The sequence below is a fragment of the Monodelphis domestica genome, chromosome 3 (genome assembly GCF_027887165.1).
Source record: "Monodelphis domestica isolate mMonDom1 chromosome 3, mMonDom1.pri, whole genome shotgun sequence".
In the NCBI taxonomy this organism is placed as follows: domain Eukaryota; kingdom Metazoa; phylum Chordata; class Mammalia; order Didelphimorphia; family Didelphidae; genus Monodelphis; species Monodelphis domestica.
The window spans coordinates 118,566,546-118,638,634 of NC_077229.1; the positions used below are offsets into that span (position 1 = coordinate 118,566,546).

General features: G+C 36.0%; 1 protein-coding gene and 1 long non-coding RNA gene across 10 annotated transcripts; one reads left to right on the top strand and one right to left on the bottom strand.

Moving 5' to 3' along the window:
• The first annotated feature begins 8,480 nt into the window (after window positions 1-8,480).
• LOC107651903 (uncharacterized) lies at window positions 8,481-50,693 on the top strand. Its single transcript, XR_001629210.2, has 3 exons — window positions 8,481-8,811; window positions 50,359-50,416; window positions 50,554-50,693. It is a non-coding gene; the product is annotated as an uncharacterized LOC107651903 (long non-coding RNA).
• Window positions 22,966-41,777, bottom strand: LOC103100634 (mucin-2-like). Of its 9 annotated transcripts, none has more exons than XM_007488376.3 (9): window positions 38,527-41,777; window positions 37,654-37,745; window positions 32,790-32,862; window positions 31,701-31,847; window positions 28,148-28,249; window positions 26,371-26,500; window positions 25,786-25,941; window positions 24,315-24,460; window positions 22,966-23,804 (listed from the first exon to the last, which is right to left on the bottom strand). In XM_007488376.3, the coding sequence occupies exon 1, from the start codon at window positions 41,522-41,524 to the stop codon at window positions 39,014-39,016; it is 2,511 nt and encodes an 836-aa protein (XP_007488438.1). In that variant the 5' UTR covers window positions 41,525-41,777; the 3' UTR covers window positions 22,966-23,804; window positions 24,315-24,460; window positions 25,786-25,941; window positions 26,371-26,500; window positions 28,148-28,249; window positions 31,701-31,847; window positions 32,790-32,862; window positions 37,654-37,745; window positions 38,527-39,013. The 9 variants fall into 9 exon arrangements, with proteins under 9 accessions (XP_007488438.1, XP_007488437.1, XP_007488441.1 ...); XM_007488375.3 differs by having other exon boundaries at window positions 28,148-28,311; XM_007488379.3 differs by lacking the exons at window positions 25,786-25,941; window positions 28,148-28,249 and adding an exon at window positions 25,581-25,785.
• Window positions 50,694-72,089: the final 21,396 nt, after the last annotated feature.

Here is a 72,089-nt window from a genome sequence, read left to right on the forward strand (position 1 = left end):
CCTTAAATTAATATATATCAGTCTTTTAAAGTGATTTCCTTGTCACAGAAGGAAGGAAGGAAGATGTATTAAATATTTATTGTGTTACAAATACTGGGGATACAAATAAAACACATAATAACTTTCCTAAAGGAATTTACTTTCTTTTTTTTTAATTTTATAATATTTTATTTGATCATTTCCAAGCATTATTCATTAAAGACAAATATAATTTTCTTTTCCTCCCCCCCCTAATACCCCCCAGAGCTGACACGTGCTTCCACTGGGTATCACATGTGTTCTTGATTTTAACCCATTGCCATGTTGTTAGTATTTGCATTAGAGTGTTCATTTAACTTGCAAGGTCTTGTGTGACCCTGATTGGCATTTCTTTATATCTAAATTGTCCTTTTCTGGCTTCTTGTAAGATTTTTTCTTTTGCTTGAAACCTTTGGAATTTGGCAAATACATTCCTGGGAGTTGTCTTTTGAGGATTTAGTGTAGAGGGTGTTCTGTGAACTCTTTCAGGGGATGTATTGCCCTCTTGTTCTAGAATCTCTGGGCAATTTTCTTTGATTATATCTTGTATTACGCTGTCGAGTTTGCTGTTTATTACTGGATTTTCTGGTAGTCCAATTATTCTTAAATTGTCTCTTCTCCTTCTATTTTCCAAGTCTGTGACCTTGTCAGTGAGATATTTTATGTTCTCTTCTAATTTCTTGGTCTTTTGGCTTTGATTTATTAGTTCTTCCTCTTTGTCTTCGAGTTGCCTAATTCTGATCTTTAAAGCCTGGTTTTCCTTTTCACTTTGGTAAAACTGGTTTTGTAGATGCATGAATTTCTTTTGCATTATTTCCCACTTTTCCTCCCAGAAGGCTTCCATCTTTTTGATCATTTCCAATTCAAATTCTTCATGGGTTTCTGGAGAGTTTCAGTTTCCTTTGGAAGGTTTTGGAGCATTTGCTTGGGTTTCCTATTCTATCTCCTCTGTATTTTGTATTTTTGCTCCATAAAATGTGTCCAAAGTCATCTCTTTCTTCTTGTTTTTCTTGGAATTTTGAGGCTTTTGTGCTTCTGTGGAATTTGCCATCTCTATCTGAATGGGGAGGACTAGCTTTCCTTATCTCTGTCTGGTGTTCAGAGGTTTTAGCCCTAGGCAAATTGTCCATTCTCCTCAGCTGTTCTGTCTTCCTGGGGAGGCCAGCTATTACTGGTGTTTCCGTGTTACTGCCCTCCTCAGTTCCATCTCGATGCTTCTCTGCTGTCCCACTTCCACACTCTTAGCTTGGCTCAGCCCTTTCTGCGAGATGTTTGTTTCAGTGCCTTAGCCTGAAAGAAGAGCCTACATTCTGGGGTGGGGGGGGGGTTGGGCGGGGGCTTCCAGGAGCTCCAAGGGCTCCTGAAATGATTAACTTTCCCTGGGTTGAACTGAGTATGCTCTGAGGCATGGACCTTTGGTGAGACTCAGATGGAAGGATCTGGTCAGGGGGCTGCAGGCTCCCCTTGTCTCTCTGTTTCCCTGCTGTCTGGGTGCCCCCACGACTGGGTCAGGTTGTTTTCAGGAAGAGGCCTTTAGGATAGCCGGCCCTGAGGCTCTGAGGTTCCCTCTGCTGCCTCGGACTCAGGGCTCTGGGTTGGGGGGGATGGGTCCTGGGACCTTCCTTCTGCCTACCCCTTAGATCTGAGTGATCTCAAGTTCTGGCTTTTTTGGGGGGGGATGTACCTTTTGATCCATGTTCAGGTCTAGGAGGAGGATTCCCGGGGTCTATGCTGTTGTTTGTTTTGAATTTCGGTGCCCTAGGAGCATATAGTTTGAGTTCAGTAGGAAAGGGTTTCCGGAGATCTGAACTTTAGCTTTCTCTAAGCCGCCATCTTGACCGGAAGAGGAATTTACTTTCTAACAGAGACATATAAGATGTATAAAGCTCTTGACAATATAGAGGAGCAGGAAAAGGAGACTGGGGAAAAGAGGCAGCAAGGAAAAAGAATTGGAGCCCTGAGAGACTTGAATTGAAGGTAATAAGAAGTATGACTGGTGTTGACCTAAATTGGTAGTCCCAGAGAAGTTATCAATTAGTTGCATAAGGCCTCAAGATGGAGGTTTCCTAGAGCAAAAATGTATTTTTTTTAAAAAAGCATCTATGATGAAGTAAGGATTTACCAAAATTAAAAAAATATATATTTTGAATAACTGTTTCCCTAAAGAGGGATTAATGCTGTTATTGTTGATGCTACAAGGAAAAATAAAAGGAAATGCTTCAATATCAAAGAGATAAAACATTTCCTAATAATTATCAATTAAAATGGAATAGATTATACTCATAGTTAATGAGTTCCTATTCAGTGAAGGTATTTGTCAGGCATTTTATAGAGAATTTTCTCTTATAAGCTCTTCTTGGCTAGATATTTATTGAGGTTCCATTCAAACATCAAATTCTGTGATTGATATTCAATTATATTAGCTCTTGAGATAGGTAGTGAGAGCAATGCTATTGTTATTGTATAATGTAAGATAGTATTGTGGAAATAATACACAACTACAAATCAGGAGATCAAGGTTTAATTCCTAAGTCTGACATTTCCTGGCTTTGGGCACCAGGACAAATCATTTACTCTATCTGAAAATGTTTCCTCAACTGGAATGTAGGGATACTGATATTCATACTTCTTCTTTTCTGGGGTTATTATGAAGAAAATATTTTCTAAAATCAATGAAAATTCTGGAAAATTAAGCAATGATAGTCATATGATTGTTGGATAGGTGAGAAAATTAACTCATGGTTACACAACCAATTCATGGCTTTTCCTGGTTTGGCAGATCTGTTTCACTACTGTGATTTGTTTGTGCTATGATCAAGAGATTACCTCACTGGTATAGCCATTACAGGATGGATATATCCTGTCCCACAGGCAAGGAAATTCAAACAAGGTATTTGAGACTAGGCAGAAATTCCCTTAGTGTCAAAGAGCTCAACATATGGAAATTTCTTCATTGGCTCTGGCCCAGAGGAAATGGCACCCACCTTCATCAAAATCATTTCCCCATCTGCTTGCCTGAGCTTTTCATGGCCAAAGACAGCTGCACTGAACTGAATTTTGGGTATATTCCCTAACCAGCCATCTCTCATTTGGCCAAAATTTTCCCTGGAAGCACTCAGGGAAAGCATAATATTCCTTCCAGAATATGAGAATCAATTACTATCTCTCTCTATCTCTCTGTATCTTTCTCTCCATTTCTCTTTCTCTCTAATCTCTGTCTCTGTCTGTCTGTCTGTCTGTCTCTCTCTTTCTCTCTCTCTCTCTCTCTCTCTCTCTCTCTCTCTCTCTCTCTCTCTCTCTCTCTCTCTCTCTTACACACACACACACACACACACACACACACACACACACACACACACACACACACTGTCACTACCAAGTGGCTTTTTCAGAATATAAAATATAAACCACCAACATAGACACATATACACCCATTATAACACCAAATAACTTAACCATTTCAGTATATTAAAAAACACATACCTAGAGGCAGGAAACATTGAAAATAACCATTTCAGTGTGGGAAGAGCAAATACAACAGAATTCCCTGCTCAGAATAAGAATGGGAAGCTTAAAGACAGACACACATACATACATTCATACATAGATACATACAGTCAAAGCCCTAATCTCTTAGGAATGTGGAATAAATTTGATATATATATATGTTACAGAGACGTACAACAAAAAATACAACCCCTTCAGGTTGGTAATGTGTGCATACACAACAAATAAACCTTACATCTCCACAGGGTGAAAAAATTACAAGCATATATGCACAACCTCAGTCCTAGAATGGGGAACCAATGTATAACAAATAACCCCAAATTATTATTTTTTAAAATAATGAACTCACACCCAAATCTAGAGATGGAGTAATATTTTGGGGTCTTCTGGGGCTTGACTATGACTGAGGCAAGTAACAGCATTATGGGGAAGTCAAGAGCAGACTAATCTCCCAGCTGCTCAAGCCTGAAATAAGAATAGTGCAGAGCTCATCTGGAGACTGATGCTTCTACTTAATGCGATTTCCAACAAACTGTTCATTAAATTCATAGCTGCACCTGCCACTCATTAATGTGTTCTTGCTTCCATGTTTTTCTTAAAATAGGCCATTAGGCAACTTCATGAAGCAGCATACATTAGGCCAAGACCAGGAAAGGAAAAGCATGGGAAACTGAGGACAAATCACTTTTTATCTCCAATTTAAAAAAGAAATGAGACAAGCACTTTTGATAATCCAATGCTTGTAAAAAAGAGTTTAAGGTTAAGAATCAGACTACTGAGGATTTCTAAATCCACTGTTTACTTGAGGTTTGTGCTTTTTCCATTGGCCTCTATGATCCTTAGTTGTCTCTTTTGCAAAAAAAAGTGTATTGCATAAAGTTTACCTGTCTTAGCTTTATAAGGTATAAGATAAAATAATCAGATAGTAATTATGAAAAAATATTTTAAAATAAATTATAATATGCAATTATAATATAAAGCAACTTTGTGATTACACATCTGGAGAGTAAGAGAATCACAAAATCTTGACATTTTGTCTGTTTTCAGTTCATTTTAATGCATTAAATTTCTTGATTGCATCCTTGCCAGGAAATAATCTCTGTTTGAACAATACCAGTAGTAGGCAGCTTGTTACCTAAAAGGTAACTCATTGCAGTTTGGAAATGATTTAATAGTTAGAAATCTCTTTTTACGTTAAACCATATCTTTCAACTAATATTTTTTCAACTTTTGACTATTAGTCTTTGTTCTTCTAAGCATGAAGAAAAGCAATTAAATTTCCTGTTGACCATCATAGACTATCACAAACCTAAAAGAGTTATATGTAATTCACATGTCTTGAAAGCATTTCTATTACGGGCAAAAAATATCAAGACTCTATCAAATTCTCATATGCCATGTTGTCCATAGCCTTTTGACTTATTCAACACCTCCCTTTACACCAAGACAAGGTTTAGTTTTTCAAAGTTCTTCTTAAAATGTGCTGCAAAAATATGGACAAAAATCTCTCTCTCTCTCTCTCTCTCTCTCTCTCTCTCTCTCTATATATATATATATATATATATGCATATATATAGTAATTTTGTCTATTTCTTGTCTTTTGTCCATATATATGTGTATATATATATATATATATATATATATATATAATCCAATAGATAGAGTTTTGAGGACCACTTTTATTTTAAAAACTATGCTTTTATGTTTATACAGCCCACATTTTCATTTTTGTAATTCCTCTGTAGACTGATAGCTAATTTTGTGTTTCTCAAAACCTAAAATACACAGAATCTTTTCCATATAAACTATTGCCTGATCACATCTGTCCCATCTTTTGCCTTTGCAACTGATTTTTGATTTGAGGTACATGACAGTAAATTATTTTCTGATCTCTCTTCCTTTCAATAGTTTATCAGTTATCCATCAACTTTTTTGACATTCATAAATTGATAACTGTCCTATCTGTTCCTTCATCTAAAATGGTAAAATGGTAAAAATGATGAAAAGCATAAAGTCATGGTCAAAGGGCCCTGTCATCCTCCAGAAGAATTTTTCAACAAAATAGAGCTTGGCAAGATAGTAAGTTTCCAATGTACTTAGGTCCTCAGAAAGAATATGATCAATTTTTGAGGATACAGCATAAGAAATTCCTTCTTCCAGAAAGGGTTTAAACCTGGATACTTTAAACTCTGGGCTTCTAAGACTCTTTTAGGGGATCAAAGTAACATTGTTTACATCTGAAATGAGTATTAGGGGCTACCTGGTTCAATTAGTAACTTAATCAGATTAACCTCTTCTTCAATCAGACACCCAGGTGGTGGCGTGTAATTTGACTTCAGATGCTTAACTGTCTGATCCTGGGCAAGTCTCTGCTTACCTCAGTTTCCTCAGCAATAAAACGAAACTAATAATTATATCTGTTCTCAAGGGTTGTGAGAAGTAAATGAAATAATAGCTGTAAAGCACTTAGAAGAATGTCTTGGTATGTAGTAAAAGCTATATAAATATTAGCTATTATTATTATCCTTTACCACATACCTATCAAATCTTCACCTTCCAGTTACTTGAAGTCATATGGTGAAACTGAAACTACAACACCCAAGTCACTCCATTCCCCACTGGGATAATTTTTATTATTTTATTTATTTATATAATTCTTAGATAATTTTTCCTTAGATAAGACAAAGGTGACCGATGCAATCAATACAATGCTTCTCTTCTTGATAGGGAGGAAAACTTTTCTCTATTCCCCATCATCCATGGAATCTCACAATGGAGTTACCTGTCTAGAAAGAGACAGTCTATCCATCAGTTCAAAAGAATTTAAGCTAGTTGACAGAACATCAATACTCACATTCTAGATAGACAGAGATGGACGCATTCAGCCTCTTGATGGAGGAAGCAGCTTAAAGGATTGTGACACCTGGTGGAAGAAAAGAATACTATATATACATTCATACAAGATGATTTCAGAAACAGCTGGAAAAATCTACATGAATTGATGCAGAGTGAAATAAGCAGAACTAGAAGAACATTTTACACAGATAGTAATATTGTAGGATGATCAGCTGTGAAAAATGTATTATACTCAGATATTCAATGATTCTAGGACATAAGAGGGAAGGGAAGGAAGGGAAAAATTGGATCTTATAACTTGGGAAAATATATGTTGAAATTTATTATTACATTTAATTGGGAAGTAAAAATATCGAAGACAATTCTGCAAGACTTATGACAAAAAATGCTGCCTACCTCCAGAGAAAGAACTGTTGGAGTTGGAAAGCAGATCAAAGCCCATTTTTTTGTACTTTACTTTTGTTTTTATTTGGGAGTTTTGGTTTTATGTGAGTATTCTTTTACAAAATAACCGATATGGAAATGTTTTGTGGGATTATGCATATATAAGCCAGATAAAATTGTTTACCATCTATCTCTGAGAGGAAGGAGGGAAGGGAATGAGGGAGAGAATTTGAATCTTATAATTTCAAAAAAGATGTTAAAAATTGTAATTATAGATAATTGGGAAAATAAAATATAAAAAAATGAAAAAAATGAAAACACCAATAGTGGCTCATGAACTATAGTTTAAGGCAAATGAACTTTAGTTCCCTTTAAACATGTAGAAAGCTGCATCTTTGAGGGATCCAACCAGCAACCTGAATATTGAGTTTGGGAGAGACCCACGGGAAGTCCTACTGTCCTATTAGAAAAATGTCAGGGAATAAACATGCTAAGCACTTAAAAATGTTTCTTGAATTAAGTTGAATAAACTCAAAATGAATGGAAACTGGTAATAGAAGTGGAAAACATTATATTTTAAAAATCAATTTGCTTTTTACTATTATTTTGTGTTTTATTTTTCCCTTATATTAGAAGAAAGTGAGTTTGACAAAAATATAAGAAGACCGGGGGCAGCTGGGTGGCTCAGTGGGTTGATAGCCAGGCCCACAGCTGAGAAGTCCTGGGTTCAAATTTGGACTCAGACACTTCCTAACTTTGTGACCCTGGGCAAGTCACTCCACCCCCATTGCCTAGCCCTTACTACTCTTCTGCCTTAGAACCAATACACAGTATTGATTCTAAGATGGAAGATAAAAGTTTTAAAAAATAATAATGATGACTGCTACTTTGAAGGATATGTGAAAATAATAATGAATAATTGAGAGAAGACAACACTACTTAACTCTAACTCTTATTCTATTTCTGTTTGCTCTGCTAAGTAGAAGAAAAAAATAAACTATTAATAGGGAGGTAAATTTACATATTAGGGAGAAAATGGAAGAACAGTGAGCTTACCTTAATGAATAAAAGACACCATCACTAGGCCTGAATGTCCTATGTATAAACTAACATACTAAAAGATCTGACAAATGTGATTGTTGAGTGTATATTTTTTTTTATCTTCAAAAAATTCATGGAACCCTTGAATGGTGAAACACTACTATGGAAAAGTAAAGTTGCTAATCTTCACACAAGTTAGATAGTGGATAAATTGAATTATAAACTATTGATCCTGACATTTTTTCCCTGTGTAGAAAGATAGAAGAGACATTTGGTGATAAAGTTAAATGCACAACTAGCTTTAAAGAGAAACAAATTACACATCAGAAATATGGAGGATAATGTCACACGCTAAAAACAATGCTGGCTTTTGAGTCTGGAAAACTGTGTTTGTATCCCATCCCCTACATTCCCTATCTATGTGAAATAGCTGTTTTAACCTCTCTGCCTCAGTTTCCCAATTTGTCAGATAGGTAGGCCATGGCTTGATCTCCTTACCTCCCAAGAATATGATGAGAAAAGGGCCTTGTAAATCTTGAAGGATCATACCCGTTTCGGCTTTTATTATTAGGCTTTGAAACCCCCAGCCAGCTATTTTCTGGATCTCCAACTCAGTGGAATTCAAAGAGAGGCATCAGTAATTTATAAGGAAGGGAAGACCTCTGGAGAGTCTGTTTTTCTGTTTGTGCAGCAGTCTGAGACCTGAGGGGGGAGGGAGGGTCATGTGACGTGTCGGAGGGATCATTCTCAGCCCTGTCAGCCAGGGCCGCTCTGAGGCCAGGGGCCAGAGTATTGTTAGCACTGCCTCAGAGCCCCATGTCAGCCATCAACACCACTGCCAGGCAGTCGGACTGGCAGGCCTGACGGAGAATGACTGGTTCAGATGGGAAGATTTCTAAGGAATCCCAACAGCCTGAAAACCGTCAAACCAGGCAGGATGACTTGTTTGGAACTTAATCTTCAGTTAGAAATGAAAACGACCTCCGAATGGACTTGTCACTGACGGTAATATACCTCTTGCCTCCCTGTTTATCTCTAGGCTAATAGTATTTTGGATAATGTAGATGGAGAGACAGTGGCAAAAACACGGGTGTGTAAAATCTGAAGATCTAGTTTTGAATCCTCCTGCCTCTACCGCCCAGGCACATGATTGTGAGCTCGACATTTGGCTTCTGCATCTTCATTTCTTGATCTAGAAAATAATTCTGAAAGGCTCCATTAAAATGAGTGATAACAGGAAGAATGTCTTGTTTAGGTATATTTTTTAAGGATAACTTTGTAAGGAATGCTTTGGGAACTTTGTAAATGACAATAAAATAACAGGGGATAGAGTGCTGGGTCCAAAGTCAGGAAGACTCATCTTCTAAATTCGAATTTGGTCTCAGACATTTATTAGCTAGGACTGTGGGCAAGTCATGCAAATCTGTTTACGTCAGGTTCTTAATCTGTAAAATGAGCTGGAGAAGTGAATAGCAAACCATTCCAGTTTTTCTTTGCCAAAAGAAAACTACAAATGGGGTCACAGATTGTTGTACAAGATGAAAAATGACCAAACAACATGCAAATGGGAACTATCAGACTAGGTCACATCCTTAGCTTCCTAATTTACTCTGCATTTATCAATATGTCATGGACAACTCTTGCTTTGGTGTCAGAAAATCTTGGATTCGAGTCCGGCCTCTAACATATTAGCCATATGAAAATGGACAAACTGCTTTAATCTTTCCTAGATTTATTTTCTTTATTTGAAAATGGGAAAATATTAGCTCTATCTCTTGCATTTCAGGGTTGTTGTAAGATTCTAAGGCCCTAACAAAATAACTTCAGTAAGAGGGAATCTTCTACCTTCTTGGACAATCCATTCCCACAATCAACTCTGAGATCTAATTGCTTCTTTTATCATTTCGCTATTTTTTCATTTCTTAATATAAAACTTCAACATTAGTCTTTGCAAAAGCCATCTATTGCTCCAAGTTTTACATTTTACGTTAAGCCAAAAAATTCCCTCCTTGGGGGCACCTGGGTGGTTCAGTGGATTGAGGGCCAGACGTAGAGATGGGAGTTTCAAGGTTCAAATTTGGCCTCAGTTACTTCCCAGCTGTGTGACCCTGGGCAAGTCACTTAACCCCCATTGCCTAGCCCTTACCACTCTTCTACCTTGGAACCAATACCTGTGTATTGATTCTAAGACAGAAGGTAAAAAAATTCTCTCCTTTCACATGACAGACTGCCTAATACTTGAATAGAGTACATATTTCTCCACAGTGATTACATATCTAGTGGAGAATGGTCCTTGGTCTTGTATAACTGTTAATACCTTTTAAATTTTGAATATCAAACTCCTATCAGAATATTTAATAAAAATACTTTGGATCCATCTAAACCTTTGCTTATTATACAGGTTTAATTGATTTTATTAGCATACTTTCAGTTCCATATAATTATAATGTTTTTGAAAATTTTTTAAATTTTTATTGTCATGCAAAATGCACTTCCATATTAGTCATTGTTGTAATGGAAAACTCATACATAAAACCATGAATATACAGATGTGAAAGACAACTCCAAAAGTTCTTTCTCTGAAGGAGGATAGCATTTCTGTCACGTCTCTCAGGATTGTCCCAAATCATTGAATTGCTGATAGTAGCCAAGTTTTCACAAATAATCATCATACAATATTGCTATTATTGTGTACAGGGTTCTGTTAGTTCTGCTTATTTTGGTCTGTATCACTTCCTGCAGATCTTTCGAGTTTTCTAAAATCACTTTCCTTATCATTTCTTTTTCTTTTTTTTTTTTAACCCTTACCTTCCATCTTGGAGTCAATACTGTGTATTGGCTCCAAGGCAGAAGAGTGGTAAGGGCTAGGCAATGGGGGTCAAGTGACTTGCCCAGGGTCACACAGCTGGGAAGTGTCTGAGGTCAGATTTGAACCTAGGACCTCCCATCTCTAGGCCTGACTCTCAATCCACTGAGCTACCCAGCTGCCTCCCCCCTTATCATTTGTTATGGCAAATAGTATTCCATCACCAAAATGTACCACATTTTGTTTAGTCTTCCCCCATTTGAAGGACTTCCCCATAATTTCCAATTCTTTGCCACTACAAAAGAGCATCTATAAATACTTTTGTACAAGTATGCCTTTTCACCTTTGGGCTATAGACCAAGCAGTGGTATTATTGGATTAACGGGTATACACAGTTTTATAATCCTTTGGGCATAGTTCTAAAGTTCCCTCCAGATGGTTGGATCAGTTCACAACTCAATTAACAATTAATTAGTTTACCAATTTTGCCACATCCCTTCCAATATTTACCATTATCCCTTAATGCCATATTGGCCAATCTGATAGGTGGGAGGTGGTATCTCAGCCTTGTTTTAATTTACATTTCTCTAATCAAGAGTGATTTGGAACATTTTTTTTTCATATGATGATTGATGGCTTTAATTTCTTCATCTTATTGTTTGCCCATATCCTGTGACACTTTGTCAAATGAGAAATGCCTTGTATTCTTAAAAAATATTTGACTTAGTTCTCCATAAATCTGAGAAATTAGACCTTTATCAGAGAAATTTGATATAAAAATTTTCCCTGTTGGTTAATTCCCTTCTAATTTGGTTACATTAGTTTTGCTTGTACAAAAGCTTTTTATTTTAACATAATAAAAATGTGGACTCCTTTGCCCTGGGGCTCCACCTTAAGCTTTGGTAAGTACTAGCTAGGTCTGGGCACCTGCAGGGCAGCACCCTAGGGACTCTCTTTGCTAGAGATCTGGGGGCCCAGCTCTTGTTTTATACCAATAGGGAGTACTGTACAAACTGCTTCAAACTGGAATTCAAATCCTCACTTTAAGCTTGGGCTGGGATTCCTGGCCTTGCTTTGGGCATACCCAGATTAGTGGAGCAGCACAGGGCACCTGGGGCCAGAATTCAAGATTTACTCACTGAAAGTTTGCTTGGAACTTTGCAGTGTGCATTGGGTTTCACTGCTGTTGCCTTAGGTGGAGTCTCAGAGTTGACTTAGGGCCAGGTTTAGAAGCTGGAACAGTAGATGTGGGGTGGAGAGATTGCTCTTTACTCCTTTATAGCCTCCTATTGGCTGTGCTCCCCTCTCACCCCAGTGGCCAAGATGCTAGCTCCCTACTCTTCAAGTTGTTCGCTGAATGAAAGTTGCTTCACTCCATTTCATTGTTGCTTTTTTTCACTCCTTTATTTATTTCATGCCATTTATTGTAAGGTTGATTGGAGAGGATTCTCATGGTGGTTTCAAGCTTCCCTGTTTCTACTCCATCATCTTGACTCTGTCTCTCAATATTATTTTTTTAAAAATTGTCCCCATCACTATCCCTCATTTTGTTAAAATATTTTATAATAGTCATAAATGTGAAAGAAAACTGATCCAGCTTATCCATCACTATAGAAGGAACTGTTGGGAGTCTATTAAACTGAATCTATACAACAGACATTTATTGAAAACTTCCAATGAATGACATTGCACCTAAAGGATATATATATATATATATATATATATATATATATATATATATATATATATATATATATATATTCCTTACCATAATACTTTTATCTCACATAAAAATACCCTTCTACTAAATGGCCACTTTCTCCGAATCCAAATCAAGTGAAAATTTTGTGTTTGTGTTCCTAAAGAATTGGCTATGATTGAAAAAGTTATTGTTTAATGGTGTATGTTTTATAAAATCTGAAGGTTTGGGTTGGGTTCTTCAAGTTCAGTTTACTATTTAGGATTCGTTCTCTTAGAAATCTGAGATAACTTCAGGTGGCCTACAAATTTGTGGCATAAATTTTCTTTCCCTCCCTATATACATATATCTCAAGTTGAATTGTCTACCTTAAGTTGCTTTTACCTGTAGATGATCTATGTATGCTTCAATAAACTTCTTTGTTTATTCATCTGCTTTTATGATTAGCCTTTCCTGTCTCCTTGTTTCTTATACTCTTCTGAGACCTTTAACTTTTTTTTTTAAACCCTTACCTTCTGTCTTGGAGTCAATACTGTGTATTGGCTCCAAGGCAGAAGAGTGGTAAGGGCTAGGCAATGGGGGTCAAGTGACTTGCCCAGGGTCACACAGCTCAGAAGTGTCTGAGGCCAGATTTGAACCTAGGACCTCCAGTCTCTAGGCCTGGCTCTCAATCCACTGAGCTACCCAGCTGCCTCCTGAGATCTTTAATTTTGGTCATGCCCAAAGACATATTTATAAGCTTTCTCTCTTAGAAGTATCATTTGACACCAATTATTCATTGTTTTTATTTTATTTCAGTAAGTCCCAATTCACAACTATTTTCCTAAACTGTGTCATGAAATCTAAACCTCTTTCTTAATGTCCCACTGATAATTCAAACAACATTTCTAAAACTAAACAAATCTTACCCCTCAAACCTGCTCCTCTATCAGAACTAGATGAATCAAACCAAAAAATGAATAAGAAAGAAGTAAGAGAAGTGTTTGAAATCTTAGAAAAAATGGAGTTAGTAGATATGTGGAGGAAAATAAATAGGGACAAAGAGGAATGCAACTTCTTTTCAGCAGCACATAGTACATTCACAAAGATTGACCATGTACTAGGACATTAAAAAAAAAAACACAAATAAGTGTAGAAGATAAGAAATAATAAATGCAAACTTTTTAGACCAGAATGTAATAAAATAATAATTAGTAAGGGTATAGGGAGAGGCAAATGAAAATTAACTGGATATTAAATAATATAATTTTTCAAAATCGATTAAAGAACAAATCCTAGAAACAATTAATAATTTCATTGAAGAAAATGACAATGAAAAGACATCCTTTCAAAATATATGGGATGCAGCTAAAGCAGTACATAGGGGGGAAATTTATATCCTTGAGTTCATATATTAGTAAATTAGAGAGGGCAGAGGTCAATGCATTTGGCATGAGAATTTAAAAAATTAGAAAGTGAACAGATTAAAAATCTCCATATAAAAACTAAATTAGAGATCCTAAAAATTAAGGGAGAAATTAATAAAATTGAAAGTAAAAGAACTATTGAATCAATAAAAAGATTAGAAGCTGGTACTTTGAAAAAAAAACAAATAAAATAGAGAAAGTACTGGTCAGTCTAACAAAAAAAAAGGAAAGAAAAAAACAAAATTGACAGTATCCAAAATGAAAAGGAAGACCTTACCTCTAATGAAGAGGAAATTAAGATAATCATTAAAAATGATTTTGCCCAATTATATGGCAATAAATATGTGATCTAGGTGAAATGGCTGAATATTTACAAAAATATAAATTGCCTAGATTAGCAGAAGAAGAAATAGTTTTCTTAAATAACCCCATATCAGAAAAAGAAATTGAACAAGCCATCAAAGAACTCCTGAGAAAAAATCCCCAGGGCCTGATGGATTGACAAGTGAATTATATCAAATATTCAAAAACAACTAATCTCAATATTATGCAAACTATTTGCCATAACCAGCAAAGAAGGAGTTCTATCAAATTCCTTTCATGACAAAAATGTGGTACTGATTCCAAAGACAGGTAGGTCAAAAATAGAGAAAGAAAACTATAGACCAATCTCTTTAATGAACAGAGATGCAAAAATCTTAAATATAATACTAGCCAAAAGACTCCAGCAAGTGATCACGAGTGTTATTCATCATGATCAGGTAGGATTTATACCAGGAATACAAGAATGGTTCAATATTAGGAAAGCCATTCACATAATTGACCATATCAACAAGAAAACCAACAAAAATCACATGATTATCTCAATAGATGCAGAAAAAGCCTTTGATAAAATACAACACCCATTCGTATTGAAAACACTAGAAAGCATAGGTATAGATGAGCCTTTTCTAAAAATAATAAACATTATATATATAAATATATATATTTAAAACCATCAGCAAACAATGGGGATAAATTAGAAGCATTCCCAATAAGATCAGGAGTGAAAAAAAGGATGGTCATTATCACCTTTATTATTTAATATTGTACTAGAAACACTAGCAGTAACAATTAGGGAAGAAAATGAAATTTAAGGTATTAAAATAGGCAATGAGGAGGCCAATATATAACTCTTTGCAGATGATATGATGGTCTACTTAAGGAATCATAGAGAATCAACCAAAAAGCTAGTGGAAATGAAACCCACATAAATCATCAGCATTTCCATATACTTCCAAATCATCCCAGCAGCAAGAGTTAGAAAAAGAAATTCCCTTTAAAATCAACACAGTCAGTACAAAATACTTCGGAATCTATCTGCCAAGACAAATGCAGGAACTATATGAACACAACTACAAAACATTCTCCACACAATTAAAATTAGATCTAAATAAATTGAAAAACATCAATTACTCATGGGTAGGATGAGCTAACATAATAAAAATGACAATACCACCTAAATCAATTTACTTATTTAGTGCCATACCCATCAAACTACCAAAACCCTTTTTTTAAAAATAGAATTAGAAAAAAAATACAAATTTTATTTGGAAGAACAAAAGATCAAGAATATCAAGTGAAGTAATGAAAAATAAATGTGAAGGAAGGTGGCCTTGCAGTACCAGATCATAAAATGTCCTATAAATCAGTGATCATCAAAACAATATGATACTGGCTTGGAGACAGAAGGGAGGATCAGTGAAATAGACTTGAGGTAAGTGACCTCAGTAAGACAGTCTATGATCAACCCAAGCATCCCAGCTTTGGGAACAAAAATCCACTATTCCACAAAAATTACTGGGAAAACTGGAAGACAGGGAGAGATTAAGTCTAGATCAACATCAAGATAAACTCAGAATGGGTGAATGACTTGAACATAAAGAAAGAAACTATAAGTAAATTATGAGAACACAGAATAGTATACTTGTCAGATCATTGGGAAAGGGAAGATTTTAAGACCAAACAAGAGTTAGAAAAAAATTACAAGATGCAAAATAGGTAATTTTAATTACATTAAATTAGAAAGGTTTTGTAGAAACAAAACCAATGCAGTCAAAATTAGAAGGGAAGCAACAAATTGGGAAAAAATCTTTTTAACAAAAATCTCTTGACAAAGGTCTAATCACTCAAATTTATAAGGAACTAAATCAATTGTACATATAATCAAGCCATTCCCCAGTTGATAAATATGCAAGGGACATGAATAGGCAATTTTCAGATAATGAAATCAAAATTATCGATAAGCATATGAAAAAATGGTCTAAATCTTTTATAATCAAAGAAATGCAAATCAAAACAACTCTGAAGTATCAGCTCACACCTAGCAGATTGGCTAACATGACAGCAAAGGAAAGTAATGAATGCTGGAGGGGATGTGGCAAAGTAGGGACATTAATGCAATCCTGGTGGACTTGTGAATTGATTCAACCATTCTGGATAGCAATTTGGGACTATGCCCAAAGGGTGATAAAAGACTGTCTGTCCTTTGATCCAGCCATAGCACTGCTGGGTTTGCACCCCAAAGAGATAATGAGGAAAAATACTTGTACAAGAATATTCATAGCCATGCAGTTTGTGCTGACAAAAAATTGGAAAATGATGGGATGCCCTCCAATCAGGAATGGCTGAACAAATTGTGGTATCTGTTACTGATGGAATGCTATTGTGCTCAAAGGAATAATAAAGTGGAGGAATTCCATGGGAACTGGAACAACCTCCAGGAATTGATGCAGAGTGAGAGGAGCAGAACCAGGAGAACATTATACAGAGACTGATACACTGTGGTAAATTCAAATGTAATGGACTTCTCTACTAGTGGCAATGCAGTGATCCAGAACTATTTGGAGGGACATATGAGAAAGCACACTATCCACATCCAGAGGAAGAGCTGTGGGAAAGAAACACAGAAGAAAAAACAACCACTTGATCACATAGGTTGGTGGGGCTGTGACTGGGAAAGTGGACTCTAAAAGCTCACCCTAATGCAAATACTAATAATAAGGAAATGGATCTTGATAAATGGCACATGTTAAACCCAATGGACTTGTGCATCATATATGGGAGGGGTTTGGGGAGAGGAGGGAAGGAACATGAGTCTTGTAACCATGGAAAATTATTCTAAATCATCGAATTAAATAAAATTAAAAAAAAATTATAAAAAATAAAAAAATAAAATGGAAAAAATCCTGCTCCTCATTCTGATTTTATTGTTTCTTTCAGTGACATTTAATTTTACTTGATCGAGTAAACAATTAGTGAATATGATTTAAAAAAAATTGAATTGGCAAATTAGAAAGATTGATCTTTCAGTAGCCAGTATCCATATGTGTAATATAAACTCTGTTGAAATAAATGAGAGTTAAAAACTCTACGTAGTCTACCTATGCTATTTAAGAATCTCAGTTTCTGACTTAGAGATGGCCTACTCAAATCAAATTTCTCCTGTAAGCACATTAAGGTTCCTGAGACCTCCAGGCCCAATTCACATTAGTGCGAACAAATTCTTTCCCATCTTTTTGCAGTCTTTTATCAATTACAGTCACTGCCTAGTTATTAAAGTGACAAATCTTGCTAAAGCATGTTCTCAACAAGTTCTTAACAGTTTAATAAAAATCTGGAAAGAGCTGTTCAGCCACTGAGAGAAACAAGAGCTCAACATGAGTCATGTAAACTCCAATTCTTTCTTCAAGACACATTCAGCAGCAAGTGGGACTGGTTAATTTTTATTTCCTATTCTTTTTTTTAAACTTAGTAAATATTTATTAGGTATCTGCCAAATGTTCTGGATGATACTTGGCATTAGGAATTTTTTTAAATATGAAAAAAATCAGAGTTTTTGTCCTTAAGAGGCTTACAGGTACACACAAATAAAAGATTTGATTCAACATAAGCAACATATATTAAGTATTTGATAGGTTCTGTGTATGGGTCTGGATAATTGGAATGTTAAAATTAAAATAATTGACCTCAAAGAATGTGAAAGTGCTTTTACCTAAATTATCTCACTTGTTACACAAAACTCAGTGTGGTATATGATGCAGACATTTTTATCACCATTTTAAGATAAGAAACCTGAGCCTCAAAGAGGTTAAGTGACTTGCCCCTCATTAAACTACAAGCAAAAAGAGGCTAAATTTGAATCTTGGTCTTCTTAGTGTTAAGAATCAAGTGTTATACAGTGCACCAAACTACTACTTATAAAGAGTTAGAATTGATCATCTTTAGGGACTGTTTCAGCAACAACATTATGTTTTCTAATATTTTAGCTTCTAATATGTTGTGTAAGGCTAGTATTCTGAGGTTCTGTGATATACAATTGGTGACAGCAAACAAAAGCTATCTCAATAAGAGCAGATGTCCACACATTTGCAAAGGAGACAGAAGTACCAAAAAGCAGCATTGATATTTCAAAATACCCGAAATGTCAGGCAGGAGCCACATAACTTACATAGAAACTGATCGTACTGGCACATGAGATAGCTTATCCTTGATATCATAGCAACCAAAAACTAATTCCTTTCAGTAATAAAACTTGGTAGTGAGGGTAGAAGACTAAACTGGACAGAGAGAGAGGGAGAGACAGACAGACAGACAGACAGACAGAGACAGACACATAGAGACAGAGAGAGAGAAACAGAGACAGAGAGAGAGAAAGAAAGAAAGAAAGAAAGAAAGAAAGAAAGAAAGAAAGAAAGAAAAGAAAGAAAGAAAGAAAGAAAGAAAGAAAGAAAGAAAGAAAGAAAGAAAGAAAGAAAGAAAGAAAGAAAGAAAGAAAGAAAGAAAGAAAGAAAGAAAGAAAGAAAGAAAGAAAGAAAGAAAGAAAGAAAAGAAAGAAAAGAAAGAAAGAAAGAAAGAAAGAAAGAAAGAAAGAAAGAAAGAAAGGAAAGAAAGAAAGGAAGGAAGGAAGGAAGGAAGGAAGGAAGGAAGGAAGGAAGGAAGGAAGGAAGGAAGGAAGGAAGGAAGGAAGGAAGGAAGGAAGGAAGAAAGAAAGAAAGAAAGAAAGAAAGAAAGAAAGAAAGAAAGAAAGAAAGAAAGAAAGAAAGAAAGAAAGAAAGAAAGAAAGAAAGAAAGAAAGAAAGAAAGAGGAAGAAAGAAAGAAGGAAGGAAACTGACTTAGGAAATCGAATTTGGTGGAATAATACTCAATTTAAGTTCCTCTGGTAGCTCATGTTGTAACTACCTAATTCTCTGGTTCAGTTATTTTAGTTCTAGTATAGGAGATCCATTTGGTGGTGTTTAGTATCCTAGGGTGGGGAATAGGACAAAATAGTGTGGGCACAGAACTTCCTTAACAAGACAGAAATTAATGAAAAGGAACACAATCTCATGCTGATGGGTAGAGGTGTCAATCACTCTTACCCATTTTTCCATGGTTACATGATTCATGATTCTCTCCACACTCCTGGAGTGGACAAGTAATTCCACTGGGCTATAGATGTCATTGTTCAAAACCTATTTCCATGTTATTCATATTTGCAGTAAAGTGATTTTTTAACATCAAAACCCTAATCATATTCATATCAAACTATATGCTTTTCTTCTGTGTTCATATGTTTTTCTTCTGTGTTTTTGCTCCCACACTTCTTTCTCTGGATGTGGATAATGTTCTTTCTTATAAGTTCCTCTGGATTGTCCTGGTTCATTGCATTGTTGTGAGTAGAAAAGTCTATTACATTTGATTGAACCATTATGTATCATTTTCTGCGTACAACGTTCTCCTGGTTCTGCTCCTCTCACGCTGCATCAGTTCCTGGAGGTCTTTCCAGTTCCCATGGAATTCCTCCAGTTCATTATTCCTTTGAGCACAATAGTATTCCATCACCATCATATATCACAATTTGTTCAGTTATTCCCCAATCAATGGACACCCTCTCATTTTCCAATTTTTTGCCACCACAAAGAAGAGCTCTTTGGCACCCAATGGTGGTTAATACCTTTCATATGTTGTTTTTAATTTCAGAAGGAAAAGTCAAGGTTTTGGGGGTTGCTATGGCAGCACCTGGAACATCAATGATGACAAAGGGTAGGGGGTAGGAATAAATTTCATGTGCCCTGCAGAGATTCCTCCACCTTTGTTGATGGGGAAGGTAGACAAAGATTTCCTCTTCACAGATGTCATCCTTATCTTTTCTGTTCCTGTTCAGAGGTCTGTCATATCTAACTTTTCTAAAATTCTATTTACCTCCTTAATTTTGTTTTATTCTATTTTTTGTTAGATGTATCTAGTTCTGAGAGAGAAAAGTTAAGACCTCCCCCTTTAGTATAGATTTACTATTTATTTCCTCCTGTAACATTTAATTTCACCTTTAAAAAATTAGATGCTATATTTGCTGCATATGTGGGTAGTATTCATATTTCTACATTGTTTACAGTACCTTTTAGCATGATATACTTTCCTTCCTTATATTTTAATTAGATTTATTTTTGCTTTTGCGATGTCTTAGATTATAATTGATATCCCTGTTTTTTTAATGTTTTTGTTTTGTTTTAGCCTCAGTTGAAGAATAGTGAATTCTCCTCCAACCCTTAATCTTTATTTTGCAGGCAGATTTTCTGCTATACCTATGTTTTTATTTTTTTAACAAAATGTTGTAGAATCCTGGTTTTTAATTTGTTCTGATTCCATTTTATGGGAGAGTCTATCTTGTTAACATTCACAATCATGACTATGGATTCTCTCTCCTCTCTCTCTCTCTCTCTCTCTCTCTCTCTCTCTCTCTCTCTCTCTCTCTCTCTCTCTCTCTCTCTCTCTCTCTCTCTCTCTCTCCAACCTGTCTCTCATCAGAAGTGTTTGACTTCTGAACACCACCTCCTCCAATTGACCCTCTTTTCTTTCAAGCCTCCCCTTCCTACTCTCCTCCTATTTCCTTATAGGATAAGATAGATTTCTATACCCAATTATGTGTCAGTGTTATTCCCTCTCTAAGCCAATTCTGATTAGGATAAGATTCAGACATTACCCACCTGCATCTTCCCCTTCACTATAATAAGTCTTTTGTACCTTTCCATGCAAGATATTTACCACATTCTTCCTCTCCCTTTCCTCTTTCCCCAGAGCAATCCACTTTCTCACCTCAATTTTTTTTCATATTTATCCCATAGTAGTCAGCTTACACCAATATCTACCTATATATATATATTCCTTCAACATTTCAGAATACTGATAAAGTTATTAAGACTCATAAGTCACAATTCCCGTGTAGGAATGTAAAAAAGTTTAACCTTATTGAATTCCTTATGGTTTCTCTTATTATACGCTTTTCTTGAGACATATTTGAAAATCAGAATTTTTTATTTAGCTTTGTTCTTTTCATCAAGAATGCTTGGAATCCTCTATTTCATTGACTGTCCATTTTCCCCCTAAATGATTATACTTAGTTTTGCTGGGTAGATGATTTTTGGTTTCCATCTTAGCATTTTTTGTCTTCTGTAATATATACAAAGCCCTCTGATCCTAGTTATTCCCAAAATGAAAACTAGTTAATCCCAAATAAAACTTACTATGGTTCCATAATATTTTAATTGTTTCCTTTTGTCTACTTGCATTTTCTCCTTAGGTTCAGAGCTCTAGAATTTGGCTATAATATTTGAATATAACATTTTTGGAATCTCTTTCAGAATGTGCATAGTAGAGTCTTTCAATTTCTATTTTACCCTCTGGTTCTAGGATATTGGTACTTTTATTCCTGACAATTTTTTAAATGTTTAAGCTCTTTGTGTGTGTGTGAGTGTGAAGGTTTTCAGGTCATCCAATGTTTTAAATGATCTCTCATCTATTTTCCAGGTCAATCGTTTATCCAATGAAATATTTCACATTTTTTTCTTTTTTCATTCTTTTGATTGTTTTATTGTTTCTTAATGTCTGAGTCATTAGATTCCAATTTCCAAATTTTAATTTTCAAGAAATTATTTTCTTCAGTCATTTGAGTTCTCATATATCCTTTTCCATTTGGTCAATTTTACTTTGTAAGAAGTTTTCTTTGCTTAAATTTTATACATCTTTTTCATTTTTTGTGCTTCCTTTCCCAAGCTGCTGACACATAATTTTTCATTATTCTCTTGCATTACTCTCATTATTTTCTCAATTTTTCTTCATTTGATTGTTAAAATATGTCTTAGCTCTTTTAGGAATTATTTTGAAGCCTGATGATATTTTACATTTTCCTTTGCAGTTTTACAATGTAGCTGTTTTTGACATCATTGTCCTTGCCTGAGTTTGTGTTCTGATCTTCACTGTCAGCAAAGTAATTTTCCAGGGTCAATTTTTAGGGGATTTCCCTCATTTTTTCTGGCTTATTTCATAGATTTTAGTTTTATTTGATCTCTGATCCCTATCCCAGACATTTTGTACTAGATGAGAGGGGCCTGACTGCTGGTCTGCTCATGGGGCACAGGTTGGGTGAGGTGGGGCTAATTGTTGGCCTATGCTTGGGGTATAGTTGATGGCCTATGTCAAAGTGTAGCTACCAGGCCTCCCTGCTGCCTTTTGGGAGTTTGATCTGAGGATGGTTTGCCCTGACACTACCTTAATTAGACTGCATTCTCATTACCCCTGAACCTCTTTGTTTTACCATGTCCTTTTGTTGATTCTATCATTACAGAATTCATTTTAAATAATTTTCTTTTATAGTTTGGAAATGAATTTGGGAAAATTCATGGAGTTCCTGCCTTATTCCATCACCTCTGTGCTATGGATTTAATATAGAGGCAGCCAGTTGACACAGTAGATAAAGCACTGGATCTGGAGTCAGGAAAACCTTACTTCAAATCCAATATTTGAGACTCTCTACCTGTGTGACATTGGACAAGTCACTGAACTGCTGCTTGCCTCAGTTTCCTCAACTATGAAATGGAGATAATAGCACCCATTTCTAAGGGTGATTGGGAAGGTCAAATGGGATCTATTTATTAAGTGCTTTATAAACCATAAGATGCTATATAAATGTCAATCATTACTCTTATTATTAATATAATCAAATACCTCACTTCCTTAAAAGAGAAGGTCTAAGAAGTCAAGATATCTGAGAATGAACCCTGAGATATCTAGCTGTCTAATTTTGGGCAAATCAATTCCCTGTATAGGCCTCAATTTTCTCATCTGTAAAATGGTTAGAGTAACATAATACCTACTTCACCATATTTAGTTGGTAGGGAAACATTTTGAAAATCTATAAGCTATAATAGAAATTCAAACTTTTCATTATTAGTTGCAAGTCATCCCTGGGATATTTTAATTTTTAATTGGGAAATCTTTGAGGCCTTTGAGACAACAAAGCATTTAGGTCTCAGATGAATTAGGCAATAATGGTGAAATGACAGAAAATGAGATTGACATTTTTCCTCATGAATCATATCACATATATCGGAACCTTGGCCTAGGCAAAAACAGATCAGGTAGGGTGATGATCAGCAGTCCAGGGAGATCTGTAGGATTGAATGAAGTCTAGGTGTCAGAACCTAGGAGCCAGAGTTTGACTCTATGAGAAACAGATATTCAGAGACCTATAGCAGAATTGGAGGCCTCAAACTGGAGGAGGATCTTCAGAAGATGACTGTGGATGTGGGAATAAGGACAGTGCTATGGAATGGAACTGGGAGGGAATTATAGGAGAAACAAAAGTACATTGGCAAAAGTCCAAATCAAGTCCAAAGTCCAAGGGAAATGGCGGGAAGTATAGGAGTGACAGAAGTATCATTTTCCAGAAGTCCAGAGTCTGGAGAGGGCAGGATAGGTATGGCATAGGTATCATTCACTTGGCAAAAGTCCAAATCAAATCCAAAGTTTAGGGAAGGACAGAGAGGAGTGACATGAGCATCATTTGCCAAAATTTCAAATCGAATTCACAATTCAGGGAGGAAAAGATGGGAGTGACATATATCATTTGCCAAAAGTCCAAAATGGGTCCATCATCCAAGGAGTCCATCCAGTGGGGATAAGGTAACAACAGGTCAAGTAACTGGTCCAGGAAGAAAGCAGTCATCAGTAATCCAGACAGGCATGTGGTCAGCATTAGGGAGGTCCAAGCGTGGGTACAAAGGATTCAATCTAGAGGTGATAAAAAAATTCAGAGGCAGAAATTAAGCTTCTGTGGGAACCATGATACCAGGAAAAATCATTAATAGAAAAAGATGGTAGGGACAGGATGGGAGAGAAATAGATATCATCAAACATCAGGTAGAATTTAGATCTACTATTTACTAGTGATGTGATCATAGGCAAGTAAAAAAATTATAAAACTCAATTTCTTCATATATAAAATATTGATAAAACCACATGCACAACTTTCATGCTAAGATTGTATTTGCTAATGATATTAATTAACTCTTCAATGCTTCCTTTTTTTCAATCTGACCTAACTTTTGATTTTTGACTAATTCACTATGTTAGTGGCCCATGCCATCCCTGGTGACCTTGAGCTCTACTAGACCTCAGTCAGCTCCTTATGATCTTCAATCCTATTAGGCTTCACCTAGTTACTTTTAAAGTTTCCCATCCAGATGCTCCACAACCTTAGTCCTGTCTGTAGAGAGGTCAAGATGAAAAGGAGATACTCACAATTAAACAGAAGACACAAAAAATAGAGAAACTGCTATGCGTGTACGGGTTCTTGGGGGGCCCAAAAGGGGTCACACACACTTGTGTGAGACCTTGCAAGAGAAGGAGAAGCATGTCTTGTACCTTGTCCTCAAATTGCTTCTAGCCTAGTTGGAGAGATAAAGAGAAATACAAAGAAACCAACTGAATAGTAGTCATAATGTAGCTTAAGAACAAATCACAGTAAGTTGGCAAAAATCATCTTTTCAGGGACTTGGAGAGCAAGCAAGTGAAGATGTCCTGTGGGGCAGAGAATGTTGTTTTTGTTTACTTTGTTTTTAATTAAACTTTTAAAAATACAAGAGTACTGGACTTTATCTGATGCATGATTCTATGAAATGGAAAGAGCATTGGTTTGGGAGTCAGAAGATCTAAGATGACAATGTAGTTCTGTTACTTGTAATTTCTTAATGTCCTTGGACTCGACACTTAGCTAGGCTACAGATTTCTCCTTTTAAAAGAGGGTCTTGGTTTAGACCATCTTTAGGGTATCTTCTAACTTTAGAGATTTAGTGTATGTTTTTGAAAGGCAAATATTGAGAGGCAAATATTTCATGAATTAAGTAAGTAGTTAGTCAAATATGGGTAATAAATTACCTAATCATATTACATTCCAGATGAAAGGGATTTCAACACAGTCATCTGCCAATGCTAAAACACTCTCCACTTCAACTCTACCTGTTTGAAAACCTATTTCCATTTAAGGCTCCCCTCACATGCCACTGAATAAAAAAGGCTGTTCCTAACCTTTGCTCCCCAGCTATCAGTAGACACTCCTTTCCAATTACTTAATAACTTTAAAAATACATATTCTCTATTTTTTCATCTGTGTACACATCATTTCCCTCCAATAGAGGGAAGAGAGTAAGTTCCTTGAGAGCAGGATAATTCCATTTTTGTCTTTATATCCTCAAGATCTTATGCAGTGTTTGACATGTAATTGGTATTTAATAAAGTGAGTATGTATATATGTTTTAAGTTATACCTATCATGCTACAATATGAGAATGGGAGAAGATAATTTTATATGCTTGTAACAGATAAAATCTTAGTTCCAAGTGCTTCTAAGGACTACATAATTCTAGGATTTAGGGCTAGGCAGAACTCTGGAGATTATTCTTCTAGCTCAACCCTTTCATTTTTATAGATGAGGAAACTGAGGCCTATTGAGGTAAAAAGGCTCACCCAATTCTCATTTAAACCCTATGATCAAGAGAATTCAACTAACCTTATGTTCTTTGTGCAGGTAAAGAAAACAAAATTTAGGAAGATTCAATATCTTTTCTGGGAATATGTTACTTGTTGGTGTTGGAATTAGACTTCAAATATAGGTGTTCTGATTCTAAGTCCATCTTCCCTTCATATGCAGGATTCATCATATATGCCTATGCTACTTAGTGCACTTAACTGGAGAATAGAGGAGATGAATTTACCTGTAACAGCATAAGGAAATAAGCAAGGCTTTTCAAGGAAATTCCACAATTCGACAAAGACAGGAAAAACCCTATCCAGAGCCAGTGGTGTGCCCCCTTTTCATTAGACCACCCAGACTCATACACAGGGTTGGGGAAGGTCAGAAAATCAGGCAACTGTAGGAGAAGAATAAAAAAAAATTAAACCATTAGGTTCCCTTGGAAGTTCCAGAGCAAGTTTAGGGTAATCCAACCCTATAAGATTGTCTGACAAACTGAAACCACCTTCTATTGATAAACTCTCTACATTTAGCTAGGCTAATAATTATCTGAAGCCACAAAGCCCACTGAAAAAGTCTTTATTTGAAAATTTTATGGATTCTTATGTATTATAAAAATGGAACTTCTTTTCATAATCTTGAATTTTAGCATTAGATTATGTTTGGTCCAGTTATTCTGAGAAAAGTAGGATCTTATAGTGCTAGTCTATAATTAATAGACATCACAATGCTGATATTGTATCAGTGGAACACTTTCCTGAAGGATGATTACACTGAAGAAGTCTGATATCAAAGGGAAAAGTCTTAGTACCCTTCCCTTACTTACAGCTCTATGTATGCAAACATTTCCCATTATGGAGGGAAGCATAATCCTCTGGGATTAACAGTAGCTCAAGATATCTGTTGATCAGCTGTGGTGACCATTTGTGACAGCAACCACCATAAGGCCATGAAATCTATGTGAAATATCAACAAGAATATCTCATCACCATTTTGCTGTGCCTGATAAGATATGGAAAATTGGAGAGACATAAACAATTTAGGTCGAAGCTCTACTAAAGTCTACATGGGTTGGGGTCTGTATTGGTAAGAAGAGTCCCTATACCTTTTAAGCCATAAAACTTTGGAAATGTTGGTTGTTTGTGTTGAAAAATTTTCAAAAATTATCTCATCTTTGGCTTCTGACATACTATTAAGAACATAGGACAAGAATTATCAATCCCATTGTACAGAATAGGAAAAAGAAGCTCATTAAAGTGAATTGACTTCCTTGGGGTTAGCCATCTTGTAAGTGACAAAGTCATTCAAAAGGAGGTCCTCCATTTCCATATACAATCTAATTTTCTTTTCATTACAGCTGTTGGAGGGGGTTCAAGAAAGACATGAAGAAGAGTATACAATAGGATGTTCAGTCAAGACTTCCTGCCATCCCTTCCCATCTCATATAGCCACTCTCAAGGCCATATTTTAGTTTTCCTGGTGCTACCATTCTGCTTTTTCCCATCTACTAGAGCAACACCGCAGCCACATCAAACCTGCTTATTGATATCCCCAATCCATAGACCAATGATATTACTGATGCATAGAACTCTAACTCTAATGGCCAACTTGATTGGAAACTAGCCTGATTAGTCTATATTCTAGTTGACTCCTATCCTGAAACCTGTTTCAAGTCCTAATCAATCCATCCAGTTATCAACTAAGTCCATTTTTCCAGCTGCCAGCTATTCTCTATGTATCTTTTGATCTCTTCCATCCCAATTTTCCACCTTTTGTCTTGAGAACAATCAAATTAATATTATTATATAGAATTTATTTTTAATAACTGGTGTTTAACACTTTAAAGTTTGCAAAGTGCTTTACTGATATTACCTCATTTAGTCATCACAACAGCCCTGGGAAGTAGCTGTTATTATCTCTGCTTTACAAATTAGATAACTGAAACAGAGAGAGGTTAAATGACTTTCCCAAGCATTACTGGCTAGATTTTAACTCATATTTTTCTGACTCTAGGTCCATCCCTCTAACTCACTGCTCCATCCAGTTGCCACTGCTTTTGATAAGGGATCTGCCAATTGAATGTGCACATCAAATCCCCTTTATAGCCAGAACATTTTTATCTATGTTTTTGTCCCCTATGAGAAATGTAAGGTCCTTGAAGGAATTTGTTCTTTTTCTTTCCTTTTTGATTTCTGTTCTCAAAGATTTGTATTCTCACTAGACAAAATTTGTTTTCCATTCATTCTCAGAGGAAGGAGATTAGTCAGACTTTGAAATATGTGTAAAGTTTAATAGGTAGTAAGAAGGAGATGAGAACAATCACATCTGAATAATTTCTGCAATGTTTAAAATCAGTCAAAAGGGTCTAGACAACCAAGACTAGACTAACAAGACTATTTCCATCTCACTAATTTAGGAAAATAAACATATTACTCATCTCCCAACATCTCCAATTCAATGAAAACAAAAGGATGAAGAGTTAGAGCACATTCAGTGGTTTGAGATGAAAACAAAATGGCTCCATTAACCTGAAAATGTTCAGGAGTGAAAAATAGTTTAGATAGAAATTGGATAAGATAGCACAAGAGGTGTCAGAAAATTACCTTTTTCTCTAGATGGAAAATGATTCTTGCAGTAGCCTCTCATATTAAGACTCAACCTCTTCTTAGATCCCAACAGAAAGGTCCAGGAACCAGGGATGAGACCTACATTGGGTTTCATCCCTTATTTTGAATTTTTTAAATGGTATACCAAAGGATTTCATAAGCTATGTAAATTAAAAGTGGAAGTGAAAAGACATTTCACAAAAGACATTCCCTCCTTCTTTATTCCACTACTAGCTTCTAATTATATCATACTTTGAAGTTTACAGAGCACCTTCCTCACAGCAATCAATTGAGATTAGGAATATAATTATCATAATGTTAAAATAATAGAACTTGATATAAGATTTCAGTGAGATTACACAGCTAATATCAGAGCCAGGCCTTAAACCTAAGTCCTTTTCTCTTCTTCAACATTCTATTGCTTCTATAGGAATACATTAATAAATTGCATGTTGTGTGTCTCTGATATGATTAAAAGGTAGAAAGGGAAGGTAATAAGCATTTGTTAAGCACCTAATATTTGCCAAGCACTGTGCTACATATTTTACAAAAATTAACTCATTTGAGTCTTACTAAAACTCCATGAGCAAGGTCATATTTTTACACAGCCCCCCATTTACAGTTGAGGTAGACAAAGGTGAAGTGATTTGCCCAGGACCACACAAGTTAAGAAGTGCCTGAGATTAAATTTAAAATCATGTCTTCCCAACTCCAATACCTCCCATCTTCTACTCATTGTGAAACTCATTTTTAATTTATAAAAAAAATAACAAGATACCCATTTATTGTACCAATATTTTCAATTGTATCTAACTCTTTGTTGGCCCCATTTGATATTTTCTTGGCAGAGATCCTGGAGTGATTTCCATTTCCTTATCCAGCTCATTTTACAGATAAGCAGCTGAGATAAAGAGGGTTAAGTAACTTGCCCAGAGCCACAATGCTAGAATGTGACAATGGTGAGATTTGAACTTATATAAATGAGTCTTCTGCCTCCAGACCCAGCACTTTCTCCACTATAGCAACTAGCTATCCCTGAGATACCCAGAATGAGAAGGAAATCAAAGAATACAAAATCCAAGAAAAGAAGCATCGGCAAAACTCATATCTCAAATGTGATATAGAAATGTACAAAGTATAAATATGAAAAGCATAGGCAGGAAGAGACTGCATCTATATGGAACAGCAGATGTAGCATTATACTGGAAGTCAAAAATGATTTTGTCCAAATACTACCTCAGGCAGACATTAGCTGGGTGCCATTGGGGAAGTCATTTAACCTCTGTCAACCTCATCGGTAAAATAGAGATAATACCTCATAGGAATAATCCCTACATCCTAGGTTTGCTATGAGGATTGAAGGATATAACATATGCTCTGCAAACCTTAAAGCCCTCATTCCAGTACTAACTATTATTACAAGAAAGATGAACTAGAAGGTCTACTGCAAGGAGGCATAAGTGACCTCAGGAGTATCATTAAGACTTAGAGGAAAAGACCAAAATGTTTCCTCAGTGATAGAACAGATACCTGGCCTTCAGACAGGTTAATTGGCCAAATCAAAAGAATAGTCATTAAAATAACTTAGCATCAAGCAGGAAGGAGAATACTAATGGGAAAACTCAGGGATGTAACCTGAAACTAGTGACAGCACATTAAAGAGGGAGAGATTCCTTCATTTTCTACACTATACCTCAGGGTAAATTCATGTTGCATTACTGTTTTGGAGCCATGGCACACTGCTCATCCAGATTTAGCTTGTGATCTACTAAACACTAAGATCATTGCCATCATTTCCCCCTAAACATTTCGATCACTTTCTATCCTCATGATATTTCCTTTTTTAAAGCAAATTACTGTAATATATATATATATATATATATATATATATATATAAATTTATCCCTATTATTCTGTAGGAAAAAATGAAATTTGGAAGAAAAAATTGGAATTATTTTCTATGAGGTGAATAAAAGGAAGATAAAAGTACTCATGAATAAAACTATGTTTTAAAATATCATCTAGGGGCAGTTAGGTGGCTCAGTGGGTTGAGAACTAGGACTAGAGATGGGTGGATTTTGGTTCAAATCAGGCCCCACATACTCCCTGACTGTGTGACCATGGGGATGTCATTTAATCCTGTGCCTAGCCCTTATGGCTCTTCTGCCATAGAACCGACACACAGTATTGATTCTAAGATGGAGGGTAAGGCTTAAAAATTAATCTGGGCAAACCCTGACTTTAAATTGCTGATGCTTCAATCTTCTTTAGGACTCTTCTCCCAAGTAGGGAAACCCTAGGCCCTATTTCCTTCCCTCTATATGTCCTAAGGAAGGAAGAGCCCTTAACAAAGGATGAATGCAAAGGGACAGGAAGTTTCCATGAGCATAGTATCAGCAAAATTAAAGTTCAGAGTGAGATGAGTATAGTTATTAATATTTCAGATATGAGGAAGCATTTTTATTTTCCTTAGTAAAAGCAAGTACAAGAAAAATTTTGTAGAATAAATAGGAAAATCTCTAAGAGCAAATGGAACCCTGATGGTAGATTGTGGAAAAAAGGCAGAACTACCATCTAGGAAAAGCCTTTCCAGAGTCCTTAATGGTAATCCCTTCCCCATATTATCTTTGATTTCTCTGTATGTGATCGGTTTGTACATAGTTGTTTTGGTCTTTCACCTTACTCTGTGAGCTCTGAGAGATGAGGAACTGTCTTTTGTCTTTATACCTCCAGTGTTTAGCCTAGTGTCTGGTATATAATAGACACTTGATAAATGCTTATTGACTAACTGACTTAACAGACTATTTGAAGACCCTCCATGTTGACAGCCATTGAGAAAGTGTGTGATTTATTGGCACAACCTTAGAAAACCAAGGTCACCTATGCTCCATGTTGAAGAATCAGAGAGATAGTTTAGAGAAAATAACTTAAATATAAAATACTATATAAGTTCACAAGAGAGTTATAAAAATAAACTTCTTTGAGAGGGTCAAGGAAGGGAACAGCATTACTGACAGAGGATATTAAGGAAGGGTTCTTGAAAAATCTGTCATTAGAAAGTGAGGTATTTAAATGATTAGTAATTAAAGAGAATGGGGGAATCATTCCCATAGTAATTATGTAATGCAATACAGTAAGGGTTATTCCTGACACCATTCCCCTTTTCATGAAAGAAAGAAAGAAAGAAAGAAAGAAAGAAAGAAAGAAAGAAAGAAAGAAAGAAAGAAAGAAAGAAAGAAAGAAAGAAAGAAAGAAAGAAAGAAAGAAAGAAAGTTGAACCCAAACCACTTGTTGCATGACTGTTTCCTTTTCATACTCTTCATGTTTTCCTGACTAAAGAATTTCACATGTTCCCAATTGCTAAATGTCTAGCATCCACCCTGATTGTTCTAGTCCACCTTTAATGTAACAGATTTTTTTTGCTTGCCTCCCTCTTTACCAGACTGGATCTTGCCATTGATTTCAACCACATACTTAGTCCCATAATGTTTGCTTCCACCTTTTCCTTTGTTGTAGATATCCCTGCTTACCTGGACCCAGGTTACTTTACCTTGCCATTAAACCTGGGATTCCAATGCAAAGTAATGATACACCATTTGTGGGATCCAAACTAAAGTCTCCTAGTATAGAAACTCTGATGACCACCATTATCAGGAATATTCATATTATTGACCTCAGTCTTCATTAATTCTTTGTTCTGTGTATCACCTCAGGAAACCAAAACAGGAAAAAGAAAATACAAACAATTTTTCCTTCACATCACAAAGTCCAATTTTCTGTCTCAGAATCAATGCAAAATGATAATTCGATTACTTATTAGTCTAAAAAAAATAGGGGCATTAGTAGCTTTGGGGGGCTATGAGTCAGTTGCTTAATACATGGATGCATTATAATTTGTTGCATGTTTATCAAAATGCCATGCTATGTCACCAATTGCCACCTCTTGGAATATTTATTGCTTGGTTTCCTTTGGTCTTATAATATTAGAAATAAATCTAAGAAGTGTATTATCACTTTCTTCAATTGATTAAGCTGAACTCATGGATGCAAATTAAATGTTGGTGATTATGTTTCATTAACTGATCCATAATAAGGAATTTATGTAAACCATGATTTTCTTAAGCTTTAAATAGTACTACTGCTCTGAAAAAAATATCCAGAGTAGGCACATGTAACATTTGTATATTGTTACATTTTGAAGATGTTTTACTTTTGATCTATTATATTTACTGCTTGTACATTACTAAAATTATACTGTCCAGAAGATTGATGGATGATACATTTGATTGTTTTAATCTACTACCAGGTGATTTCTATTAGGTTAAGCCATGGTCAAAGACTGGTTCACTCAAATCTATACTAATTCAGACTTGGGGTGAATTAGTAGTCCATGTATATATAATAAACTGTATTTTTTAAATGCTATTTTTCTAAAACCTTGGCATGTAGGTAGTAAGAATATCACCTTTGTTTTAAAAAGGAGCATTAGAGCATAAACTACTTCAATATTTTGATGCATCTGAGATTTCATCAGCATGGCTAGGCATTCCTTTCACTGGTGCAGAATGCCAGCCATCTTAAATTTTCTCATCTATTTTATGAAATTGTTTATCTTGTTATATTTGCCCAACTTACTCACCCAGTCTGATGTCCTTCTATCCCTCTCTCTCTTGTATCGAGTGTAATTGGATAACAATGCCTTCTCTCTCATTCTAAGTATTTGATTTAAAAAAAGAACATTAAATAGCATGGCATCAAGCACAGATCACTAGAACAAATTGAATATATCAATAATAAATATGATTTAATCTAGAGTATTTAAAAAGTTGTACATTCACATACTTAAACTCTTTTTAAGTACATCCCTCCATCTTTACTATAAGAATAAAATTAACAGAATGGGAAAAAAGGGAAGATTTGCTCTGATCTAGTCCTATCATATATTTTCAGTTGTTTCCCTTTTTCCATTTTCCTTAAATGTTTTATTTTTATTTCATCTAAAATGAAGGTTCCTTATGAAACATATTTGTATCTTTTGGCAATCCATTTTCCATCTAAAAACTTGAATTATTTCACAAAAAATATTCTTTTCATCCCTCCTCATCTTATATCACAAAGATATCTTCTTCCATTATCTTCTCCTTCACTCATCTCACATGAAGAGTTGACCATTCTTCCCATGACATTTCAACATGGACAAATAACCCCATTTTATCCCAGCTTCTCCAGTAGATTGTCTCCTGTATCATCCTCATCCTTTCACTTATCTTCAATTGTCTATTGACTGCTTCTCTACAACCCACAAACATGACTATCTCTCCTCCATTCTAAAACAAACCAAAAAAATATCCCTCATTAATCTATTCTTCTCCACTATACTCTAATGCTGTCTCATTTTTGAGTCTAAATTCCTTGAGAAAGCTATCTATGATCTGTTCCTCTATTTCCATTCCTCTAATTCTATTTTTCAATGTCTAAAGGCTTCCCAACTCATTCAACTGAATCTGCTATATCAAAAATTACCAATTATCTTTTAATTGGCAAACCTAATAACCATTATGTTGGTCCTCCGTCCATCCTGATCTCTCTAAAGCTTTGGATTTTGCTTGCCTTCTTCTCTGTGATGCCTACTTTTATCTAATTTTTCGTGAAACTTCTCTATCCTATTTTTCCTCCTACATGCTTGACCATTCCTCAAATTTCCTTGTTGTATCTTTATCTAGGTCACATCTACAAAAGGTAGGTTCCTTCTGGGATCTGGCCAGGGTACTTTTGTCTTTTCCTTCTATTCTATTTCACTCAGTGATTGCATATTTTCCATTATTTCAATTATTATCTTTATGCTGATGATCTTAGATCTACTTATTAAATGCTGATTTTCAAATTCCTACTGGCCATTAGACATCTCAAACTGGATGTCCCATATACATGTAAAAATACTCAACATGCTCAAATCTGAAATCATTATTTTTCTCTGACCCATCTGTCTTTCTAACTTTCTATTACTGCCAAGAGCACTATTATCTTCCCAGTAACCTAGATCCATAACATAAATGTCATAACAAACTTTTGACTCTCTTCCTCTGCACAATATTCCATATTTCTCCATGTCCTGTTGATTTTGCCCTCATAATATCCCTTGACATCATATCTTCTAATATTGTTGTCAAAATGATACAGGTCCTCATCAGTTCATTCTTGGACTATCACAATAGCTTCCTGATTATTCTTTCTGCCTCACATGTCTCTCCACTACAGTCCATCTTACACTTAGCTGCCAAATTAATTGATTCCCTTATGTTATGTTCTTATTCAATAAACTCTAACAGTTCCCTATCACTTAACATTTTTATTTATTTTTTCAGATTACATGCAGATACAATTTTCAATAATCATTTTCTAGATTCATGTTCTCTTCTTCCCTTCCCCATAGTAATAGCTAATATGGTAGTGCATTGTTCATGCTTTATTATACAATATATATTTCCATGTTCATCGTATTGTGACAGAAGATACATATTGCCTACAGTAAAGAAAAGTTCACTGAGGAAATAAAATGAAGAATGGTCTACTTCAATCTGCTTTCAGATTTTGTTAATACCTCCTATCACTTATGAAATATTCTTTGGATTATACATGTCTCCAGCTCAAGTTCCTCCACTGAGGCTCTATTCCAGAACCAGGCCCTATCCCTTAAAGTGCCATTGGATGAGGTAGTTAGGCTTTGCTTGGTAGAATCCTAACTTTTCTGGATTTCTGTGCTAAAGTCCAAAGCCTTATCTTAGTCATTGCTATATTCCAGGGCATTCAGGGTCCATTTCCTGGTGCTTTCTGATCTCCCTAAAGCTTTCTCCCAGATCTTACTGACACAAACATAAAGACTGACTACTCCCAGGGTTCTACATTCTTTTCATTCTACTTTCCCACTTGGATAAAGAAGTCTCCTGGGTTTCTTGGTTTGAGTCATTTTTAGTCTCAATGTCTGAGTGTAAGTGTCCCCCAAAGCTCTACATTTTACTCTCCTTTCTTTCTCAATTTTTTCTCCCTTAATGATTGATTCCTTGGCTAGTATCATCATGTCTTTGTTTCCTGCATGCTTCAGATTTGATTCTACATATTCCTATTGTACATATCTACATGGATTATTCTTTTGTGCTTCAAACTCAATACACTTGAAAATGAAATCATTAACTTCTAACAGATATACACCCACAGGATCCCTGCTTTCCAATTTCTCCATTTATGTTACTAATAAGTATCTTCCATCTTTTCAGTCAATCGGGTTTAAAAATTCTAAGTAATCTTTGACCTTCCCTCCCCTCTCAACTCCAAAATTAATCAACTGCCATATCCTGTCAATTTTTATTCCCAAATACTTCTGCCATTATATTTTTCACTAGTATTCAACTACTACTAGAAGAGTCCAGACATTCATCACTGTTTAGCTGGTCTACTTTAAAAGCCTTCTTATCTGATCTCCCTGGTTCCAATCTTTTCCCTCTCCAAACAATCCATAGTTTAGAGCTGCCAAATATAATGGAGCTGAAAAATAACCTTTTAAGTTACATTTCATCATGTTGTCCCCCTTCAAAAAAATCTTCAGCCAGGGGGAAGCTGGGTAACTCAGGGGTTTGAGAGCCAGGCCTAGAGACAGGAGGTCCTGGGTTCAAATCTGACCTCAGCCACTTCCCAGCTGTGTGACCCTGGGCAAGTCACTTGATCACCATTGCCTAGCCCTTACCACTCTTCTGCCTTGGAACCAATATGGAGTATTGACTCCAAGATAGAATCTAAGGGTTTAAAAGAAAATCTTTGGCAAGTTCCTCTTTCTTCTAGGGACTTAGCATACCACATACTGTGCAGCATGTTTGAACTGAGGACATTCCTACCATTATTGTACTTTATATTCCGTTTCTTCACACATTCTACTTTTTAGCCAAACTGAAGAGCTACTATTTCCCAAAGGGATATATACATTTATGTACATAGCATCATAGGTATACTATACACATGTAATATATACATATAATACAAATTTATTATATAATCTATATTCCTTTTTATAAGGAATAGAACATTCCTTCTTATATTCTATAGGAGACATATTAGACATATTCTATATTACATTAGTGCATACGTATAAGGAACATACTTTATTTCAGTAAATTAACATATAATAATAGATATATGTCATATATATATGTATATATATTATACTCCGGGTCTATATTTTATCCCTTTTGGAAATTGCTAGTAGCCCTCCAGATTGAATGAAAAGTAGAATGCATGAAGTAATGTGAAATTAAAAGCAAAACAAATAAGCCCACTTGTATCATGCTTAGAACATACTTTATCTTCATTCTTTCAGATTTCAGAATTTTAATGATCCTATTAAGTGTTGACTCATACACTAAATCTTAATTTTCTTTTTTAACTTATAAAATGGGAATAATATTAATTTTATTACCCATCTCAATCAATCAATAGGAATTAAGTTCTCCCAATTGTTGAAGAAAATTACCTTGTAAACTATAAAACAGGAAAAATTATATTATTATTACAACTACCACCATGCATTTGTTGAAATGAATCAAATGAAGTGAAATACCAATACAGATAGCAAGGAGATACTGATATGAATTTAGTAAGGTAATAATGTTTTTTTAAAGATTGAATATGGAAGTAAAATTAATTTTTTTTAAATTTCATGTCTTCTCTTTACCAACAATGGGACTAAGGAAAGTTGCTTAATTGCCTTGAACTTCAGTTCAACCCTTTGTATAAGGGGAAAATTCATATTTACACTCTATTTCATGTGAATGCTGTTAGAAAAGTCTGTGTGCTCTGGGAGTGAGCTATGAATTGGTAATAGAAAGTCAGAGAGAAGACTCAGTGTGCAGGTGGAGGATCTAAAAGCAGATGAGTGGAGGACAAGTGGCATGGAGTCAAAACCATTGAAAAAGAACTCTCAGAGGATTGAGAGCTATATGATTAAAAATCTGTTACGCTAAAAAAGAACTACATATCCCAAGAGCCCACTGACTTCCTGTCATTACATACTTCCTGTAGACAGAGTATAAAGGGTATAGGCTTTGGAGGCTCCCACTCTCTGATGTAGAAGCAGCATTGATGGTAGTGAGTGGTGATGACTAAAAAAAAATGGCTAACCAGTCATGGGCATGTGGTCTTTATTTTGTATCTTCTTTATTCCTTGATTTCTAATGATCATTAATATATCTCTCAAAATATAATATTATTATTGAGATTTAATTTTAACTTTTACAGAGCCAAGCCTCGAGATAGGAGATCTGGGGTTCAAATGTGGTCTCAGACACTTCCTAGTTGTGTGACCCTGGGCAAATCTTACATAACTCCTCTTTCCTAACCCTTACTTCTCTTCTACTTTGGAACCAATACCCAATATTGATTATAAAACAGAAAGTAAAGATTGTTTCTTTCTTTCAGAAAACAAAAAGAAAAAGAAAAAGAACTAAAAAAGCTACCTGAAGTCAGAAAGTCTTGTTTGATATTTTCCCTCATGAGCCTTGTGATTTCAGGCAATTCCAATCCTCTCTCTCTGCACCAGTTTCTCCATCTGTCGAAAGGAAACAATAATACCTGACCTGAATAACCTGTAGGACTGTGGTCATGAGAAAACAATTGAAACTGTAGTTGGAAGATATGAGTTTGAATCTTTGTATTGCTGTATATGTGACCTTAGCTAAGTCATAGTGGTAATAGTAAGAGTAGTTGTTAGTAATGGTAGTATTAGTAGTGGTAGTAATATCAGTAATAGCAATAGTAATTAGGAGGAAGAGGAGAAGTGATGGTGGTGGTAGAACTAGTAGTAGTAATAGTAGTGGTAAAAGCAAATAGTAGTGTTAGTAGTGGTAGCGGTAAGTGGTAGTATTAGTGGTGGTGGTAGAACTAGTAGTAGTACTAGAGGTAGTAGTAGTAGTAGTAGTAGTAGCAGTAGTAATAGTAGTATTAATCTAGAGCATAATTTCTTAACTTTTTATTGTCATAGAACTCTTTGGCAGCCAAATAAACCCTGTGAACACCTCATAATTTTAAAAATATTTTAATATGTTAATAAAATATGTTTAAAATGTTAATAAACATGTTTAAATATATAAAAATAGAATTACAAAGGAAACCGATTTTTGACATGCAGTCAGTAACTACTAATGTGTATATATGCACACACATTTATTTATATATGCATGTCTGCAGGTGTACATATGTCTATGCATGTGTAATTAATTATACACAGGTGTGTGTGTGTGTTTTCCTGGACTCTAGATTAAAAACCACTGCCTTAAAGGAAGATAGAAGAGGCAATGGGGACCGTGATCATTGTGGGGTTGTTCACTCACAGTTAATTTCAGTCCCGGCACACCGTCTGCAGGGACCAAGAGATTCCTGCAGTAGCCAGGTCCAACAGGGACTGAGGTTCCAGCTCTCCACTAGCAAGGTCATCCAAATGTCGAAGCATCTCACAATGAAAAGGACGACTGACACCATTTTGGGGAGGAACCTTGGTATCTGAGTTCAGGAGAAGTATTGAGGAGCAAACTAAATAATCCCCATCAGCAAAACAAGAATGAATCCTAATACCATAGTCCAGAGGAGAACAGCAACTGGAAGCTGAGATGATCCAACAAAATCCATCCTATTTCAGGACAGTCAATTCTGTGTTTTTCATTAATTCTTGCTGAAAGTCCATCTATGGGCCCTGGGTCAGTTTTGCTTCTTTTTCTTTATATCCAGACTCTTTTAGCATTTGACGGGATTGGCAAGAGTCTGATGCTTTTAGCATATGCCATGGAGGTAGAAAGTAGAAGTAAAGATAGATAAAGTTGTTCAGGGAGATGATGAGAAAGGTGGAGTGTCAACCTCAGAGAGTTCATCAGAGGAGAGTGCTATGAAATTACGTTCTGGGAGTGGAGAAGGGGCAGGGGTAGAGTCAGAGTCATAGAGACAGAAAGGGGCAGGTGAAGATGAAGTTGGGCATGTAGGTGGCAAGTCACAGTTGCTTGAAGTTGGAGATATATCTGTGTAAAAAGGTGTAGAGGTAGAAGTTCCTAAAGATGTACAGCGGGGTATAGATATAGGCTGAGTTTTAGTGGTTAATTTAGAGAGAGGAGGAGATTTCTGCCCAGATAAAGAGAGTTTAGAACCAAAAAATTTACAGTCTGTTATATTTTTAAGGGATGATAGATTAGGCTCACAATTTTGATTAGGTTTAGCCGAGGTAGAGCCTGAGTTTTCATTGGAGGGATGAATACGTAGAGGTACGCAGCAGGGACCTGTAGGTGTGACTCTAGGTGGATTCGATCTTGAGAAGATTTTAGCTAACAGGGCAGCAGGGCCATTAAAGGGAAAACCTGGGAAAAGTGGACTGATATATTTAGGTGTAGTCCCAACCTTAGTGGTTGAGGCACTAGAAGTAGATTTTGGGCAGACTGTAGGTTCCTCCGGGGGAATATTATGATGTTCAGGGAATAATATACGGCTAGCTGAAGCTCTGGAGAGAGGACTAGATTTGGAGCCAAGTGGAGACTTTGAGGTAGGGTTAGTGAAATCATTATCGGGAACCCCAGGAGAGAATTCATTAGTAGATGCAGTTCTGGATGCTAGAGGATTTTTGAGGTTAAATGTAGTTGCCGAATTAGAGGCACAGGTACGTTCGGTGGGGCTCCCGGGAAATGATGCCCGGGTTAGAGGAGGAGATGGGGGGTTAATGTCAGATGCCAGGGTAGAATTACTTTCACAAACGGCAGCATTCTCAGGGGCTAATGCACAAGTAGATGTAGCTCGATTAAATTGAGGGTTAAGTGTCGATGTGGAGGTAGAAGTATTGATACAAATAGCAGAATTCACATCCGATAACAAACAGGTAGATGTAGCTCGATTAAAATGGGGGCTAAGAGTCGATGTCGATGTAGAGCTACAGACACAATTAACGGGATTCTCGGGGAATAATGCACTAGTAGATGTAGCTCGATTAAATGTAGGACTAAGGGTCGATGTTGATGTTGAGTTATTGATAGCATTGGAGGAATTCCCAGGGGATACTGCACATGAAGTGTCTTGAACAGTTTTGGGGTTAAGTGCAGCTGGTAAATTAAAATTACAAATACATTTAGGATGAAACCCTGGGAATTCAAAGGGAAATGAAGCTTTATCAGCTTTGGGGTTAAGGGTAGGTATGGGGGAAGCATCATCAAAAGGAGGGGGATTCCCAGGGAATGATGCACTCATAGATGTAGATCTGGTTATAGGCGATAAGGGGCTAAGCAGAGATGCCAAGTTACTGATACAATTAGTGGTAGTCCCAGGGAATAATGCACAGATAGATGTAGCTTTGTTTGTATTCAATTTGGGAACGAGGTTAGAGGTAGAAGTAGCAGCACAGGTGCAATTAAGGGGAAACCCAGGGAAAAGGACACAGGGATCTTTGGGGGTGGATGTAGAGGGGGAAGACATGGGGAAGAACGTAGGTGTTGAAGTAGAGGCACAGACACAATTACAGCGATCCCTAGTGAAAAATGCACCATTAGAGGCAGGTGAAGATTGGGGCAAAAGTGTGGACGTTGAAGTAGAGGTACAGACACAGTTACAGAGATTCTCTTTGGCGTGGGCAGAGTTGGGCGCAACTGATGGGTTGAGTGTAGATGTTGAAGTAGAGTTACAGACGCAATTACAGGGATTCTCATTGGTATGGGTAGAGTTGGGCGCAGTTGATTCTGGGTTGAGTATAGATGTTGTAGTAGAGGAACAGACACAATTACAGGGATTTCCATTGACAACTACACAGTTAGATGGGGGATCGGCAGGTTCTGGCAGAAGTGTAGATGTCGAGGTAGAAATACAGACACAATTACAGGGAAACACAGGGAGAGAAGCACAGGTAGTTTTTGGTGGGGTCACAGTTGTCACTGTAGAGGCTTTAGAGACAGGAATAGATTTCGGACTAAGAGAAGAAATGATACAGTTAGAGGGAGCCCTATGCAAAGGTGCACAAACAAATGGAGTTGGCCCCATAGGTGTAGATTCAGAGATGGGACAGAAAGTGGGACATTCTGACATAGATTGCGATATCCATTTGCTGTGAACTGGACATTTAGGGTTAATTTGAAGATTAGACGCAGATAGGAACAAAGCAGATTTAGAGCTAGATGGAAAGAGTCTATTAATAGGTTTATATTTGGACATAGGTACAGAACAAGAGAGTGGGGAATGTTTTAGAGTAGATATAGGGGGAGGTAGAGATGAGTGTGAAGGCATAGGAGGCATAGAGGGAGAGATGAAGATAGTTCTAGGTTCCAGTGAAGAGACAGATTCAGAGAAAGAAGTCAAAGGAGTAGGCATTTTGTTTGAATGTATGCTGATCCCAGGGCCCACCCTAAGCGTTGTTTTCTTGAATTAATCTTCAATATTACCAGATTTGTATATCAATTGGGTCTCCTCAGAATGGAATGTTGCAAATGTTCATTACAGGTAATCAAGGTATCACTCTATTGGCTCAGATCTTTGTTACAACTTGGCTGAATTCTATTTCAAAATGAAGTTGGGTGGCAGATAGAGGATCAAGCCTGCTACTCCTTTGAAGAAAGAGAAGAAAAAGGCTTAGAACATCAAGTGATGTCACAATCACACCACCCTATGACACAGTTAAATATGTCTACTGGTGTGTTCCCTTATCCATAGGGAGCAGTGCTCAGCATACACCATTTCCTCCAGAATACGTAATTTGATGGGGAAATTACCAGAGTAAATAAGATTATTAGAAGAATAACTCCTTAAAAGAGCTAATCATTTTCTAGCCCACAAGAAGCTGAGGTGTACATACAAATATTCTAATCATGGATAATGCTCCTCTGCCAGTGCTTTCCATCCTTCTAAAATGATCTCCCCTAGAAACTCTACATACTTTGTGTGTGTGTGTGTGTGTGTGTGTGTGTGTGTGTGTGTGTGTGTATGTGTACATTTAGCTTTATAAAGGGATAGCTAGGTGGCTTAGGGGATAGAGTGCATGGCCTGCTGTCCGATTCTTCTTCCTGGGTTCAAATCTGGCCTCAAACACTTACAAGCTGTGTGACCCTGGTAAGTCAAATTTAATCCTGTTTGCCTCAGTTTCTTCATCTGTAAAATGAGCTAGAAAAGAAAATAGCAATTCACTCCAGTAGCTTTGCCATATAGTCCTCCAATGGGGTTATGAAGAGTCAAATATGACTGTAAAATGACTAAACAAGAAGCTGTATGAGTTGTTTTCCCATCGAGGAAGTGAGTTCTTTGAGGTCAGGGACCATTATTTTTGCATACTCAGTGCTTTGCTTGGCACAGGGCACATAGAAAGGACTTGGAAAATACATCTTGATTGACTGTCAATTACAGAAACTTTTTAGATGTTTCTTAAGTCAAGTGAGGATGACTTCTACTGGAGAAGACAAAAAAGATTCTCTTCTGCAGAGGCTATATCTCCCTGGAACAACAGAGTCCCTAAAAAATAGAACTATAGAGATATGGAATTTGTTTCTTTTCTACTAATAGGAATATGGCTTGTAAATTCATTGTGGATTACTTATAATATTTTTTCATAAGGAAAGTAACAGGGATATAATAAAAATGCAGGTCAAAGAAAGAGAAAAAGGAAATAAAAAGAAAATAATTTCAAACTTCAAAAAATCCCTTAAAAAAGACAAAAAATACACTTAAAATATATATGAAATCAGCTTTACTCTAGTTACTCATTGCAGTCAAAACAACATGCTTCTAAAATCACATTTATTTTGTAGTCTTGTACCTTTGTGAGGAAATGTAATAGCAGGAATTGATAACAGAGAACCTAAGTTTGAGACTTGACTCTACTCCTAATTAGTTATCCTAATTACTCCCCAAAGACAATGAGATGATTTCAGTGAGAATTCAGATAATTGATTCTCAAGCTTCAATCAGAGACAACTCGTGTCCTACCTCCATTTCCCTTTGTTTATAACCAGGGTAACTAAGGAACAGTACAATCATACTACTGAGAACCTATTTAAACACTCAAGGGAAACACTTCTACCACTTCCACCATGCCCCAAGGGATTGGTGACTTCATACATTCAGAATATCTGGGACAAGAAAAAATGCCTAGGGTTGCCTGGCGATCTCAACTGTGCCTTATTATAGCCCCTAGGATCCCTAGATTCACTCCTTTAGAAATGTTCCCACATAGCTTTCTCAGGAAGCTTTTTCTTCATGTGGGCTAGTGTGGGCTACTGTAAGGAAAAAATTAGCCCCATCATTTTGGATGGCTATGTGAATTTGGCACAGAGAAGTTTCCAAAGTTACACTCGAGTTCCTGTACTATATGTGCCCTCCCACCCTTGCAATCCTTTATTTGTACTAGAAATTCATCTGTTGACTGACTTGCTGACTTGCTTTCCATACCTCTCTGTGCAAATGCATGTATGTGGACAGAGATGCAGACATACACACATATGTGCACATATATAAAAGTGTATTTGCACATTCACTCATGCACGTGTATGCATTATATCGCATGAATATAAATCAAACACCAAACAAAGTGATTCCCCAGCTGTGTAGGTCAACCTACCAGGTAATATTGCCTCTTTAAAAAATGAAAGTTATAGAGTACAGTGAATTAAATTAAAGAGTAATGTATAGAGCCCAATGAACACAAACTTGATTTTGTATAATACTCAAATGCTTCTTTTCCTATGAAGACCTTCCTGATCTCCTGAGACCTTCCCAAGCTCCTACCTCACATTACACTTTCTTTCAATTCCTCGGCCATCCTAAATTATAAAATGTTGTTATCCATGTTTGCATCTCATCCCTCTTCCAGACGTACGATATTGAGGGCAGAGCAGATCTCATCTAAACTTTGTATCAACCTCGGCATCTATCCAAAATTCTGCATGTAGCTGAAAAGTGAATCAAAGTGATTAATTTGGATACAGATTTATTGTTCAGGTTCATCTAAGGTTACTTGGCTTCTCGTCCCCTACCCGTTGCCAATGTCCCTTCATGCTTCCAAACTCTTGAATCAATAGAAATAATTTGGTATCAGCCTTATTATCCTATACCTAATTCCAAATCATTAGATTATAGATTAAAAACAGAACTATGATGAAGAATTGAAAAGGACTTCAGAAACTATCTAAGATGTTCTCCCTATTTTGTAGATGGAAAAAATTGCAGCCCAGTAAGAAGGGACTTTTATTACAAGGTAACAAGAAGTTGAACCAGAATTCAAACCCAAGACCTCTGGCTTCAAATTCAGTGTTTGTTTGTTTGTTTTAGTTTGGGTATCCCTTGGTATCTAATCTCCCTGCAGAGCAATTCCTCTCTACTGGTATCTGAGCCACAGTAATCATCCTCTAGGCATCAAATGAAAGGAATACAAATGATTTTTAAAATACCTGAAGCTTTTTCCCAGCGTGATTGGAATTTCCAGTGCTTGCATTCTGCTGGAATAGGGATCAATAATAAATATCAAGTCAGCTTCATACCGAGATGAAGCATTGTAGTAGGAATTAAAATAATAACAAAAAGAGCAGCAATAATATTGTGTGTTGACCAAGCACTTTCCTATTTACAGAGACCATTTTATTATAAGAGAAGCCGAGATATTTACCACTTTGATGAATATTCAGTATCTACTCCAATTTTCAGATTCTCTAATGCTGGAAGTCTTTGAATGGAGGTTTGACTTGTTAGCACATATTGAATGGACAATGGCTTTGGTTAAAATGGGAGCCAATAGCAGGATGGGAACAGTAGCAGATAGGAAGAAACTATGAACATGTATATGGCAAGGCAAGATAAAAGTTTGAGAAGACAGGATTTCTCAGAAGGCAGATGGAAGAAAGCAGGTATCCCAGCCAACCCTTTTTCAAAATTCTAACAGTTTAATCTATTCAGGTCAATATACACACACCTAGGGGGCAGCTGGGTGTCTCAGTGGATTGAGAGCCAAGCCTAGAGATGGAAGGTCCTAGGTCCAAGTCTGGCTTCAGACACTTCCTAGCTGTGTAACCCTGGGCAAGTCACTTAACCCCCATTGCCTAGCCCTTACCACTCTTCTGCCTTGGAGCCAATACACAGTACTGAGTCTAAGATATGAAGTAAGTGTTAAAAATTATATATACACAAACCTAATAATGTCCTCTATAGCAGGTTATATGACTATTTCTTATAATTTTTCCCCAACTCAAGAAATACATTTATAATTGGTTATTTACCCTTTGCTTTATTAATAGAGGATGAAATAATGGATTATAAAATGTACTACTTCATTCTTTAGAGTACTTTGACTGTACTTTTTAATTAAAACTTCAGTTTCATTGGCGTATGTAGCATTTATCTCTTCTCCTGATGCAGAGCAACATCTTCTCTGCAATTTCTGTTTACAGAATCTAGAGGAAACTCACCAAACTGCAAACTTGAAGCTGCTGCTTCAATATATATCCTCATCTTCCTTTACAATTTATGTTCACAAGTGTTGTTTGGAGCATCGAGATATTTGAAGTGTTGACCATAAGATATATCTGACTCTGAGCAACTTCTTCTCTTGGGATCTTATAAAGAAAAGCCTCCATAAAATTTAGAGAATAATAGAAATGGAATGATTACCCAGAGATTGTCCTATAGCCTTTTAAATGTCAGAAGTAGAAGATGACTGTGGAAAATCAGAAGAACTAGTGAAGGCAATGTAGTCGTCATCTACTTTTTATTCATTGTATTCTTGTGACACTTGCTTTAAAAAAGTTTCTAAATCAGAAGAATCAATATAACATCCTGCCTCTTCCACTGGCTCTCCAGTCCATACATCTTACCTCTGTCATAGGTATAGGTACTTCTTCCTCATGAATTATCAGGTCTGCTGATCTCATTCAAAGCCTCTTCACTGGGTGCTCTGGACCTGGTCTCTCTTTTCAAAGTCCCCTCTATTATTCTACTTTCTCTCTCATTTAATTCCCACTCCTTTAGTTTAATTGAAATGACTCTCATGTGAGGACTCTGCATTCCATACCTCTATCCATAATAGCATAGTAATAGTAGCTAACATTCTCATTCAATCACATCTTTACCACATGATAACTAGCAGAAATATAAAGAGAATACTAGCATCCTCTTAGTCACCCAGGTTTGTAATCTTTGCATTATCCTTGTCTTTTCTATCTCATCTCCCCATATTCAAACAATGGTTAAGTCCTGTCACTTCTACCTTTGTAATATATCCAACATAGTTCTTCTCTCCTCCACTACTGCCACCACTTGGTACAGTATCTCATTCTCTCACATCAGGAATACAACAAAAGCTTTTTGATTAGGCTATCTACCTTAACTTACTCTAATTCACCCTCCACTCAGCTATCAAACTGTTTTTTTTTTCTAAACACAGATCTGAACATATTACTTCCATATTCAACAAATTCAGTGACTTCCTAACACTTTCAGAGTCAAATATAAAATCATCTACTGGGCTTTCAAAGCTCTTCCAAAACCAGTCCCCTATTAATTTCCCAGTCTTCTATAGCGGGTAGCTAAGTTGTGCAGTGGATAGAGCACCATACCTAGTCTCAGGAAGACATATCTTCAGGAGTTCAAATCTGGTCTCAGATACTTGCTAGCTGTGGGACCTTGGGAAAGTCACTTAGCTCTGTTTGTATCAATTTCCTCATCAGTAAAATGAGCTGGAGAAGGAAATAGCCAAGCACTCCAGTATGTTTGCCAAGAAAACCCCAAATGAGGTCATGGAGAGTCTGAAATGACTGAACAAAAACAACAACAAAACTCTATTCCCTTCCATGAACTCTATAATCCAATGACACTGGCTTCTTTGCTGATTTTTGCATGATGATCCATCTGATCTGAACTCTGAACATTTTAACTAGCTGTCCCCCATGACATAGAATGCTCTCCTTTCTCATCTCAACCACCTAGCTTTTGCTATTTTAACAAGTTATATTGTCATTTACTTTTTTTTTACCTTATCAGAAGTTATTCCAAATATCCCCTTTCTGATTTTCTCCCAGACAAAAACCAGTATATTTAAAGAGTAAAGAAAATAAACACAACTGATCAATATATTGGAAAAGTTCAAAATCATGTGTAATGTGTAAAACTTGTGGGCCTCCCACCCACAAAAAGAGGTGATATGGGAGGTGTCCTTTTTCCTCTCTTCATTTGAGTCTCACCTGATCATTGTCATTTTACTACATTCACTATTTTTAATGTGAGGGTGTACTTTCTGTTTATATTGTAATTATATTTTCTTCATCCTGCTTACTTTACTTGGCTTAGGTTCACACAGATTTTGCCAATCTTTTTCGTATTAATTTGTCATGAAATTTGTCACTCTTTATGGTACAATACTCCATTATATTCATCTACCACAATTTGTTTAGCTATACTCTAATAGTATATTTTAAAATAATATAATAACAATGAACATCTGATTTGCTTCCATTTATTTCTTATCACAAAATAAATTGCAATAAATATCCTGACCCATACAGAGACTCTCTTATCTATGGATTCTTCAGGATTCCCCCTCCTAAGATTATTGGCTTTTTTAAAGTATCAGCTAAATTCCTATCCGTGGCAGCTGGGTGTCTCAGTGGATGTAATGCTGGGCCTGGAGTCAGGAAGTTATTATTTACTAGTTTCACTCCTGTCTAAACCATCATGATCCCATTTGGGGATTTTGTTGGCAAAGATAATAGATTATTTGACCATTTCATTCTTCAGTTCATTTTATAGATGGGGAAATTGATGCAAATAGTGTTAAATGACTTGCTGGGGGTCACATAACTAGTAAGTGCTTGAGGCTGGATGTAAACTCAGATTTTCCTGAATTCTGTCCACTGAGTCACCTAGCTGACCAGAGTCAGGAAGACTTGAATTCAAATCTACCCTCAAGCACAACCTTTGTGACTTGAGCAAGTCATTTAAACTCTATTTGCCTCAGTTTTGTAAACCTTAAAATTTCTTAGACTTATAAATGTTGGAAATTTCCCCATTGGGAAATCTCATACTGTAAAAAATTTCCTACTGATAGTAAGAAGTCTATTGGAATGTGAAAACCCTTGGCATGGGAGGGTCCTTCTCCTCCCTACCTAAGACTACTTTAGGACAGAAACCTTTTGCTAAACAATGGAAAGGGCTTTGACCTATTCTTAAGTATAGAACAGGAAGTTCTTTGAATCATGATTGATTTTAGAATTGATACAATAGAGATACTTGGAATGACAGAACCAGGTCTTCAAAAATACAATCTCCACCCTACTCAGAGTAAAAGGATTTAGGAAGGGCTGCAGCAAGGATCAAGATTTAATTATTTGAGAATATGACCTTCAACAGACATGTGCAAAGGGGCAGACCTCTGGGCGGTCCTGGGTTAAACTAGAGCCACCATTGGCACAGGGGAGAGATCGACAGTGATTGGTAGATGTGAGAACTGAGGGGAGGGAACTTAGATGGTTTCCTTAAAGATAGCGGGGTCTGAGGACTAGGAGGAGTTGGGGAGGTTTTGCTCTGAGCAAGGTGGCTCTGAAGGAGGACTGAGGAGGTTGCTCTGTGGGAGGACCAGGAGAGAAGGCTGGCTCTGAAGGAGGAGAATTCTCTGGAAACATTTCTTGGAAGGAGGCTCTCTTGAAGGTGGAGCCTGAGGTTGGCATGAGAAGCCTTACCTAGAGAGATCTTGGGTGAGTGATAAAACCAACTGACTGATTTATTCATTCTTATTCCTTTCTTCCTTTCTCTTTTTCTATTGATTAATCAGTGTATTATAAATTAAATTTCTCTATAAAACCCAGTTGGCTTGGGCATATTCATAAATTGGGAACATATTCCCTGGCAACCATCTTATATTTATATAAAACCAAGACACAGTAGAAAACATATTTCAGTGGTCATAATTGATATATATATTTCCCTTGCTCCAAAACATTTTAATTATCACAGTTTATGACTCCCACTCTCTTATCTACAACTATTTGACACTCAAAACTATTTTAAATCTAACAGTTTCCTCATCTGTAAAATTATATGGAGAACAAAATGGCAAACTGCTCCAGTATCTGCCAATAAAATGTCAAGTGGGAACATGAAAAAGTTCAGATAAACCTGAAATGACTGAGTTATAAGAAGTCTTTTCCAGTCCTTACTCTTAGGAGCTTCACTCTGCATTTACCACCAGTTGGTATTGAAAATATCTTATTTGTACATAGTAATTTGGGTGTTGTCTTCCCTATTAACCTATGAGCTCCTTGAGTGCAGGGATTATTTTTTTTTGCCTTTGTATCCCTAGCACTTAGCACAGTACATTATCTGTCTGTCTGTCTGTCACTTCAACTTTCTAAGGTCTAATTTGTTTTAATGAGCTTACACCTCCATCTATTTGTACACTAATAGCTTCCCCTTATACTTTACCATCAAGGTTCTGTTTAGCTCCAAGTACTTATTTTCTTCACTTTGGAATAATTAGTGAGTTCTATTATAATATTAGCCCAAAGAATTGCATTTCAAAGGATTGAATAGTGCTAGCTCTAAGTAGAGTATGGAGGAGTTTCCTTCCCAACCATATTTTTTGCTTCATTATAATCAGACACACAAAATCCTGTGACAACCTCTGTCTTCCACAAAGAAAGCTTAATTGTGCATGCATTTTTAAGGGAAAGTCTTTGCATTAGCCTACCTTCTCTTTTAATCACAGCAATTCAATCAAAGAAGACACATTAACTAGGAGTCAGTTCCAGTTTCTCTGGATTCAATGCAGACTTTCATTTTCAATAATTCATGGTTCCCCAGGTGTGCTTGTGGAGACCTTTATTACAGTTTAATCATTTCCCCTCCTTTGTGAAATTAATTCTCTAATACATATACAGAATAAGTTGGAATTTGGGAATCAAACGGTCATCACTCCTACAGGAGAGAAGATCTTTAAAATTGAAGGTACGTGCTACCATTTTGCTCTCAGAAGTCCTACGTTTCTGGAAGAAACAAATGTTTGTGATCTCAGGACATAGATATGTCAGGAACTTTACAGTCATGCATTCCATCTGCTTTGTTTTCAGGTAGAGGCAGCCTCAACACCTTTAAGACATGGATAAAGGCCTAGTTCTGACTTCTACTGCTTTTGTGACCTTAGCAAATCACTTAACATTTCTCCTTCCTCATTACAGCCTCCTGGTTTCCAAGTCCTTCACTAAGACTCAGATCAAATCCTACCTCCTGCAAGAGGTACTGATCTCACCTTTTTCCCAGCTCTCACCTCATCCCCCAATGAAATCCTAGTGACCTTTCCTATAATTATTTCCCATTCAGATGTTATAGATCCTGTATACATTTGGGTATTCGTATGTTTTCTTCCCTATTAGAATGTGAACTACTTGGAGCTGAGTGGACCCTTCCTAGCTGTGTGACCCTGGACAAGACATTTAACTCCCTCTGCCTAGTCTTTCTGACTCTTCTGCTTTGGAACCAATAAAGTAAGGGATTAAAATAAAAAGAATGTGAATTGCCTGAAGGCAGGGACTATTTCTGCTTTTCCTTGCTGCACCAATGCTTTGCATAGTACCTGGCTTATAAGTATTTAAGAAATATTTTTGACTGATTGACATATTTTCCTTGTTCTTAGTAAATTGTAAGATCTTTAATATTAGTACTCTTGCCATATCAACCTTTGTTTTTCTTCCACAACTGAAATTTGTGCAGAAGATCTGTAATCTTTTCAAAGGAAACTCTCTTTCAATGAAGGCCATATCCTATCAGTACCTTCTCACTCAGGTTACTTTTGTTTCACTCATTCATTTAGCACATATCCAACAATGTAGGTGCCTCTTTATTTCTGTATTTATCTGTGATTTCACTAGACTGGGGAGTTGTCCTTGTACAAACTCTCCCATAGATTAAGTTAAGCAATAACTCTGAGATTTAAAATTTTAGCAATTGACCTAGGGAGCTGAGAAATTAACTGACTTGCACATGAGTGCCATAAGTTGGATTAGAAGCAGAAACTGAGCCCAGATCTTTCAGGTTCAAAAGTTAGCTTCTATTTGTTAGAACACATTTATTTTCCATATTTTCCATGAATCAAAAAAATATGTATTATTTTAGTATTCAAAACTCTCTACAGTTTATTCTCAACCTAATTTATAAATCTGACATCTGACTTGACTATTCTTTTTTTCTTAACTGAAATTATAGTTCTATTAAAATCCTTGCCATTCATGGCAATTGTTTGGAGTTCAAGTTGTGAAGACCTGATTGGAAATTCTTTTTCAGACACTTACCAACTGAGGAACACTGGGCAAGTCATAACTTGTCTCATTCTTACTTTTCTCATTCTTAAAATTGATACCATGTCTTTATCTACTTTACAGAGTTATTGTGAAGCTCTAAACACTAGGTATTATAATATTCCAACTATATTCCCAACAATTTGATTCAATTATGAAAACATCAATTAATGATCTGCTTATCCAAGGTATTCTTCTGTTTGTTGTGAATTAAAAACAAACAAACAAACAAACAAAATAAAATGACATTTTCTGTCTTCAACAATGTGAATCTACATCACTTATCACTAGACACTGGAGTTCCATGAGAGAAAAATTCTTAGTCCTAGATTTTGTTCTTGACTGGCACACACCAATTTTTTGTTTGTCTGAGTAGGTCACTAAATTCTTCTTTGTCTCTTGTTCCCTTTTGTCAACAAGAATTGATGAGATGTCCTATCTCATTTGTCACAAAGAGATGATAAGAAGATGAATAAAATAATGCTTAGAAAGTACTTAGTGCTCTTCAGGGAAAAAAAAAAAATATATATATATATATATTATAAATGCAAGTCCAGTTAATGCTGAAAATCTCCTTATGTCTGTCTGCTTTTCTCCTCCATTTTCTCTTTCTTTATCTTTGTGTAAGTCTCTCTCTATCTCTGTATTTCTGTGTCTGTCTTTCTCTGTTTCTGTCTCTCTTTTAGTGTCCATTTCTGTCTGCATTTCTGTGTGTGTGTGTGTGTGTGTGTGTGTGTGTGTGTGTGTGTGTGTGTATTTCTGGGTCTCTGTCTTTCTCTATCTCTTTCACCTTCTCTAACTCCCCACATACACACATTCTGAGGGAGGGGAAGTTGTGTGTTATGGATAAATTACATGTCTATGTAGTGCTGAGATCTCCTATTAAGAGGGAAGAAGATAAAGGCAGGAAAATAGATCAGGGCAGAGGCAGAGAGAAGTAAGGAATAAGGGAGTAATGGAGAAGATCAGAGGAGAGATAAGAAGGGAAGAGAAAAGTAAAAAAAATGAAGATATTGAAGCAGAAAAATAGAAATAGGATTACAGCTAGGGAAAGGTGAAGGACAGAGCAAACCAGAGGAGAAAAAGAGGAGGATTAAGGATAAGAGAACTTAAAGCCATAAGGGACATTATAGAACTATTCCAATATTCTTATGATTCAAGGGAGTAAAATGAGGATGCCAAGAACTCTGTTAATAACATTTTAATATTCTCACTCTCTCATGAGCAATTTCCATTTCCATGAAACTTAAGAAATCTTCAAAGTCTTAAAAATAATACACATCAAAGCCAAAATTTGAACCCATGTCCTCTAACTCCAAGTCTATGCGATGAAAAGAGAGTATAAAAATATTTAACTAGGAATGTGGTAAAGGAGGCATTAGGGGAAGGGAAAAGGGCACTGGATTGGCTGGGATGCCTGGGATGCTAAGCCCAGATTAAACAGTGATTGGCAGTGACCTTGTACAAATAAATTCAAACCTTTCAATCTCAGTTTGCTCCTTTATATTTTTAGTTGGTTTGACTAATACTGAGTCTTTGAGATCCTCTCCTATTTAAAAGCATCCTATTATTATAAGAAGGTGAGAGGAGAGGCAGTAGAAGGAGGTAGAAGCAGTCATCAAATCAACAAGTAAATATGAGAATATTTCCTAAATAGGAGAAATCTGTTTGCACTTTCATCTGATTGAATTCTTCCTCACCATCCCTAACTTCTCTCTCAAAAGCAACATAAATCCCTTTAAGAGTCAGAGAAAAGTCTAGCACTATGCCAACTCAACCTCTGAAGATTCTCTTTCATAGATGTAGGGAAAAAATTGTCTGATTTCTTTCTCTCCTTTTAGAACAATCAATGATATGCCCTTTTAATACCTGTTCTATATCTGAATATAGTCTTTATTTATTTATTTTAATGAAGGAGATTTTAATAACCCAGGAGACCAATCCACTAGGATGCACAATAGCTAATATAGTGGGAAAATCTCACTTTGGCTTCCCTCCTGGAAGAGAATGGTTTTGTTTGTTTGTTTTGGGGGTGGAGGGATTTTTCCTCTTCACATTAAGAGCATAAACATATTGGGGCTTTTCTAGAAGAACAAAAAAGACTATCAGAGGGCAAAATAGGAAGGACAACAAAGAGGTGCATGAGGAACAAACTGTAATAGGAAAGAAAAGTAACAGTATATGCTAGCAGTATATGACAGCTAGAAAAACAGTGGTTTGGGACCCAAAGGAACAAATTCTGTTCCTTCTTAGTGATGTGAGACTGGACCAGTGCCTGAACCTCACTGAACCATATCATCCTTGTGATTAAAATGGGTATAATAATAATAATAACAACAATAATAATAACAATAACAATAATAATAATGTTTCTCATCTATTGGAAATTAATGAATCTTGGTTGCTCTGTTTTTCTGTCCCCTCCTTCCCTATCTGTCTCTCTGTTTCTGCCTCTGTCTCTGTCTTCTCTCTCTTTCTCTCCCTCCTCTCACCCTTTCATCCTTCTCTCTCTTTTTTCTGTGTTTGTCTCTCTCATTCACACATGCAGGTACACACACATACACACACACACACACACACACACACACACACACACAAACAAACTAACAACTAACTTCTGTCTTCCTTTAAATTCTCCTTCACACAGTGAAACTTCAGGAGGTCAAATTAGAAAGGCCATTTACCACACTAGGATCTTTGTACAACCTCACCCCAGTGAATAATCCATTAATCAATGAACATTTATTAAGCACTACTATCTAGCAGACACTAGGTTAAATGCAGAGGATATAAAATGAGACAAAAGACAGACTGTGTCCTCAAGAAGCTTGAAATCTAATTGAATCACATACTAAGCTCTGGAAATACATTTGTGACCTAGAACTTCCACTGCATGCTAAAAGGAGGAAATAAACACTCAAAAAAGTATTCTACAATAACAGATTCTCTCAAAATTTATATTTCCAAGTTTATGTAGATCATTGAATGAACTTGAAAGAAGTCCATCTATGTCAGCATTTCTGAATTTTCTGAGTTCAAAGATTTGAGAAAGTAAACCCAATTCAGTTTTTGATGTAGCAATTCGATAATTACAAAATCCACACTGTTGTCTGAGCAAGGGATACCTTCATTTTCCTTGTGTTTTTTTTTTTTACTTCAAAGGTATCTTTGATGTCAAAAACGTGCATCCTGGGGATTAAGGCATCAAGTAGGATACCAAGGACTCTATTAATTACATTTTAACATCCTAACACCTCAAGAGCAATTTCAATTTTCAGGAAGCATATAGACATAAAATAAAACATTTGCTGTGACAAAAGAGATGTCTAGTGACTAAACTTCACAGAAAGGAAATAATATTGTTCATATTTTGCAGGACGACAGATCCCTTTTTATTTATTAATTATGAATAGACCCAGAACAGAAGAAGATAGCATGTGTTACTGCAAAAATGATCTGTACATGATTAGTACACAGAGATCAGGATAGAAAATAATGTTTTATTAAATCATACCCATCTTGTCAGAATGTCTAATACAGACAGTTTTTAAACCTCTCTTTTAAACCCTCTCCCTCTGTCATGTGCAATGTTCCTGGATTGGAAATGATGCCACTTTATAATGAAGTCCCTTAGGTTAGATGATTTGTGACTCTCTCATGTGTCTGTCCACATTTTGCTCTTTAATACAGTTCTTTCTCTTACACACCAAGGATCTCCAGGTAGAATAAATCACTAGGTATATCACATGTCCTGGAGCTGGGATTAGGAAGACTTGAGTTCAATCAGACTTATAAACTATGTGACTTTGGGCAAGCCACTTAACCTCAGTCTGCCTCAGCTTCCTCAACTATAAAATGGGAATAATAACAGCACCCTACCTCCAAAGTCTGTGGTTCTGTGGATCAAATGAGATATTTGTAAAGGCCATTGTAGTGTCTTACACAAAGAAATTGTTTAATTCATACTTGTTTCTTTTCTTCCTTCTTTCTTCCCTTCCCTCTTCATTCCTTTTTCCTTCCTTCTACCAGCTAAATTGGAACACTCCCCCATGATGAACAATTGCGGCATTTTTCCAACTCTCCACCTTTGCCCACTTTCCTGGGCAATAGCTTCCCTTCTCTCTCTATCTATTAAAGTCCTACACATTATTGCACGGCTTAATTTAAAATGTACCTCCAAGAAAGCCTCCATACCTTCTTCCTATCATCTCATCTCCTAGAACTTTCCGGAACTATAATTATAATTAATCCTGTTCTTATTTCAAAATTTCACTGCATCAAATTTAGAGTTGGTAGAAATCTCAGAGGCCATCTAGTCAAACACGTTGATTGTATCAATGAGGAAAATGAGTCCTGAGGAAATTAAGTGACTTTTCCAAACTCACTCAGGGAGTGTCAAATGTGGTATTTCAGCCAGTTCTATATTTCCAGATCTAGCATTCTTCCCATTGTGGAAAGATTAGTATAGTGTCCCAAACAAAAATTAATTGATTTGATCAAAGTCACAAATAAATGACTTGCCCAAAGTCACAAAGTTAATGAGCATCATAGAGGGAATTGAAACTTTGGTCCTGTGACTCCAGATCATTGCTCTTTTCATTAGCATTCTCAGCCTTAATTTTGTCCTTTGCAAATCAAAGGAGGCAGGTTAGTGGATAAAGTACAGTGGATAGAACTCAGGACCTGAAGTCAGGATGACTCCTGAGATCAAATCTGGCCTCAGAGACTTATTAGCTTTTGATGCTAAGTAAGTTGATTAATCCTGTTTGCCTCAGTTTACTCATGTGTGAAATGAGCAGGAGAGGGAAATGGCAAATCATTTCAGTATCTTTGCAAAGAAAGCCCCAAAAAGGGTTACAAAGAGGAGAGCATGACTGAAAAAACTGAATATAACAAGATCTGTATCTTAGGAAGATAACTTTGACAACTGCATGAAGGGTGCAGAGACAGGAGAGACAACTAGTAGGCTATTACAAAGGACCAGGTATGAGGTGATGAAGAATAGATGGAAATATAAGGGATTATGGAGATATAAGGGAGAGAAAGGGACAGTTAGAAGATTTGTTACAAAGGTAATTTAAAAAATTTTATTTTTCTTTTCTAGATTACATACAGATGCAATTTTTAACAATTATTTTCTGATCTTCTACAAACCATGTTTTCTTCCTTTCTCACATTTCCATATTCATCATTTTGTAAAGGAAGACATATATCACTTTAACAAGAAAAAAGTTCATGAAGAAAAAATATAAAAAATGGCATGCTTCAATTTTTATTCAGATTCCATTATATTCTTGTCTGGTGATTTATACTTTTTTTTTTTTGCCATGAGTCTTAGATTTCTGATAATAGTTAAGTCATTTATATGGTAATAATTGTTATTTATAGTTGATCATCCTATATTATTGCTATTACTATGTATAACATTTTATTGGTTCTGCTCACTTCCCTTTTCATCATTTCATGTAAGTCTTTCCAGGTTTTTGTTGTTGTTGTTTTCTTATGATGGATCATCCTCCCTGTCATTTCTTATGGCACAATAGTACTCCATTAAAGTTATATGTCACAGCGTATTCAACCATTCTTCAACTCATGAGCATTTTTTTCAGTTTCCAACTCTTTGCCACCACAAAAAGAGTTGCTATAAATATTTTTATATAAGTAGGTCCTTTTCCAAATCTTTGATATCTTTTGGATATAGAACTTGTAGTGGTATTTCTGGGTCAAAGGACATGCACTGTTTTATGGCCCATTGCTTTCCAGAATGGTTGTAAGTTCACAGCTCCACTAATAATGTATCAATGTTCCAGTTGTACCACATCCCCTCCAACATTTATCATTTCCCTTTCTTTTTTGTCATAATAGCCAATCTAAGAGGTGTGAAGTGGTACCTCAGAATTGTTTAAATTACCATTTTTCCAATTAATACTAATTTGGAGCATTTTTCATATGACTAAAATTAGTTTTAATATCTTCACCTAAGAACTGTCCATTTAAATTTTTTTTACCACTTATCAATTAGGGAATGGCTTGTATTATTATAAATTTGACTCAATTCTTTTGAATAAATTTGAGAAATGAGACCTTTGTCTGAGACTCTTGGCATAAAATTTCCCCCCCAATTCATTGTTTCCCTTCTAATCTTGGGTCCACTGGTGTTGTTTGTGCAAAAACTGTTTTTGTAATTTTAAATTATGTAATCATTAAAAAGGGAAATTTAGCAGGACTTGGATATTGATTGGATGTGACAGGGTGGAGGGTGGCAAGGGACAAGACAAGTTTGGACAGGTAATAAGTAAGAGTGGTACCTATGTTGTTAGTCTGGATAACAGTATAATAAATAAAAAATTAACCTGGAGGCTTAATACCAGATTTGTAATCATTTATTAATAATGAAAAAGAAAGATGGGGGGGGAAGGTTTTTTTAGTTTTTCTAATTTTAGGTAAATATCCAATCGTCCATTGCAGTTTATGCTTCATACTCCTGCTCATCAGAGATGGCCCCAGGAGATAAGGGAGCAGATAAGAGGGCAGCACTAGTCCATGAATCCAGTGAGTTCAAGACCAGAAGCAAAGAGCTCTCTTCTCCTCTTGGTGTTTTTTTAAAGCCTGTAGCTTCTCTCAGCCCCACATCATAGACCAACAGTTTTCAGAAGCACAAAGTGACATTATATCTGGACCAGGGCACTGATGCTGATGCTGGGATGCTGACACTGATGCTGGGATGCCAAGAGATACCAGGGAACCCCAGCATCTGTGAGATATAGCATGTGACCCTGTGACTCCTATATCCCACAGCTGGGATTCTGAGTGATCAAGGTCCCCTAAATATTTACCTCACACAAGAAAAATGATGAAATGTTTGATAATAATAGGAAAGTTTATGAGGAGGTAAGATTTTGGAAGGAAGACAATTAGTTCAGTTTTGGATATGTTGTTTAAAATTTATTTTAGAAATTTGTGTTGAGATAGTAATATCTCAATATTAAGTTGGGGATGAGAGGCTAGAGGTCAAAAGGGAAGTTAGGGCTAGATAATTAGACTTAAGAATCAACAGCATAGAAATAACCATTGAATCCATGGGAAGTGATAAGATTACCAACTGAAATATTATAGAGGGAAAAGGAAAAGAAGTTTTAGAATAGCACCCATTAGTGGGTATGACCTGGATGATGAAACAGCCAACAAGACTGAGATGGAGCAAGTAGGAAATCATGAGGAGATACAGGAGAGAGCAGTGTCACGTAAACCTAGAGAAAACCTAGTATCAACTGAAAGAGAGTGATTGAAAATGTCAAAATATGCAGAGGTAAAGAGGAGCAGACATTCTAGTCACAGCACAATATAGGTACAATAGTAACACATAGTGAATATTTCTTGAATGAGTTAAAGTGTAGGAAAAAAAAACATAATATAAAGTGATTTAGAAAAGTATTACATGAATACAAGTAGACTACAATGTAATTTTCTGCCAAAGGAAATGAATACTTGTGAAACTGAAAATTTAAAGAGGCTCTCCTTTATTGCTTCCATATTTTCTGATGAGCTGATTACATTGACCTAAAATACATTGCCTCCTTGCCTGATTCATTTTCTCCCAGGCATCTGAAATCCTTACCAGGCTTAAATGCAGTTTTTGAAATCTTTCTTGATCCTCCCAATTAGTAATGGCTTTTCTCCTTTGTACTTTACTCAGCCTGTTCTTTGTACCACTTTGGTACATTTTCAGGATCAAAGGATTTAGTACCTGAAGAAAAAGCAGACATCATGTAGTCCAAATCTTTTATAAAAAAAGACAAGAGACTAGAGGCAAGGGAAGTTAAGTATCTTGACCAAGATGACAAAGGAAGTCCATGACAAGGAGGCATTCAAACCTCAGTTTTCTGACTATAAATCCAGTGCTCTCACCATAATAATATGTCAGCTCTTGTTTTACTTGTCTATTTAATGGATCAGTGAACTCACTAAAGAGGATTCCCTACGGATCACGATATAGCAAGTTGTCTACACTTTTGCATATCACCTAATCCATGTTCCTCTCTCCATAGAAAATTTATCCATGTGCCATAGGAATTGACAAATAAGGTGATCAGAAAAAAAAGTCTAAAGACTTACGTGAAGTGATGCAAAATGAAGCAAGCAGAACAAGGAGGAAATTGTACATAGTAATAAAAATAATGTATGATGATCATCTGTGAATGATAAAACTATTATCAACAAAGCAAATACCCAGGCAATTCCAAAAGATTCATAAACAAAATAGGATATCCACTGCCATAGAAGTAAGAGTCCAAATAAAAATGGAATCTTATTATTCTTTACTTCCTCCATTAATTTTTCTTATATAAGCATTGTGTCTTTTTACTCATGTAAGCAATATGTTCATGTAAGCAGCATGATATTATTTATCAAATTACTTTCCTTCTTGGGGGAGGAGGTAGGAAGGAGAGAGAGGTCATGGTTTGCAAACTATCAGAAAACAAATATTAAACATTTTATTGAGAAATAATCTGTAAAAAAAGAATTTTTATTAAAAAAAGAAAGAAAATATATTTGTTGGAGGAATGGATAAATAAGTTGTGGGTCATGATTGTAATACAATAGTATTGTGTCATAAAAATGACAAACAAGATAATCACCAAAAACCTGGATGTGTGAAGTGATTCAAAGTGAAAAGAGCAGAACCAGGAAAAAGTTGTACACATACAAAGGTAGCAATAAAACAACAATCACTGTGAATGACTTAACTGTTATCAGTAATGCAAGTATCTAGGACAACTCCAAGGGACTCATGATGAAAAAAGGAGCTGATGGAGTTAGAATGCAAATTGAAGCATACTAATATTCATTTTATTTCCTCTATGAATTTTATCTAAGCGATATATATTCTTTCACAATGCAACAAATGTAGAAATATACAAGTATACATAATATATATTATGATAGTACATATATAAGCTATATTATAATGTCTACCCTATTGGGAAGAAGGGAGGATGGGAGCAAAGGAAAAAAATACATAACTGTTAGAAATTTTATCAAAATGTAATGTGGAAATTTTTTAAAAAGAAAATAAATCTAAAGTTTTTCAAAACAAAAGAAAAAAGAAAGAAAATGCATCTATTATATGACTAAATATGACTAGGATTATAAATCCTAAATGATCACCCTAGTGCAAATATCAATAATATGGAAATAAGTCTCCACCAAAGACACATATAAAACTCAGGGAATTGTGCATCAGATATGAAAGGTGGTTGGCTAGGGGAGGGAACGAACATGATTTTTGTAATCCTGGAAAAATGCTCTAAATTAATCAATTAAATAAAATTTAAAAAAGAAAAAAAATATCTCCACGATTCTAGAGTTTAGTTTGATCATTATTTGTCTTTCATTTTCCCTTTCCATAATCAGTTGACCTCCTTCTTCTCTGCTCCAATGATCCTTTTACTGGATACTACACCATCTTTTAATTTGCTCCTTGTAAATAAGTCATCATTGCAATGAGATCTAGTGAAGGGAGTACTGAATGGAGTATCAGAGTATCTATATGGCTTTTAATCCCACCTCTGATATTAATCATCCACATGACATTGTTTAATTCACTTAACCATTTCAGGCTTCAATTACTTTACCTTTTAAAATTATGAGGTTGAACTAGATGGCCTCTTAAGTTTGTTGTACCTCTAAGTCTCTGATCCTATGAAGTATTTGGCTTTTATTATGATTATTCCTACTTAATTGTATTCAGGTGAGACTAGGAAAAGCTTAATGGAAAGAGTTATCTAAGGACTTTGTGCCTCCATTATTAGAGTCATGTGCCCTAGGATTCATGATCCTACTGTTGCATTTGTCTCCTTTTTGTCTATTCTTTTCTCTTTTAATGTGAAGATTAGATATAGCTACAATGTTATGAGATATGCAAGATAGGAGAGTGAGTCACTGGAAGTATTAGAGCTAGAATTTAGATTGGGATTTTTAGCAAGAAATATTTTCTTCTAGTAACTATACATTCTTCTAAATTTGATTTCACACTGATCAAGAGGCAACTGGGTAGAATAGAGTTCTGGGCATGGTGTCAGGAAGACCAGGGTTTAAATCTTGCCACAGGCACATATCAATTGTTTCCTTAGGTAGATAATTTAACTTTTTGAACTCTGATACTTCCTCTGAAAAATGAGAGGGTTAAACTTAATGACCTCTAAAATCCTTTTTAGTTCTAAATCTAGGATCCTATAATCTAACTTTATACCTGTCCTGGACCTACTGCAATGCCCATAGTAACCAAGGTTTTTTTTTTTTTTTTAATAATTTATAAAACAAGAATTGAATTATATCAAATTTTGGGGTGATGGAGAACAATTCAGCCAGTGTTACGAAACAAAGTATAGGAATGAATTCATAGACTATCAAGAAAAAAAGCAATGATTGGAGCCATAATCTTACAAAATTAGTAATTATCATTCCCACACAACTGCATCTCATTAAAAAAAAAAAGGCCAACTCCTGGCACATTGGTTTGGCTCTAGAGTGACTAAACTAACTAAGTAGTTATAATCACAATGTAAATCACTTCTAACATGTTCATGTCTTGATAGCAGGATTGTCTGAAATGGTTATAAATGGTCTGTAAATCCCAGATAACTGTCTTCCCTTCCCATGAACTGAAGTCACTAATCAAAACATTAAGCTTCACAAGGACATTCTTATTGACCTATATCAAGAAATTCTTCAAGAACAAGAAAATTTAAGTTGTTTGTGCACATGAACTAGGCACCCCCAGATTTGAGTTCCCCTAGTACTTCAGAGATAACATACATTTTTAAGAATAAATCAGTACCCAATAAAAATACTGTGCTGTTGGACAGCAAGAAAGAATGTTAATGAGGACACCATGTCCCAAAGATAAAAAGTAATTTCAAAATTCTCACTGCAATATTATAAGATCTGATTAGGATATAATTTCTGGTTTTAAGATTAACACTGAAAAAAACTGATCTATAATTAGAGTTTTCTGAAGTTTGCAAATAAAATAATGACATTAGATAAAGAGATAGTGGCATAAGAAGGGGGATTCAGTCCTGTTTGGAGAAAGAAATTCTACTCTAGGAGAGAAATAAAGAGGAAGTCTTCTAACAAATTCATTTCTCTAAAACAAACTGATATCAACTATTGACCTAGAAATTCAATGGTATCCATTTTGAAGGAATAGAAATTTGTGCAATAGTCACTGTACTTTATTAGAAAATAATTTGTATTCCTAAAAAGATTTGATATTATCTGTCTGATGAAAAATGGTAATTTGGCTTCTCATAAAAATAAAAGCAGAAAAAATAATACTCTTTTTTTGTTATAAAATCATTGAAAAATCTCTTTTAGATGCTCTAGGTACACCTATGTAATAAAAAAGAGAAATATCAATACTTTCCTTCTGAATCCTAAATATGTGGATGATAATGATAACAGTGTCATGATAATGATGACAGCTTTTTTGTTATGGAGAGGTCATTAGATATGGAGTTAAGAGACTTGGGTTCTAATTGTAGCTCTTCTACAGATTCTTTGTGTGACCATAAACAATTATCATGGGTCACTTTTGACTTCAGCAGAAATGAAAGCATGAAAAAAAAAAGAGAATGAGAGAGTGATAGTCATTTAGTCAATAAACATTTATTTATTTATTTATTTTTTAAACCTTACCTTCCGTCTTGGAGTCAATACTGTGTATTGGCTCCAAGGTAGAAGAGTGGTAAGGGCTAGGCAATGGGGGTCAAGTGGCTTGCCCAGGGTCACACAACTGGGAAGTGTCTGAGGCCAGATTTGAACCTAGGACCTCCCGTCTCTAGGCCTAGCTCTCAATCCACTGAGCTACCCAGCTGCTGCCTCAATAAAAATTTATTAAGCAATCATTCTATAATCTGAATTCCATATGATCAGTAAAATGAAGAGTTGGAATTTCAATTTAGGTATTTTTCCAGTCATATCCAACCCTTTGTGACCCCATTTGGGGTTTTCTTAGCAAAAATACTGCAGTGGTTTGCTATTTCTCCAGTTCATTTTTCAGATGAGGAAATTGAGGCAAACAGGGTTAAGTAACTTGCCCAATGTCATACAGCTGGTGTAAGTGTATGAGACCATCTCTGAACTCATGAAGAGTCTTCCTGACTCAAGGCCCAGAATTCTATCTATTGTGCCATCTAGCTACCCCTTGGACTAGAGTAGGTATTCTTAACCTAGAGTTTGTGAATTTTTTATAACTAAATTTTGATATAGTGGTTTCTCTCTTATTCCTACTTATTTTTCTTTATAAAATTAAAAATTTTATTCAGAGAAGGGATTCATAGGTTTCTCTAGTTAAAAAAGAGTCCATGGAACACAAAAGCTACCAAAATTATCTCATTTTATAAGTGAAACAAACTGAGGGCCAGAGAGCATAATTTATTTGGCCAATATTTCACAAGCAATAAATGGTAGTTATAATATTTGGAATCATGTGTTCTGATGCTAATCTAGCCTATTTCTATTATACCATAATAATAATTGCCCTACCTATTTCATAATATTAATTTGAGAAAGAACCTTGACAAATGACAAATATACTTATACCAATGCATATACAAATATATGTGTATACAAAGATAAACTTAAAGGTTTACCTAGGTAAATGGATTTGTAGTTTTAGTTGAACAAATTAACCTTCCACACATTAGTATCATGTGATAAATAGGGTAGGTTTTAGAGTGATAGAACAAACGAAGTTAGATTTAATACAAGAGAGCCTGAGTTCCAATTTCAGGACTGAGATTATCTCAGTGATTTTAGCCAAGAAAATTCACATCTCTAGACCTTAATTTCTTTTCTTTACTTATAAAATTAAAGGACTGCACTAGCTCATCTATTCTAGCTCTAAATTAATATTCTCCATTTTAAAGGTGAGGAAACAGGTCCAGAGGTTTGAAATTCTATCACCATATTTCCTTGAACCACAAAGTGCTCCTCTGGCTCAGTCTTCAACTTCTCTAACTTATGCCCTTTTCCCATACTGGCAAGTGACTTTGGTTAAGAATTAGAGATCTGCTTAACAAATTGGAGACCAATGTTCTGTTGAATCCTACAAAATTCTAATGGCTTCCTTTGAAGCCTCATCATTGGATGTCTAGAACTCATTGAAACTAGATCTTCACAGAAATATGAAAGCTTGTTCCCCAAAATGAGAAACAAACCTCCTTTGGGTCCATGTATAGGTCATAGACTCTCTCTTCAAACTCATGTTCCCTCCCACACTGCGCAGCTTCAGTGAATTTACCAGATTGCTCCAAGGATTCTAGAGCAATTAGGATGTCATCAAAGAAGCCTAGAGATATGAATTCTGCCCTAGTCATGGTCTTTTCTCTCTCTAATTAAAACTCCCCCATGATCCAATGGAACATATGGAAGGAAGGAAGGAAGGAAGGAAGGAAGGAAGGAAGGAAGGAAGGAAGGAAGGAAGGAAGGAAGGAAGCAAGGAAAGAAGGAAGGAAGGAAGGAAGGAAGGAAGGGAAAGAAAGCCTCATCCCCTCATTTTACAAATGGCACAAATGAGGTCCATAAAATGGAAGTAGATAACCCAAGGTCACAGAATTGGTCATAATAAATATTCATATTAATGTTTGATCTAGACCCAGAAGAAATCTTGAAGGAGGGAAGAAATAGGCATTTACTAAGTACACACTATGTTCTGGCACTGTGCTTAATACTTTACAGATCTTAACTTATTTAATTCTTAAAACAATCCTAAAAGGCAGATGCAAACCTTATCCTCATTTTTCACATAAGGAAACTGATAAAGAAGTCAAGTGATTTGCCTTTGATCATGTAACCAGTAGTTTCTGAGACTGGGATAGAAATGGACTTGTTATAGGATAAGTCATGCCTAGGAACATAAAGAAATCCTTTAATTTTGTCATCTCTTGTAGGCAGGAGGAAGAGTACACTTGGAGAAAACCCTGTCATTCGTTTTCTTATTATAGGCAGCTAAGTGACACAGTGGCTAGAGCAAAGGCTACAGAGATTGAAAGAACTGAGTTAGAATTCAACCCCAAATGTTTAATTAGGAAAGTCACTTAATTGATTCAGCTAGAGGGAATGTTGACTCTAGCTCAATATCCTCATAAAATGAAGATAATAAAAGCAACTACTTCACATGAGTTAATGTGGGGATCAAATGAGTTTACGAATATAAACTACTTTTCAAATTGTAAAGAATGATATAAATGCTAGCTATTACTATCATTGTGGCATAGAGGATAGAGTGCTTGTCTTAGAGTCAGGAGGACACATCTTCCTGAGTTCAAATCTGGCCTTGGACACATACTAGACCTGTGACACTGGGAAAGTCACTTAACCCTGTTTGCTTCAATTTCATCATCTTTAAAATGAACTGGAGAAGAAATGGCAAATAACTCCTGTATCTTTCCAAATGGGGTCATAAAGACACAACAGAAATAGACTGAACTGTCGTTGAGGGAATGATTGGACTTCCTTCCTTTCTAACTGCCGTAGGAGAACATTATCTCTACTCGGGCAAATATCCAGTCCTGAATGCCTAGAGGCAGGCCCCTACTTCTGAACCAAAGCCATTTGCCAGGTTGGAGAAAGGGGTGTGGTAGAGAAGTTCATGGCTGAGCCAAAAGGGTGCCCTCTATTCCAAGGAGCTCTGATGATTCAATTTTAGCTTCTTCAGAGCCATCCAATGCTCTCATTTTACAAAGAATGAAACTGAGAACCAGAAAGAATAATGGGACTGCCCAAGTAACCCACAGAGATCTAACTGTCAGGCAACAGTGCCACTCTGGACCTATAACCAAAATCATATTGTAGAGTGGTGTCTGGGAAAGGTTCAAGGGCAAAGCAAAATGAATAGGGCATGGGAGCCTTGGGCTAAAAGACTCATAAATTTCTTAAATCCATCTGGGACTCTGGAAATCACATCTAGTCTTACTCCTTCCTTTTACTTTTTACAAATGGTACAAATTAGGCCCAAAGAATAGATGCTCTTATTAATACTTGTTCCAGACCCAGAAGGGATCTTGTAGGCTAGGCAGTACAAAAATATTCTTATTACAAAGGAGGCAGTGAAGGCCTAGAGGATGACTGTATGACTTAGAGTCACTAAGTAAATTCAGAGTCAAAGATTTTTCCTGGACAGTGAACAGGCATGCTGGTCAGTAGATCTGTAGCAGGGTAGGGAAACTAGCCAAGACCATTACAAAGAGGTGGGTCATGAGCAAATGGGTGTATGCTCTGGCCTCTTATTGCGATTCCAGCTAACGGGACCCCATATTATCCCCATCACCCAAGGCTTTTAGAAAGGGCCACCCCCTTTCTAGAACTCTACTTTTCTCTAAGGCTGGGAAGATCATGCAAGAAAATAGAAATAATTAAATTTATAATAGTTTAAGATTTCTAAAACACTTGTTCACTCCTCCCAACAAAAGAAACAAAAAGAACAAACAAAAAACTAACAATACTGATGACTTGGGACCTTTAGATGTGAGGGATGTGAGTAATATTATATCCATTTTACAAAAGAAGACAATGTGGCCATTTTACAGATGAAGGAAATGAGCCCCAGTTATTTGATATAAATTTCCTAAGATTGCATAATCAGTAAACTCATAAAATTTTTAACTCTAACTCAGGCAGTCTTTCCAAAATGATTCTATAATTCATTGCATGGAATCCTCTTTAGAAATTCCTTTCAGAGCTCAAAGCAGTTGCCTTGGGTCCTCTTTAAACATGACATAGTAGCATCATTTGTGAAGGTACAGGTGATTTTGAAAAGGCCACAAATAATCTGAAACCAAATCAATTAATCAATAAGCATGTATTAAATACCTACTATGTGCCTAGGAAAACTAGGTAGAATAATGGATAGAATTCTGGGCCTGAAGACAGAAGATTTATCACCATGAGTTCAAATATAGTCTCAGACCCTTATTTAGCTATGTGACCTTAGGCAAGTCACAACTTTGTTCACCTCCATTTTTCATGCTAGAGAAATAAATAGCAAATCACTGTAGCCTTTTTTGCCAAGAAGTTCCCAAATGACTTCCCATGAAGAGTCTGACATGACTAAAAAAAACTTACCAACAGCTCTATGTATCAAGCACTGGGGATACAAATGAGAGGGGGGAAAAAAGATAGTCCTTGCCCTTAAAGATCTTACAAGGGGAGCAGGAAGGAAAGAAGACATCAGGGACACAAGGGAGTATTTGACATAGGGGATTTGACATGTAGTGAAGGAAGTGTTTGATGTTTGTGGAACTGAAACCAAGCAGGGTTGCAGATGAAGAATGGAAAGTTACCCAGAAAGTTTTGAAAGTTGAGACAGGTACAATTTTGGAAGAAATTTGCTGCTCTACCCTCTAGCTTTCTAGTTAGATGGAAGATGCAACTGAGGGAATTGACAAGGCACTGAGTATCAAGCACATATCATCAACATGGTGATGAGATTTCAGATCATCAGCTTACCCTGGGAAGGCAAAATTTAGGCAAAAACATAGTCTCCAAATTATAGTCTAATGAGGGAGGCAATATGCAAACTACATATGTACAAGATGATTATTTGTGGTCTTATTATATTTATGTGGATTTATATCTGTGCTTATATATATATATAAAAAACCTGCTATTTGTATGGTCTGTTTTCTATAGCTTTTAATCTATTCTCTCCTCTTAGAATACTTTATTCCCAATGGAGCTTAAAATATAGAATATTAATGTATAGAATTTTAAAACAGTATCAGAAGAGAAACAGATCTAGAAAAATGAAATGTTAGAGCATTGAATGTTAGCACATTGAGTTCCATAGCTGAAAAGAATCATAGACAACAAAAAGTATCAAAATTGGAATAGATTTTTAATGTCCAATGAGGTATCTGAGGTCCAGGGAGGGTTCTGTACCTTGTCAGAGGTCACACAAGCAATTGTTAGTATCGATAAGAAAATAAGTGCCTTCTTAGAATTGGGGAAAGGAATTATGTTGGAACAACAATATGATTGGGGTGATTCATTTAATTTTCTAAAAGGGGAAAATTCTTCACCATCAAATTTCACTTATAGGGGAAGAATAAGATCTCTTTCCCTGTGTCTTGCTTCTAGAAACCTATCTGGTATTTTTTTTTTCTTAAGCAGGGTGTATTTCTCTCTTTTTCAACTTGTTTCTAAATCCACTAAAGAGCTATAAAACCTCAAAGGCATATGAGGATGAAAGGTTGTGTGCTTTGAATTTAATAATTTGCACCTTTCATCTAAAAACTCAAAGCATTCCCTAAACCACCTCATTAATAATTAGCACACCCCTCTGAGGCAGCAAGACCGTGATGGAGCTGGGAAAGTTGTGCTATGAATAAGGCAGGGGACTTGCTAAAGACCATCCACTGATTCAGAGACAGAGGATCTCACTGAGTCCTCTGTGCTTTCCAGGCTGGGATTCTAAACCCGTGGCCATTCCCTTAACCAAGTAATACAATAACAACAAGGAAGTAAAATATTTGACTCTGAGCCTTTCCCTGGAACATTGTGAACCTTGTGTGTATTCTTCTCCCAGAAGTTAGAAGAGGGACAAAAAACTGTGAAATGAAGAGGAAATAAAAGAGGGAAGAGAACAGGCCCATCCAAGCCTTAGTGCCACATTTTAGAAAGGGAAAGAAAAGCTTAGCAAGGGTTGGCAAATTGGTAAAGGGTTTTAACATGATGTCACATGGGAATTAATTTTGAAAGGATGCAGAATGCTTAATCTTGGGAAGAGAAAAATGTGGAGAAGGAAGGAAGCATTCATTAAATATGTACTAGTGGTACATGTTTTATAAATATTATCTTATTGGATCTTTGTAACAACCCTGAGAGGTATGTGACTGTTTCCATTTTACATTTGAAGAACTGAGGTATACACAAGTAAAATGGTATGTTCACAAGCAACTACTTAAATATTGGAAATAGGATTTGAAGTCAAGTCATAATTTTTATAGGCCCAATGGCCTAGCCACTGTGATTCCTCTGGGTATTCTGCTTCCTCTAGGATAGCTACTTTTATTAAGTACTTACTATATGTCAATCACTATACTAAGCAAGGAGAGACAGATATAAGCCAAAAGAATGACAATTCCTGACCTCAAAAAACTTGAATCCTAATGGGAAAAGACAAAACATGAAAGGAAACTGAAAAGGGAAGTAGGGTTGGTGGTGCAGGTTAAATTTTTTTTTAAAATTTAAAGGCAGTCAGGAATGGAGTCAATCACTTTAAAGGATCACTCTATTACAAATATTAATAATATAGAAATAGATTTTGATCAATGACACATGTAAAACCCAGTGAAATTGCTCATCAGTTCTGGGAGGGGGCAAAGAGGAGGTCAGGGAAAGAACATGAATCATGTAACCATGGGAAATATTTTGAATTAATTATATAAAAAATTTTTAAAAAGAAAAGAGAAATGGAGTCAGTCAGAAAATGGCAGCAAACCAGCCTGGGAGCCTTCACAAAATGGAGGTTTTGCAAGGAACTCACTAATGTGAAAAAGAGGATCAGGACTTTCAGTAGGGTGTTCTGTGTTGAGAAGGCCCCAAAGAGAGGAGGATCATTGTGTCAACTGGGTTCTCTGTAAGTTTCAAGTTTGTCCCTTCTCCTTGAGAACTCATCCTGAAGGAAGTACCAGGCACACCTGTTTTGGACTGAATAGACCTTGAAGTGTTTGGTGACCCAGTTTGGGTGGGACTGATAGATGTAGTCTAATGTTGAGCCCCCTTATTTGTTGTAGTAGCTTCTTCCATGTTTTAGAGTCCGCTCTCAGGAAGCCCAGCTCTTGGTTTGACCCTTTCCTTTTGTATTCCTTATAGCTGGCCACAGCCTCTCTGCAGCCTGCTTGGAAACTATCTCTGCATGTTTGCTGTGCCAAGTTCCCCAGAGAAGACCCCTAATTTCTATTGCTCTTAGGAGAAGCATCTCTTGCACTGCATTCTCACAGAGATAATGTTTCCAGAGTCCCAGAGCCCTTGACTGTGTGGTTTTTAGGCAATTGTGTGGAGGCCAAATATTGAGAACTATCTCTTTCCTGATTAAAGAGTTGTTTGATGTTTTGATTTGTTTTGCTTTTCTGACTAACTTTTTCAAAGTTAACAATTGCCTGTGAGAAGGTTCCAGACACTGAGGGAAAGGAGAGAATGAAATAGCAGAAAAGACATGATTTTGCAGTTTAGAAGGTAAGGAAAAGGTGTGGAAGAGGCCAAGGGATTAGAGGGGTCCCTTCTGATGACCAACTCCAATATCTGAAGGGCTTGGGAAAAGAATTCAACTTGTATACTTGACCCCAAAGGGGAGAACTATAATCAGTGGGGGGGGGGGTTGCAGAAAGAGAGATTTTGATTTGGTATAAGAAACTGTATTAGCTAATTTTATAACAAAAAAAGTCTACCTGTGTATATATAGACTTCTTAGAAGGCTGCCTCATAAGGTAATGAGTTCTCCACACCTGAAATTCTTCAAGAAAATGTGGGATGAAATAATTGTAATGGAATACTAGTGTGCTATATGAAATGATTAGCAGGATGATTTCAGAAAAATCTGGAAAGAATTATATGAATTGCTATAAAATGAAGTAAGCAGAACATTACACAAAGTAACAGCAATACCCTATGATGAACAGCTATGCATGATCTAGCTATTCTGAGCAACAGAGGGATCCAGAAACTCATGAATAAAAATACCATCCCACTCCAGGGAAAGAACTCATGGAGTCTGAATTTAGACATACTATAGTTCACTCTCTTCATTAGCTTTTTGTTCAAAATATTTTCCACAAAATGGCTAATATTCAAAAATATTTTTCATAATTGCATAGAAAAATGTATATCCAGAGTGCTTACTGTCTCAAGAATGAGGGAGGGAAAGGAGAGACATAATTTTGAACTCAAAATTTTAAAAAAAGACAAAAATTTTGTTAAAAATTATTTTTACAGATAAAAATGGGGAAAAATAAAATATTATTTAAAAAACAAATTGTTGCATGACCACTTATAGAGAAGTTAAGGAAGGAATGTCTACTCTATTAAAATATATTCAATTAGACAAATTTTTAATAATAATCTACTAAGCCTAAGCCACTGAAATTGATTCTGAGGAGATGAAAGCAAAAACATATCAGGCCCTGCTCTCAAGGAGCTTTCATTCTACTTGATTAGTTAAGTATTGAAATCTATGATCTCAAAATCCTTTCTTTTAGATTCTGTATTTTTTTGGAAGCAGGTGAGAGTGTTGCTTAGTGGAAAGAACATTGGACTAAACATCATGACATCAGGGGTTTATTCCAGGCTCTGTCACAAATATAGAACTGTGAATGTCTAATACACAGGAAGGAAGGAAGGAAGGAAGGAAGGAAGGAAGGAAGGAAGGAAGGAAGGAAGGAAAGGCAGGAGGGAGGAAAGGAAATTCATCATTTGATCTTGGATATGTCATTTAAATATATTGTGTCTGTGTCATTACATTCAAGTCAAAATAACAATTGGAATTTTTAAAAATCATATTTATTTAATTAATTTAGAATTTTTTCCCATGGTTACATAATTCCTATTCTTTT

Bases quoted from the DNA above. Each gene is read 5' to 3' on its own strand.
- LOC103100634 (XM_007488378.3), bottom strand. From the start codon at position 41,524: ATGCCTACTCCTTTGACTTCTTTCTCTGAATCTGTCTCTTCACTGGAA.